The sequence below is a fragment of the Apteryx rowi genome, unplaced genomic scaffold (genome assembly GCF_003343035.1).
Source record: "Apteryx rowi isolate R43461 unplaced genomic scaffold, aptRow1 scaffold_137, whole genome shotgun sequence".
Lineage (NCBI taxonomy): Eukaryota > Metazoa > Chordata > Aves > Apterygiformes > Apterygidae > Apteryx > Apteryx rowi.
In genome coordinates, this window is record NW_020447608.1 from 1,114,690 (window position 1) to 1,181,163 (window position 66,474).

Sequence of the window (66,474 nt, forward strand, 5' to 3'; positions counted from 1 at the left end):
TGATATGGGATCAAAAGGAACTGGATTTTAACAGAAGCCTCAGTACCAAGCTGGTACACATACACCTGATGATCAGAGCCTTCTGAGCCTACATGGATTAGCCTATATGCACAGACCTGGAACGAGACTCACCAAAGAGGATGTTTGAGCCCAGACTGGAAGAGCTCAGACTGGAACAACAGAGTGACTGTAATGAGTGTCAGCATCCCAGTGGGGTCCTCATAATTCTAAGAAAATAGGGTCAAAAAGAAAAACACTAACTCAAAATCATGGAGCAGAACTAAGACAAGCCTAGAAAGAAAACACAGGTACCATCTCTCTGCTGTGGTTGCAGGGCCATCTTTTCTTCCTCCTTTTTAATATATGGCTGAGAAATTAACACTGACTTCACAAAAACATGCAAGTAGTTCCAAAAGGGAAAATGTAATGGAAAGTTAAACTGCTAAAACAGGTCCAAAATACTTACAGATGTTTCCTAAAACAGCAGAGCCCTTCACAGAATAAGGAAAAGATTCTTTTGGCTCATAGATGGGAAAAATAATCTGTTTTTAAAGGAAAGCTGATGTCTGGGGGTTTTTTCAGGGCTACTCACTGTAGTTTTTTACCTAATTCATTGATTGAAAAGCCAAAGAGAGTGCTTGTCCTTTGCTGACTTCTAGTTTTCCCACTGGATGTCTGTGATCTTAGAAAAGTCCATTAGGCAAAATTCTCAAGATCTGTCTTATGTTATTATCAGTTTAAATTCAGTATTAGCCATTTTGATGTCATTAGCCTGAATTCCACAAATGAACGTGTGTGGATTGTGTATTCATACATATTACAGGGAGATTTAGGATCTCTGAATGTTGTTGCACAAAATGGCTCACTGAACATGAAATTTAGAAAAAAAATTCTGGAACCTCTATTTGTATCCATTTCTTCCACCTATAAAATGGGGAAGTTCCTCCACAGCAAGACTAAAAGGGGTAATTATCAAATTATTTTGACAATTTGATTCTGCTAGAACTGAGTCTTTGATCCCATTCTTTATCAGAGCAAGTTCACTTAAATTTCATCACCCTCCTTCCCCTCTGTAATGGAAACCACAGAGGGACTGCTTTTACAGAGCCAAAATCATTTGTTTTACATAATAATTTACAGTTGCTTTCCCCAGAGGATACAAGGTAGAAGTTCAAATAACCAGCAAGAGATAAAATCTTTATGCTTCAGTAACTAGAGTATGAATGCTCTTTTTTCTATTCTACAACACCAAAAAACAATTTGACTGCTAAGTTTCTGCCTGGCTGAGCAATCTTAACCCTTTGAAATGAAACACACCAAAAAAATATTGATTAGTACCAAGAATTTGCCTGTGGGTTGGAGGAGAAGGCATCAAATTGCAATGCTTAGTTTCCCAGAGAGCAGCCTTTCAATAATTCAGCAGCACTTTTTAGTACAAGCGGATATAGCTGGCCTTTATAGCCAGTCATTTGTGTTTGCCAAAGATGGCAAGCATCTTATACGCTTTTTAAGCCTCACCCTCAAATTGGAACATAGAGATTATATATGGTGGTAATATATCTACCATTAGTATATGGTGGTTAGAGAAATCATCTGGAAAAACCTCTTCTTCCTCCAGTAGAAAATGAAGGAGAAATTCTTCAGGGCTAGGATAAGCAACAGCCAACATACTCCAGCAAACATGGAGATGAGACTCTCTCTGTAACGTTTTCAGAAGCTTGTAAGTGAATTGGGAACATCTCACAGACTTCAGTGGAACCTAGATGTTCCTGAAGATCATGCCCTAATCCAATATTTATTTGCTTTTTCTAACTCTACACAGTTTAGAGTCAGCTCTGATAGACTCCAAGTTTTCAGAAGTCAGAGCAGAATGTGGCCCATCTCGCTCTTCCAGTAAGAGCCTACTAGGGCAGGTGCAAAGGTAAGGCCATAGTATTGTGCATATGGGCACACCAAGTTCACAATAAGGAATATCAACAAAAGCCTGTAAACTGCCAAAACCCAGATAGTTACTACAGAAGTTAATGTGATAGCATCAGTTCAGTGAGATGGAAATATTTTGAAATTTAGGGAAAACAGCAGTTTGTAGAGAAGCCCTACTCATTGGATTTGGTGAAAGTTTCTCAGCATGGACAAAGAAAGTTACTGCTGGTTTTAATTCTGCTGAACTGCTATTTTAAATGATATCAAAAGCACTCGAGGTACCAGCCCAATGTTCTTTTGATATCACACAAAGTAGGGTACCGCTCTATACMAAGTAGAGATTGGGGGAAGGTTTTGAGCGAATGCTGTGGAAGACCAGTAGAACCTTGTGAACTGTACTTCAAAGTCCCAGTCAAATCACAAGGTTATAGTCTCAAAAGTGACTTCAAAAATAATAGCAAGACTCTATTCACTGACAGTTCCAGATCCAGCTGGCTCAGACAGCCAGTCGCCCATAACTTTCTTAATGAGCAATATGGTTTTTGGTTTGATTAGTCTTTCCACCTCTTCTGTCAATAGACTCTGTTTTTGACAATATAATTTAGCAAACAGTGGTAATGTTTTTGCATTAGGCAGGGCAGAATCCAGCTCATTCACCCATGACTTGTTTGTTCTGCAAGTGCAAACAGGAAAGCAAAGCTGTTTGTGCCACTAAAGAGAGCAGCTGTGACGCCATCCCCCAGAGTAAATCTGGAGAACGAGCCGTCCACTCTGCTTTTACAGTTTCACACTGGGCCCATGGGTTCAGATACCACTTGAGTTGCAACTTCAAGTGTGAAAACGTTCCAAAATTCAGAAATTCAGTTCCTTTCTCTGCTGCTCTGGCACAGAATGAATGGTGTTAGCTGTTGTCTTGTGAAATGAGAATTTCTGGTATTTTTGTCTTATATTTCAGGAGATTTCATGACATGTGCGAGAGTTGCTGAAGACTGAGGAACCTCTCTTCAGCAGATCCATTGCCCTCCCATACAGAGACAACATGGGTCTCTTCCTGGAGCGGAAGTCCCAGTCGGGAGAGAAAGCAGATGCCCTCACTTTCTCACAGTTTGTCCAAGAAGCAGGGCTGGAGCCCTACGCTACAGTTCCCTCTTTGGAACAAATCCAGACTGGGGTAGAAGCAGATACTCTCCCAATATTGCAGAGCACCCAGAGTCAGGATTAGAGCTTCACACTGTAGTTCTATCTCTGTAAAAAGCCYAGCTGGGAGAGCAATAGAAACCCTTATTACCCTGTAGTTTGTCCAAGCTGGTACAGTTCTACTTTCTCTAGGTTAAAGACAAGAATATTGCTGCCCTTAGCCATTTCTTGATAGCAAACACATCCCTATATTGGCCTTTTTCTGCAATCACCATCCTTAGTTTGCTTCTAGGAACTAAGTGAAGCAGAAGCTATAAATCAGGCATGATTGCACCACTATCATTCTCTGCTGCTTCACAGTTGATTAAAAAGACCAAAAGACAATCATAGACATGTTTTACTTACCAGCAATTGATAATTACTTTCCTGTGACTCAAGTGAATAGACTTCTCCCACACTTTAGCATTTGCAGACCTGGTTCACTGTTAAACCCAGATGTAAGATAAATGGCATATACAATAACTAGCATACATTTGTGGTACCTGATGCTGTCAGTGCTCTGAAAGGTTTTAGTTACAACATAAACAATGAATCCCTGTCCTCGCGACAGAAATGATTACCTGTGAGGTAAGACCAGGCAGCAGTTTATTGTAGTAAACGGTACTGAAACTCATGACAGATGAAGGCAGGAAGCATAAGAGAATACTGTAAGCTGAACTAGAGAATTAGAGAAATGATTTGCCCTGAGTGGATTTGGATGCAGCTAACTCCACTTTCCTTGAAAGAAGTATCACATAGACTATCGTGGTGGTGCGACTTTAATTTTACATCCTATCCAAAGTGCGTACCATCATCAGCGAGGAAGTATGGATAAATATCGATTAAAGCCTGGCTCAACAGGAAGAATGCTTCTGACTAAATCATCACTACTTTGTCTGGCAACAAAGACTTCCTTGAGATCCCCCATGGAAAAAAAAGACTGGGCCTGATCCTGTCTGGTTATTTAGGGCAAAGCTGTAGCTAATACAACATAACTGTAATTCAGTTTCCTGTTAAAACTGCAACAGAAACCCAGTGAGGTTGAGTCAGGTAGTAGGCTAAGACTTTGTAATGATGCAACTTTGCATCATGACTTCTTAATAAGCAAGTTCAGACTGAAATAAAGCAAGACTCAGGCGGCCAGGGGCAAGCAGATTCGCTGGGTAGTCTAGTGTGTGAAACTTGCAGAAGCAAACGTACATAGGGTTATCGGCTTGGATGTTTTAAACAGTTCAGGAGCAAATAGTGCTGATTCTCACATTCCTCAGACCAGTCTGAGGCAACAAGTCATTGTCTTATTCCACAGCTGCTCAGCAAGAGCCTTGCTTGCTGGCAAGGTGATCCTTAGCAATTTGTTAACAACCAGGCCTAGGCTTCAGGTCCATAGAGATGGCTCAGGCCTTAAAATGTGAAAGTCAGAGATCTCAGTGCTTGTTGCATTAGTAACAGGGTTGCTGCTTTTATGCTTGGCAAGGCTGAAGATCGATACAAAATGGTGTTTCAGAACAGAACAGTGGAAACACTATGTAATTCCACTATCTAATCTTTCATCTACCTCCCTCAATGGTTTATGTTATGATTGAGCAATGGTTAAATAAATATTTATTAGGTGTTTGGCATTATTTTTTTCCCTGCAAGATGAAGTCCTCACAGTGTGTTCTTTCACCACATACAACTGCATGAAACCAGCAGAGGGAACTGATAGAAAAGGGTTATCAGTATCTCTGAGTTACCACCCCTTTGGGATGGGATCTCAGCAAAGCATTCTGTCATGGGCTCCGTTACAGTTTATGAGGATTTAGAATCATAGTCAGTAGTTTCCTCCAGGATTTCTGACGAAATCTCAGAAGCAGTTGTGGAGAATGAGGACTTGCGATCCAACATTGCACCAGGCTCCACTACAGCTGAAGTAAGAGATGTGTTGGTGCTGATCAGCCCATGTTGCTCTGTAGGCCAGTCTCCAAAGGATTTCTGGTATAGTAGAGCGAGATGGCTCCATACAGACTCACTGTTTTCTAGCAGCTGGCTAAAGGGAGACTCTCTCAGTTGTGCAGCTGTCAGGTCAAACCAGGGGAAGGTTCTGGGAAGAGAAAACAAGCTTACTCATTTATGGGAAATGACAGCCCACACCAGCTAATAATTTAAGAAATAATGGTTTTCTTGATCTCTGACTATGCCTCTCTTTCTCAGGCCTTTGAGAGACAATCAGGCTCAGAGACTTGAATCTTAAACTATTCCAGGCATTCAAAGCTAGAACTGTCATGCAGAGCAAAACTGAGTGTAACGGCTCAAAAACTATCATGCACAAGTAAGAGCCTTTTCTGTCAACCAGTGTATCCTCAGCCTTACATCCTGAACAGTCTAGTCCATTCCCATAAGAACAGCCCTCTCCAGATATTTCTACAGGATTTTTTTTCTGCATCCAATGCTACAGAGCCTCTGTCCTGACCAGTGACTTCAGAAAATCCTCACAAGTAGCCAAGCAGGGACCAGGGATGAAACAGCTCGGAGATGGAAGTCCAAGTCTTCTATTGCTAATATAACATCTAGGGCAATCTTTCATAGCAGGTACATGGTCCTGAAAGAAACACCAGTTCAGTGCCTTCCAACCCAACAAGAGAAGTCCATGCTTCAGCTGTGGAATGTGGCAAGTTTGAAAGCAAAGAGAAAGCCTGGACAGCCTTTACTTACTCCTCTTGATTCATTGAAGAGGCAAATGTTTTGCTGACAAAACTCTCACACACAAACAGCGGGCAGGAAGTTTTCTGCTCTGCACAGAAGGGGCAGTGTTCAGGAAAACACAGGTCATTGAGTAATTTCAGTGCTTTCTGGTGAGGCAGGCTCTGCCACATGCTGCTGTTCAGGGCTGCATAGAAAATGGCCACCAACCACTTGGCGTTGACTCTGATTTTCCCTGCACAGCAACCAAAATCAAATGTCAATAACCAATGTGCATACAAGTGTAAGGAGATATTTCAGTCTTGCAATCCTGTGAAGAGCTGCATTAGCAATCACATCTGGTTTATTTGAAACCTATGGTTTAGGATGATTTTAGGCGAGGCATGCTGAAATTAGTAGTAATAAGCCTAGTAGAGCTTATATTTTCTGTAGTACATTCCCTTCAAGTAAACAGGAGTCCTTTACAAGCTGCATATAAAGCCATGTAACGATTCAGTCCAACAGACACCATGGAGTAAGAGCACTGCAGCTGTTTTAAGAACATTCAGCAAGGCAGGAATTAAGTAGCCTATAATGAAATTGTGGTGGACAGAGGTAGCAGCTGGTAATTGCCAAGCTGGCAATAGGAAGGGTATGAACATGGAAATAGAGGTTCTGCCTGAGGCATTACAGAAAGATTTTTGGGCCAGATGCTTGCTCAGAAAGCAGATCTCAGCTCCTGCTCACAGTTTTAGCCTGTGAGCATCAGAGCTACTATTATCTTACTAAGGGAAAGTTCTTAAGAAATTGGATGGTACATTAATGGAGAAGAGTGGTCCTGAACTAAAGAGAGTGGCACCAGGAGCACTAAGCAGAGAAACTGGTGAGGGAGACACACAGTGGGTCATTTGGCCCATTCACTTCTAGTACAGGACCCATTTATGCACCACCTAGTTTAAAAGCTATTGTTGTCAGTCTGTACCCAGCTCAGAGTATTACAGGCGGAGGAACAGCGAAGTGCAACTCCAGAAGAACTGTGATCAAATTAAAAAAAAAAGGGGGGGGGGAGGGATTTTACCTTGGGAACTGCAGGGACATGTTGCCTGCACAACAGCAGTGTCTTGCAGTGCAGCTGTGACTGTCCCTTTCATCCCCCACTCATTTATGGGCTCCCTGCCAGAGCACTGGTACTGTGGCCTCATGATGGCACTGTAGGAAAGGAGTTGCTTCAACCTGAAAGCAAAGCCAGCCAAAGAACTGTGTGTACCAAAAAGCAAGAGGATGTTCCTGAAGCACTCTTTATCCCAGAGAGCTCCCCAGACCCTACAGCAACAGCAGAGATGCAGCCACTGCCAGAACACAGCAGCTTTTGGAGTGTGCAACATAGCACAGAGGAGAATAAACGTTGGCCTGAGCAAACCTTCACTCTGAACAAGTGCCAGGAGCCAGCTGTGGCTGCAGAGTGCAGATGAGATCATGGATTTTTAAGGTCATACCTGAGGGAAATGCAGAGAAAAGCAAAGGGATTATCCCACTGTACCAACCAGCAGAGGCTGAGTCAACCGTGCTGGAATTCAACCTATTAAGGATTTTAATGACTACTCTTTTTTAATAGCTGCTACAACCAGTTGTAAAGGTTCTTCCCATTTGACAGCTCTTCAGTGCCTGTGTTCAAGCTAGTCTGTGGGCCTTAACATTGCTAATGGAGAAATATTCACAGCAGGACTGTCAATTTTGTAGCACAATTAGTGGTCTGTTTAAAAAAGAAGAAGTAAAAATTGTCCCTTGTGCTTGCCTCCTCAGTGTGTGCAGGCATTGCCTGGATTAGGTGGGTGGGGAGAAACTGGGTTTAACCAGCAGAAAGGAGGAGGAGGAAGCAGGAAGTTCTTAAAATCATGATAAAGAGGTCAGCAATTATCATTTGTGGGATTGACAAACTTTTTACCAGTTAACAGTCTAACCCATAGCATGAAGAACAGTGTCACATTTGACCCCTTATCAGTTGCCTCAGCAGAAGGTTAAGGACTGGGCTGACCACAGAGGATAAGCAACACCCCTCTGGGCATTCGAACCCCTCAGGACAGGCTCCTCTCCAAAGTTAAGGCAGCAGCTTGAAATGAAACAGTAAGTATTTGGTTTGGGTTTTTTTCAGCCACAAAAACTGTGTTCTGCTTCTTTGCTCCCTTTTTTTCTGGGTAGTTTTCAATGGGCCTTACAGTGATGATTTGAGGCCCTGGCAAGAAGGGGTTTTCAATACCAGTATTGTTTTTGATCTGGAGCTTTTTTGACTCCTTTTTTTTTTTTTTTTTTTTGACAGGCTCACATCGTGTTTTCAAGTTTATAGCTACAAAGTGTACAAACGTGCTCTAGAAAAACAGAAAGCTGGAATTCCAAGGTATTCCCATGATTCCAGCAACTGCAGATTTGGGGGAGCTGCTGAACATGACAAGGTTTGTGATGATGTTTTGCAATAAAATCAAGAGGCAGTAAGAGCACTGCTCCCATTGCAGCTGCAGCTGGACCAGAGCACATGCACTGTGCTTGCCCCATGAGATCCCAGATGAGGGCAGCACATCCAGGCTCTCCAATGGCGTAGTCCATATTACCTGCGGAGGGGGACAGCGGTGACAAGGCTGTACACAACACAGGGTTTCCGAATTGCAGGCCGAACAACAGAGCAGACGGTCAGCACGTGCAATGGGAGGCAGCAGAGGAAGACCACGTCTGCCCAGGCCACCAGCTGAGCATTGTCGTAAAAGCACCCAATCCCCTGCTCCTGCAGGTCTGCTGAGATAAGCAAGGCGAAAGGTGCTCAGAGCCACAGACCCAGGGCAGGCGAGCAGCCAGGACCGCCAGGCACAGGCAGCGTGGTACTTGCTCTCCGCTGCATGCAGATGAAATGCAAACCACCTCTCCCTAGCTGGGACTGCCCTCCCAAGGTAGCACTGAGAGACTTTGGCAGCCACCCCTCACCATTTCGACATGGCGAAGGGCACCTTGGTGACAAAGCAAGCGTCTCTGCCCGGAATAAACATGCAGAGAATTCAGCCGTCTGGCCCCAGTTCATAAACACTGATTTAGAGCCTTAGCCAAAACAGCCAAGTCTTGGGATCTGGCTAGTTTTCAAGATCTATAAAAAGCCATTTAATAACCCCTGCTTCCTCTCTACTCTGAGATGATTAGAAAGAGGATTTTATTGTTCTAAGCATTTCCCTGGAGGAGAGTTCTCCCTACTCATCATGTTTTATATAACAGTTTACGGGGCAGTTGACAGTTTGTATGCAAACAGTTGCTGTAATGCTGCAGTCTAATTCCCTCTCCTCGCTGGGCATTTGGAGCATTGCAGAGCACAGCAAGAAGCTTGTCTTGTACAACTGACCCTACAGTAATCAAATAAGGAGAGGAGCTTCTCAGTTTCAGCATTGATGCAGATTTGGAGAGATGTTGTCTCTGTTGGATGAATATTTAACAAGCTGGAGCCTCAATCACTGACAAAACTCATGGCAAATGTCACATATGACAAGGAGAATTTTGAAAAGAGCAGCAAAAGTGTGTGTGTGTTGGGGGGGGGGGGAGCCTTAACTAGAAGTGGCGTGAAACTAACCAGCCTTCAAAGAACAGAGTCAATATCTCCACCAAGGTCAACAGGGACTGGTGAACAAAACTTTACACAACTAAATTAGCATTTAGTGGACGGTGGGTTTCCAACTGAATGAAGATTTTTTCCACAATAGCATCCTCTGCTTCCCCATAAAAATTTGGAGTTTCAATACCTTCAATATTTTTGGCAGGAGAGCATTCTCTAGTGAGTTCTGCCTGAAGTGCTATAGGAAAATCCAGTTAAAGTCCACATAAGTGCAGTCCCACTTCCAAATCCAGGCTCAGGAGCACTTACCCAGGCTCTCCGGGCGCCTGGTGGAAATGCGGATACTGCAGCATGGAGCCCAGCTCAGCGTCAGCAGTGCTTGGGCCAGCTGCTTCCCAAGGTGACCTCCACCGATAATCCCAACCTTCAGGCTGCAGTTGTCCACCAAGGAAGTTGGCAAACACTTCTCAGTCTTGCTCGGCCTGGGAAAGCAGGGGAACTGGCACCAGCCCAGTGGGACCCCCAAGCTACATGCTGTCCTACCCTTCCAGGAAACACTTCCCCACCACCCATTGAGAAGTGGGTGATGCTGGTGCCTGGAGGTTTTCACCTCTTGGGCACTTCTTTGAATATGACTCAGGCAGAAAGTAATTCACAGCCCCACATCCGCCTGACAGCTGCAGCACAGCACGTGCAGCATCAGTGAGGCTTGTGACAAGATCCTTGGAAGCAGGGTGTCCACAGCACTCAACACCACCCTGCTGGGGCTAACTGGCTGCTTTATTGGTCCAGCACACCTCCATGACCAAACACCCCCAAAGCCCCAGGGCTCACCAGGGCAGAACGGAGGTCTCTCCAGCTAGGGTAAAGCCACTGCTACCCTTTTGGGGGGGGGGGGGCTAAAAAGAGGCTTAAGGACCAGACATGCTGTTGGCCCTTGCTCTGGTGTGTCACTGTAAAGCAGACTGGCAATTAAGAGCTGATACCCAGCTGACACACATCAACCCATGCAATGGCCAAGTCCAGGGACAAGTCAGCATGACGAGTACAGAATAGTGACATGAGAGACTGCTGCTGAAAAGTGATGTCCCACATGTTAACACGGGACAATTGACTCTTTACAAATCATACAAACTAACTGCAGGAACAAGTAACAATTGTTGGGCACTGCTAGGTTTCTGGGACAAAACCCTCATTTGGTGTTAGAGACTAACTTCCATTCCCTGGTTTTCTCAGGGGAAAAACAGTCTAATTGAAGGGAAACCCCCAGATGTTTAAGACTGACTGACTGTGAGTTTATACAAATGCAGATGTTCAGCAGCTAGTGTGGATGTGAACAGTACATAAGATGTTACCTAGGAAGAACCAGATAAAAAGCTAACAAAATGTAGCTGGCCTACCCATATAATGCTTACTTCATATAGACCTACTGTGAACTGCTCAAGAAGCTCACTGCAGAGACCAGCCACCTTACTTCTCCCAGTGATGTGTTTGTGCTGTCTAGACCTACATCAGAATGATCAGTGATGTTCCTTTATCATGTTTCAGCTCAGTAAAGATGCAGTATCTTTGGAAAGAGCTCAATGCTTCAAGGTTTTTTCCTCAAAGCCTATCTCCCTGACATGCTTCTTTCACCCAGCCAGCACCTTTTACCAACAGTGGAGAGCTAAATTCCGCCTCACCTGAGGGCTTGAAGAAGTCTGCAGAAGATGGCATGGGCACATGCATTCACTGTCAGCCCCTTGTAGCGCCTTGCCAGATACATCAAGGCCTGCTCACCTTCTACTTCTTCCTCAGACTGAGAAGACTTGAAAATCTCTGCAATATCCCACATCTTGGCCCAGAAGGACAAGCTTCCACAATGAGGATTTAGAAGAGGGACATGGCCTCCACTCACGTAGCACTGCAATCCAGCCCAGCACCTGCCAGAGAATAAGTGGAGGCAACATACAGGCCCCAGCTCTTCTCAAGGTTTTTCCTTGCAGTGAATGAGCCTAGAAAAGCAACAGCTCCCCCCATGCAATGCAGCCACTGAGAACAAGACACATCAGTGGATATTTGAATCTGCTGCTTTAATGAGGCTACAGCTCCCTATTATGTGAGCCCCAAATAGACCTGAAAACTCAGCCATCTGCAAGCTGCTGGCACAGCACTTGACCAGACTTCATTCAAGCTGCTCCAAGCCTGAAGGTGAAGAGAAAATCAAGCCTTGAATGAGTGATTCATTTTTTTCAGTTCAAATCTGCATACTGTAGTAATACTGTGCTTCCTGTCCTCCCCAGCTGAGCAATCCATCAATTCCTTCACCTTCCCACATTTGCTATGGAAGTCCCTATTCCTTGGCACAGCCAGCTCAGCAGCATCCAGATGCAAGAACCCTGTCTGGTACCCATGTTATTGCTTCATGTGAGCCACAGGGATGCTTACAGGGGTACAAGGCAGTCGTCACAAGAAGACAGTGGTTATGACCAGCCCACAAAGCTCTAAGTGCCCAGCGAAACCAGATTCCCTCCTGTGCTGGGGAGCTGGTGTTCCAGCCAGCAAGAGTGCTGGAGGTTTAGAGATGGTAGGGTCTCCCAGCCCTGCCTGTTTCAGCAAAGAGGAAGCTTGGTGCAGTTTAGCCTGACATGAGGCAGATGTACAGTGCTCTTGACCAGAACAGGGCACTGCTGAACTATCTGAATTGTTTCTGAACCCCTGACTGAGACTAGAGCACTGTTCAGTGTATCACAAACCTATCATCTGCACAGGAAGGGGAGAGAGAATAAAGCAAAACAGGCCCTTTCCTGCTTTCTGCAACTCACCCAACTCAGGCATGTCTCCCATGGGGCAAAGAGGCATCAACAGGGCTGAAACACCCTCAGCCAAGCTTGAGGCAGGGATGGAGACCTCAGCAGATTCAAATATCCACTCCAAGTGGTTGGAATCCTGTCCTGCAGCTGTTCCTCACCTGCAGCCCACCGATGCCCGTGGCACCACAGTCAACGTGAGGAACAAGGGCAACCTGAACAAGGCCCCTGACAGTTTCTGTCTGCTCAGCTTCTGTCCCTGTTCATGCGCCCCGACAGTAATGTTGCAGCAGGAGCTGGCCCTGCCCGCAAGGGCAGCAAGCCCTAGGCACTCAGTTCCCACACTCTAGGCTCCCCTGTGGACGCCCAGCCAATGCAGCCCAAACAGTGCCGCTGCCACGGCGAGCGCCTGGTTACCAGGTGCCTCGGTAGAATCTCAGCTTTACGCAGTGAGCTCCATTCTTTCCAGAGCCCAAACATCATCCCCCAGAGCAGAGCATTCCCTGGCACTCAAATCAATCACACAGGAGGATCAAATTAACTCCAGCAACCTCTGATTTTTCTGCTGGCTTGAAGACCCCATTTTTCAGAACACAGACATGAAGATTTTAAGGCTCCATCAGATTTCTCCATGTATGCATTCAGCTTCTCCTGCTTGTGCTCCCTGACCCAAAGTCCGACCAGCGACACCATTCCAAATCCTACAGCTGAGCAGTGCCCTGCCTGGGGTACATGGTTTAAGCCTGGCAGCAAACCTCACCCTACCAAATTGAGATTGCATTTCATACACAGTGCAGCAGGGATCCTGGAGCTCAGCCTTGCCCCCATGAAAGAACATCACTTTCATACATAACCTTCAATTCCGTGTGACTATCCCTAGGGCAGCAAAGTGTCCTGCAACATTCAACTATACCCATCCGTGCTGATGGCATTGAAGGTGTGAAATAAGGTACTGCTGCAGGCAAAGCCACTTCATGGTCACACTCGTGCTTTTCAGGACATGAGAAAACACCCTACCTACTCACTTGTGGGAGGTGTGATGAATTGCTCAGGATCAGCACTCAGAGTGACAAAGTGCTTAGTGTGGGAAGGAAATAAACAACCTAAGGAGAAAGAGACAGCTTTATTTAAGGAATAAAGTGAGATCCGGAAGGATGAAGCCAGCAGTTGCCTGAGGAGTCATGTTTCTGAGGAGATGCAGTTCAGTCCTTCTTGGCATAACACTCAGAGAAAAGAGCTGCTGGAGCCAGCAAGCTTGTGCCTAAYGAAAGGGGTCCCTGCTTGGTCTTTGCCCAACCCAGCAGGGCTCTGACCAGCTCCACACCAGATGCCTACTCCTCCCTGATGAAGGTACCTGCTGAGTACCAGCATGGAGATATTGGCAGAGGCTGTTGCCCTGGCTCTCTGGAGTTCACACAACACCTCTTTTCCTGGGATGAGCCAGAACAAACCAACAAAAAAGAAAAATGGGCTTTAAGGTACAGCTGGTTCTTTCCTCTATCACGCTCTTCGAGGCAGGGAGAACACAGCCCCATAGGCTTTACTCTGGACGCAACCATGGCTGATGATGCCCAAGTCAGCTAGGAGTGTTATAGGGACTGGTCAGCATCATCTGTTGGAGAGACCCATGAGTGTGACTGATCTGTTCCTCTTGCTAAAATAAGCCTAGACACTCACCACACAGAGCAAATATAACCCTGCTGTGCCCAGCGACTGCCATCTGCAAACACAAGCCATGCCTGGCTTACAGCCAAGTCAAAGAGACTCAGATTCCAAAAAGAATCAACCCTGCTGGCCATGTTTCACTGGCTACATTGGAGCAGCTGCCTTCCACCAGCCCAAATGCCTGTCCCACAAGCCACAGGCACCCACTGTCACTGACGGATATTAACCATGCAATGACAAGTAACAGTTGCTCTCTTGGCACTGGACAGGGTTCCATGGTTTCTTCTCTCACTGGCAAGGCAATGGCCAAGCGGGCTGCTTCATAGGTGCTCAGTTCTTCCATCGGATTTGCTAAAAGAGAGGCAGAACAGAACAGAACTAGCATCAGGGCTTACCATAGATCCCTTTGGAGCCAGGTTAGTGAGCCTCACTCCCCAAGAAGCGCAAATATGCCCATAAGGTACTATTCCTATCAGTTTCACCCTTCATTCCTACACTGAATGCAACCCCAAACATAACATTAGCTTCCCAGAAGGGAGCAAAGGATGTGGGACAGCCGTGCCCTTACTGCACACCCAGTGTATGCCTGTCTCTGATGAAGGTCTCTAGAAGGTAAAGCAGTGTTTCTCACCGTATTGTTGAGAATGCTGTCTATCTTCTCTTCTTCTGCAGAGCCCCGCTCCACTTTGCATCTATACGCTGCCAGCTGGATACGATCCTTTAGATCTCTATATGTCTAGATAAAGAGCAAAACCAGAGCCCAGATGAGTGAAGGGGACACTTACACGGTGGGACGGTGCCCTGCAGATGAACAGGAGTCAATCTTCGATTCCCCCCTCAAATTGCCACTGATGACTTTGGCTGCCTGTGCAAATGGACTGCGCAGATCTGGCCTGGGCACAACACAAACCCTAGGGACTGCTCTCCTGGTTCAGTTGGCTTCCACTGACCATAGTGTTCCCAAGCCACAGGGATAAAAAAAACACACCAGGCACGCGGCAGGAAAGCAAGAGAGGAGCACAGGAGGAAAGCTAGGGAGGAAAAGCAGGCTCTCATCCTCCCTCTTCGCACACACAGCAGGGACTCACATCAATGACAACATCATGGCACTTGTACTTGGTGGCGAGGTTTAACTGTGTCTCCACATCCTCCACCAGGCGCACATATTCCTGCAGCACCTGAAAGGGAAGGAAGAGTGTGTCAGCTCACTTTTGCAGGCACTTCCTGCCTCACTCTCTCACCCCAACCACAAAATCTTTTTAAGACTGCTGGTTATCACAGACTTGACCCATTCCATCCTAAGAAAACAACTGACCAGGACAAGCCTGCTCAGGACCCTGGAGGCAGTAAAGTTTTGCTCACAAAGACCCTAGTCTTACCTAGCTACCCCACTCCTGTGGATCAGGTTAGCCACCGCCAGATTGATCAAGTATGAAAATTAATGTAGCAAACAAAGCTGGCAATGCACTGTGTGGGGAGTGCTCCCAGACTCCCCTAGGCCTGCTGTCCCTCTTGCAGTCAGCTAGGACCCAGCTCTCATGCCCGTTTACACTTTCCATTGACATGTGGGTCATTAGCTGGCTCAGCTGAGTGCTGTGCCCCACTGGCAGAGCCAGCCACCTGTGAGGCAGCTCACTTGGGGAATCAGTCACACACCAAATCCCAGTGAAGAGCAGGACACAGGCAGTGGCCCCTGCTAATGGCCCAAGAGCTGTAAGCCAGCCTGAGGCTTGGTGCCCCAAAGGAACATCTGACCCTGAGCACAGAATTCCTTGCTCACCTGCACAGGAGCATTGTTCCTCTGTAAGATCTCTACCACCCGGTGGAAACCAATGGGTGCCTTCTTCTTGGTATAGCCCAGCCAGTTCTGAAACCAGAGCCAAACCCAGTGTTAACTCTAAGGGCAATCCCTCCAGCCACTGCCAGAAGAGGCAGAAAAGCAGAGAACAGGGTTGCCATAGATTGAAGTTGGAAGCAAGAGACTATGCCCTCAATGAAGGGGGAAAAAATCTCTCTCCAGCTGCTGGCAACCTTCCCCACCTGTTACCACACGCACCGTTGGCAGAGCCCGGCATTCAGCAGCTGGGTTCAGGTTGGCAGTGAACCCTTTACAAACTAGGCATGGGGGCAGCCCCTTTCTCTGACCCAGTTGCTAGAGCTGAGCAAGGCCCAGAAGAGCTCTTATGCAGGGAAAGCTGCCCTACGAGGAACTCATTGCAACTTCCTGCAGCAGAGATTCTGGGCCCCACTGAAATAAAACCAGTCTGTCCAGTAACTCCAGAACAAGCCAGGTATCAGCACTGGATATCAGCGCTGGGAATCGAGCTCCCAGCAAGTCTTTCCCCAGCTCACCTTCGTGGTGAAAAGGGCATCGACATCATTCCAAGCTCGCAGCTTGGCCCGCGCAGCCAGGGCAGTCAGCACATACTGCTTATCAGGAATCTGCAAGGCAGAGAGCTGCAGTTAGAGCGATAGCACAGCTCAGAGGGCCTGTGTGGGATGGAGAGGAATGTCACCTGCCTCCGACCCTGGCAGGACCTGTGCCCACAGCCAGGCAAGGAGGGAAGGTGGTGTGTGAGGCCAGGGCCAGCACTTGCAGAAGGCATGAGATGGGGATTTGCAAATGCTGCTGCAGCCAGGCTGCACTGGTCCCTGCTCAGTGGGACAATGAAAGCCTCCACACAGCTCCCACTTGCATTTCTGAGCCTCCAGAATGGCTCTGCTCAGGGAGAATGCAGCACTGCCCTCCTTGCCTCAGTGCTGAGCCCCTTAAACTCCTCTTACTCAGCCCCCTTGCTAACTCAACTTGGCTGCCTATATTTTCAGCTGGTGCTGCCACAACATCAGGACAGCAGTCACAAAGGGTCCCATACCTTAAACGTTTTCTTCAGGTTGGTTGGGCTGCTGAATGTCCCCTAGAGAGAGTAGACAAGTCAGTGCAAATTCAGCATGGGAAGCCAAGGGAGAGGTTCAGACACCTTCTGTTGTAAAGCACTTGCCTAACACAGGGTAAATCTCCCCTCCACAGAAGTCTTCACTGCTTGTTGCTCATGCCAGTGCCATAGGAGGGAACAGCTGGCAGAGGAGAGAGACACTATTCCACTCCATTAGCTTTCTGGCTTGGTTCTCCCTACATCCTCAAGCTGTGGCAACTCCAGCACTTCCAAGACCATCACCATACACCTCAGCCTCATGGGATTAAGGGCCATTTCTGGCTCCTTGGAAGCAGCAGTACAAGACAGTGATTGCTTTTAGGTGACTCCCAACACGCTGTCCCAGGCTGAATGTCCTGTCTCAGAGTACAGGAGAAAACTCCAAACCGGTCCTGGATGGTCAAAGGAAGCTGGGTTCCTCTAGGTCTATCTAGAGGATGAAAGTATGACCTCCCTCCCTTCCTTCATTAACGTGCCAAGCTTAAGAACCCCACGTACTAAGGGCTGTAGGGATGAGGTGTAACCCCTATCATCTCCCACATCATCCTCACCTCAGCCTCTGTGTAGTGGTAGAAACAGGAGTAGAAAAGAGTGGTCACCAGTGGCATGTTGAGAATTGAGGCCTTGCGAGGATATTTCCGAAATATCTCTGACTGCCCAGCTGTCTCTAAGTGCCGATCATTGGCCTGGAAAAGCAGAGAGAGAGGGCGAGCATGAGTCAAGGCAGCTGCCTTACCTAGCTGTGTGGCAGAGACCTGGAGGGAGTGTTGTGAAAGTGATGCACAAGCACACCCTCAACAGGCCATGAAATCTCAGGTCTGATATTTCACACTTGTGCCTGGTGCAGCAGCTTGGATGACAGTTAAACTACACTAGTCAGGGCAGGCAAGTTAGATAAAAAGTGCTTGAGCTAGGGACAGATGGGGACCTCACAGCCAGCCCCAGTCATCTCCTGACCAGCAGGGAGGATTTCGTACCTCGATGATTATCTGTCTCTCCAGCAGGGTATAATGGTCTTGGACGTGAGATGTATCCTCAGCTGAAAATGGCAGCCTGGCCAGACACAGAGGAAGACACGGTCAGCAGCTCTTAACACAGTACAGCTGAGTGTGCTTCCCATGTACGGGGATGCAGCAAGGAACACCTCCCTCTATCCCCAGCCTGAGAGGGGCTAGCAGGTACTCAATCTCCTGCCTCACTAACCCTCCCACCCACTGTCCTTTCTGGCTTTCTCCTACACTGGCTCCAGAGAAAGAGAAATTATCTGGCACCCCTCAAAGGACAACCTAAAGCTGACACTACTGATTCCTCGAGTGCCCAGGCACCCAAGCTTTCACCCTTCACAACCTGAAGGGTCAGTGCACAGAAGGTCCCTGAAGCACCTCTGCCCCCAAACAAGCAGCAAAAGATGCTGGAGTAGTGATCAACCTAAATTCTTCTTTGATTTATGTTGCATCTCACAATATCCCACTCCCCCAACAGAAAACCAGCATCAGCTCTTGAGCTACATAAGCTGCAGTACAGCACTAGGAAGTGGTCTCATTTTCTTTATTACCACCGTCTGTTAAGCACCTACATCTTACCCATTCTCTTGGGTTTTTTCTTACCCAATGCAGCCTTTCAGAAACTCCCTTCGTTTTTCTACATCCTGGATGTTCAAATGCTCCCGGTACTGGGACAGCTGGAGAGAGAGGGAAGACAAGCACAGTCTGTTCTCATGGGTTTGGGAGGCACAGGACTCCAGAGAACAGAATCAGGATGCAAAGCTCTCCCCTGACAACCAGACACCCTGCTGCCAGCCTCTCCCTGCCCTTCCTGTGCTCTGTGCTCCCTCCTCACTGAGGAAGGGGAGCTTCAGCTCCTGGGAATACTCACTGCAACTTCCTCAGTCCTGTCCAGGAACCTGCAAAAGGGAAGGAGCATCAGTTCTGGGGCAGGTTCCTAGTAGCACGCTCAGCCCTGCCACAGAACTGGGCAAGAGCCTCACCTGAGCAGATCCAGAAGCAACTTCTGCTCACCCGTCTCTTTGAGGAAATGGATCAGATGACACAGGGCCACCTGCCGCACTTCCAACTCCTGAAACAAGATCTCTGTGGGGGAGAGGAATATATGCACATGAGTAAAGCAAGTTAGCACTAACGAGCCACAGAGGGGGCTAAGCACAGTGCACGGAGCTGCAAGCCACTATAGGAATCCAGCAACCCCATCCCTCCTCAAAGCACAGCCCTAGAGGTCTAGAGACAGGACAAGCGTCCTGTTCACCAGGCTGCCAGCTGAATTCACAGCAGCTTGCTATCCCTCCAGATTCATTCTCATTCACCCCATCACTACTACCACCTACCAATGCTTAAAGCTCCTCTCTGGGGCCTTCTTGGGCATCATCACTTCCCTCCCATTTTACACTCACTGCACTCACAGACATTTCATGCTCAGTAAAGCAGCAATACCCCAGCTGCTTTCTCTTCTCAACTTGCAGTTAGTGAAAGAACCAGGCTCTCTGCCTTTAACTGAAACACACCATAGAAACCCTGACTGTGGTCATGCTTACCTTTCCTTAATGTCCGTTTCAGGAATATCAGGACCTGTGAGCACAGAGAGGCAGCCCTCAGCTGAACAGATCAATCTTCACCAGAATTTAAACAGAGAGGGAACTGGTCAAGGCCTGGGGAAACTTTTGTAAAGGCCCTCTGAAGGCACAGCTCTTGCACTAAAGTGAATTCTGCTGCCTACTGGACACTGGGCAAGCAATGAGCCAGAGCCACAGCTGACTGGATTCTCTAGAGCTTAGATAAATGAGACCAAGTTTTACAAAGAAAAAACTTTACTTGGGAGATTGAAGGGCTTAAAAGACCTGAATGAGGGATGGTCTGACACAACCCCATTTACTGCATGATGCTCTGGAAGCCAGATAAGCTGGCGAGATCCCTCAAGTCTTCTGAGCTGCAATGAACAGATTAAACCGTGGCCTTCAAGAACTTGCTGCAGAGATCTGTAAAGCTGAAGGATCAGGTTCCTTGTTATCACCTGATGGGAATTCTGTGGAGTGGCAGGAAAGAAAGCAGGAATATGCAGCTTCCCAGCCTTTAACTTTGACACTCTTTGGTAACTTCTTGGCTTTAAGTAAAGAACAATCCTTCATCTTGCAGCATTAAATGGCCAACTGATTGCATTCTCACAAGGGCCCTCTGTGAGGTCACTGAGAAAGTCCCAGCCCTATATGGATATGGCCCCAGCAGGACTCACAGCTGTAATGATGTTCCCATCATGCCCTGCCACAGCTTCATCCAAGAGCACCAGCTTGTCCTGCAGGGAGCGGAACCTCTCTAGAGAGCAGACCTGGAGACAGAGGAGGTAAAAGATGGTATATGGGTGATGAGGCAAGTCCCCAGGCTGAACCAAGCCCCAAGATCCTACCTGTTCCTCCCCCTTGAGCCCTTCAGCAACATGAATAACTGTCCTCCCACCCACTGGAGAACTTTTCATGAGCTGAAACCATGCACTGCATGATCCCTGGGAATCTGTCCACAGGGGTTGCAGAATTAGCTCTTGATACTGCCTGGGCTGGGACAGCAAACACTGTGCATGCAGAGTTCTCCCGAGCACCCTTGTAACAAGGCCAGACTCCCTGCACACCACAAACTACCAGCCCTGACAGGAGGAGGGAACTCTCTAGGGCCCTTTCCATGGAGGAGATGAGAAAATTGGAGTTGCGGGACTTGTACTTCCTTTCTATTACCCCATAATCATGGTCCGTCTCAGCCTTTGGTGCACCTGCCCCATTTGAGGAGACACATGCAGAATAAAACCATATGGCAGCTGGTAAGGAGAGGTAGCTTCAATAGCAACTCTAAAGGGCTATGGATATCTTGATGGCTACCTCTGCGCAAAGCTCCTTGTGTGCTCGCTGCAAACTCTGGGGCAACTGAGACTAAGATTACAGCTCCAGTATAATAAAGATTGGTCATCTTCCTCCCTCCATTTGCCATCAACTGAGAAAGGATGTAAAGCCCCACAGTCTTGGATTTTTTCCATAGCCTCAGGGAGTGGAAAGGGCAGGGAAGAACACAGGTGGATAAATACCCTCTGCCAGAACCTAGCTGAGGGGGACAACTCAAGTAACAACCCAAGAAAACCCTGCAGGTCTCCTGCTGCTCTTGAGCTAGGGTGATCCCAGTGCTGCCACCTGACAAAGCAATAGACAGGCACGGCACACTCCCTGGTGCTGCAAGCAACAGGGATCCCCCTTCCTGATCCTGGACACAGCCAGAAGCATGGGGAAGGTGTAAAGCAGTTTGGGAGTACCCACCCTCCTCTCTTGCAAGCAGATGGAAGAGGAAGGTCCTTACCTTGCCCCTCTGCATTCGCCTGACAGTATCTTTGGGGCTCCAGTCACTGCTGTAATCCTGCCACACAAAAAACAAAGAGCTTTTGAGCCTCCAGAGGCCTGATTACTCTAGTGGGCTCCAAGCTGGCTTTCACTTGTGTTGGAACAGAGCGATGGCCCAGAGGCAGTCTCTGTTAACAGGGCAACCAAATCCAGCCACTCAAGGACATGCCTGCACACTGTCCTGCCATACCCAAAGGGCACTCTGCACAGGGGAGGTTCAGGCCCAGGTATAGCTTCTTGGACTTCTCATTCAGCTGCTGCAGGGAGATTATTAGGAGGATGCATCTTCACAGTCTTCAGGTGGGAATGCTGTGCACTCAGAGTCTGTGTGCTGGTGGAGAATACTAGAGGCTGAGGGGTCAAAGGAGGGTCTTTCTATTGCCTGGGTAAGGTCCATCTATCCTTTATAGGAGGTGCGTGTGACGGTGTGCTTTTTTCCCCTCCACTGATGTGCTCTCTCCCCCTCAACCTGACCTCCCTGTAAACAGCACGTATGTAGGGGCTGGTTGAGCATGCGCCAACTAAGGCCCGTCTAGTATGCAAATATGACTATGAGTCAGTCATCTCCCCCCCATAAATAGGGGGCAGCCCAGACCCCCTTGAGCTCTCCTGCACGGCAGCGGGCTGCACTGCAGAACCTCCCCTTGAGCAGAGACGCCTCTCAAGGTTACTCCTCGAGGTTGAGAGATTCCTTACCTGCAACAGATCCTCGGTAAGTGATTAATAGCATGCTGAACTTTTGCGAACTTCACGAAACTTTGCTGAGTTATATCTCTGACTAATTGAGCACATAATCCCTTAGACATAAACCGCTGACCAAGCCTGAGACTAGGACTGGATCCAGCCACACCTAGGCTCCTCTCCGAAGGAGTTTAGAAAGCAAGGGGGTCCAGTCTAAACCTCGTGACTCAACGGGAGGGTCTCCGTTGCACACGCATCTGACCCTGTCCTTCATGCAGTAAATAACTGAGTGAACCTTGCCAATCGAACCTCATTAAGTCATTCTTATTTAGGATTGAACTTTGTTAAGTCACTGTCTTACTGCAATAAACATAGTGCTGCTTCCCTCTTACGAGTGAAGTGCATCACTCCTTTCGCGACAGTGCATTTCAACAGGGTATCCTCTTTGCAAATTAAAGCTCCAAGGTTGGTTTCAGAAGGACAAACAAAATACATGCAAAATTGACAAGTCCAAAGCTGAGGGAGAAGGATTCAGTTTCTTACCACAACTCAGACACACTTGTCCTGGTGAGCCTTCCACAGTAGTGTGGAGAATACAAGGCCAGCAGCCTTAGGTAAGTGCTTGGGGACTCACACAGGACTAGTCAAATGTGACAACAGCACTGAAGCCTGTAGTTAGACTATCCTCAGGTAATATGCTACAGATGCTACAGTGAGCCAAGTTCTTCCCCCGAAGACACCAGGATCTGTAAACACTGGATAATGGGTGGCCCAAGCCAGGCCTGAATTCAGACTCCAAGCAGGCATCTAAGTCTATGTGAGGCCCTAGAAAAAGTGGTCGTAATACAGCACTCTGCCTCAAAAGAGACAGAGAAAGGCAGTATGCAAAGGCAGCTCTAAGGATACTGAACTTAAAATTCATTGAAGATTTACTGAAATCCCAGATCTAGGGAAAAAAGGGCCTTACCCAATCCCTTTCCATTAGGAAACCATTGCATATGAGTCTCTGAAGTCACTATATAACTGAGTGTCAAATGTCCTGAGTACTGGGGCTCCCTCCAGCATCTCTGGCCAAAGGCAGCTCCTCAGCCTGTCACTGTCAGGACACCATTTCAAAGTTGACACTAGCTTTCCTTTATTAGTTCCACTCCACTTACATACTTCTACCTGCTTTTATGAGGCTGTACAACCCCCTTCTTCCTGCTTCACTGTTCCTGAAGGCACCAGAGCACAGAGCAGGACACAACATAGAACATTTATTTCTCCTGTTGCACTTTCAGGAAGTGCTGCCTGTTAGGTAATGTGATTAAAGAGTGATCACCATAAACACACTGATCTGGTGAGGATCAGATGACCACAGACAGAATGAAGAATCCCAGTAACCTAATCAGTACAAACTGAGTACTCTGACTTGGCTACTCCTATCTACCATCAAACAAGATAGAGTAGACCATTATCCCTTGTATGAAACCTGCTAATATGAGTAAACCAAAGAAACTCTCCCCAAACACCATGTAACCCTAAAGAAGTATAGCACTTAATATGGGATGCAGGAGAAAGAGAAACTTGGGATGTTTTAAGAGGACTGTGGGAATGTGTGAGCCTTATTACGGGATGCTCATGAGAAAGACAAAAGGCATGGAAAGGAAGAAATCAAGGTAAATTTGGTAGGAACAAGCATGGGAAAATAGACGGARAAAGGGATAAAGGGGGCCAGTCAAGCGTAAACAGGTGGCAGGTTAGTGTGCTTGTCTGACTGAGCCCTGCACTTGATCACTGCAGTCTATCTTATTCTTATTAAATCTTATTTTTAACCACCTTATGTGTGGGTGGCCTCTCCATTTCAAGCGTGTGTGTTTGTGTGAATGCTAGTGAACTTCAAGCTCACCTACCCAGTGAGTAGGATAAGTGGTCCAAGTACCAGCACCTGGAGTGGGACAACGAACAACAAGAACTTGAGCATCCAAGTGCCAGCAACTGAAGGAGACTGGGATCTGGGGGCCAGCTGCTAGATAGATTGGGTGTCCAAGACCAGCTACTGGAGAGACCCCTATGGTGTGGGTATGCTGTGCTAGTGGACTTCAATCCTGAACAGACAGAGAAGATGCTCAGGATCAGGCCTGAGTGTTGTATGTTTGTATGTCTGCTGGTAAAGGCACTGTTTTCTGTCTGTGTTGATCTGTGTGGACAACTGTGCTAGCACTGTGTGTGGGGGGGGTGCACGTGTGTGCGCACATGCCTATTGGGAATGAGCTCAGCCTTATTACTGGCTGGACCTGAGGACACAGAACCACAGCCTCCCATCTACTAGGCTGGGACAGAAAAAATCTGCCGGGTGCTGAAGCCCATGAGATTCAGCAATATCTAACACCGCCTACCTGGGAGAAGAACATTCCTGCCAACTGGAACTCCATCTTTGTGCTCTCCCTGACCAGGGTGTTCCTGTGATTCATGAACAAGGGATTTAGAAGGCTGTAGGTTCCCATTTCATTTAAGGAATATAAATGATGCCAATGCATCTGATCCAGCATGAAACGAGCTTACACGCAAGGCGTTATTAAGAGTTCCTTTCACAGAGACTGATGGGCAAGACATTAAGAGAAGGAATAACTAATATCCCTTCTTGTGGAACCAAAGGTCCCTTCTCCTGGGCACAAGCAGAGAATGCCTAAATTACTGTGAGGTTGGTTCTACATTTTGCACCTCCCTGTCCTATCCCCTGCATTACCCTCTGCTGTCTGAAACAGTGATTAATCACTTCCCACGAAACCTTTGCAGTAGGCAGTTCTCCTGGCAGTGCTCTGGTCTCAGCATTACAAACACAGGCTGCTCACCTTGTACTCGGCTTTTGGTCTGCGCAGCTCCGGGGCGTAGTTTTTAACCCCTGTGTCAGAGAGAGCTGGGAAGGAAAGACAAAACTATGAGTAGCAGCACATCAAGATCCTGATTCACACTCACTTTTGAAACCACCCTTTTCTTGGTTTCCCTGGTAGAAGACCCAAACTCAAGCATCAAATGGCAATACAAAGTCGATCTAAATCAGACACTTCACTTATATATAGGCCCCAAACTATCACACCAACTCTTTTGCTTGTTTGCTGGGTGACTTTCAGTCAACCTATGATTCAGTTTCCCTTTCTGCAATATAAGGAAGATGACACTACCCCTTCTTTGGAAATGCTTTGGGTAAAAGTCTCTTATGCAAAACTATGCCCCTCCCAAAATAAGGCAAGGATTCAAGACTTACCATCTGAAAGAGACTGGAAACTTGGAAGTTTGTTTCGCCCTGAAATGAAAACAAACTGTCATGAGAGACTGCTTCTTTCCGAGTAACGTTTCTTGCAGAGGGAACACAGCTCTAGACCACTAGCCAGTGAGCCACAGCTAAGCCGATGTAGAACAAGCCACTCTGTACAGCGATTTGTGCTATGTTGTCATACCTCAGGCTCACCTGCTTGCAGTCTAAGGCTTTCAGATAACCTGTGGCATCACAAACCATATGGCACCCTGGCCCTATCTGCCCTCTTTTGGCCAAGGCCAGAAGAAGCTAGATAGCCTGCAGAACAGAGGCTCATGGGTACAGCACTGCTTAGGCCACCGCAACACAGGGAAGCTTCATTCACCAAGGCTGTGATTTTGATGCCCTTCATTATCACTATATTATCAAAGCTGTGAGTAAAAAACACCCCAGAGAAAGAGAAAAAGGCTGACTTGTTCTCTAGCTGCAAGACAACAGAGCTGAACTCTTGCAAGCCACTGTGCTACCACTGCTGCTGCCGCCAAGGTGTGTATGCTGAACCAGCTACAGACATCAACAGCAGCCAGCTAAGCTCCAAGTAAAGGATAATCAGCCTGTCTTCTCCACAGTACTGAGGATCAAATGCAGGCCACACGGGTCAAGCCAGTCCCTTTGTGACCTGCTCCTTTCCATCATGCAAATGGGTAGCTGTAAAGTGCTATGCTCTACGTTGCTACTCTGTGAAACTTGGCTTTTAAGAAGCTACAATCACCAAAGTCCCTTTCAGAAGAGCCTGTCTTCTTCTGCAAAAGACATGCACTGTCTCTGATTTCTGATCAGTGGCAGATATACCCCTACCCTGAAAAGAGATCAGATCTTTCCTGTTCTGTAATACACCCAGCAGAAAATGCTAAGATAAAATGATTTCCCCTTGAGACTGTTGAGGAAAAGCCCATTTGTCCAAACTGTGTATGAGGAACCTCACCTTTGAATAGGCTGCTTAGGGAGTAGGAGGAAGCTTGTTTGGGAAAAGCAGAATAGGAGGAATAACCCTTCTGCAGGCTGGAATCTCGGCTCTCCAGGGAGCTAGTACTGCTGGAGGCTGTCTCTTTGATTGACCAGGAGATACCTAACAGACAAAATGTACAGACAGAACCACTGTAGTCATTTAAGGCAGAGAAAAAGAAAAACAGTCTGYAAAGAAAGATCTTAAGGCAGGGCAGGAATGTATGTGTCCTGGTAAGTTCTACACTAGCACATCCTGGTACATTCTGACCCCCAGCACTAATCAAATGCAGTGCAGAGACTCTCAGCATCATGTAATATTGCTTATTAAACAGTTGCCTGTTCTCCTCCAGAAATGGTTGTATTTCAGCAGTGTTGTACAGCTGGTTATGGCTTATACTAAAAAAATACATGCCACCCAACATTTGTGTGTTGTTGTATGGGGTAAACCATATTCCTTCTCCAAAGGTACAAGGCAAGACAGAGAATCCCTTGCTTATCTCAGATTAGAGAGGCATAAGAACATTCCCTCCTGGACACTGGAAAGCCAAGATAGCTTTGCTGCCCACAGAGACAAATCAACTATTAAAGTACACAAACTGCTGGCAACAATGCATACATCTTCCTCCTGCTTGTTCTAGTTTTCATTTCTTTTCATGTAGCTGCACACGCACATTTAGGACAGGGTAGAGTAACAAAAGAATAGGTGATGGGCAGAGACCTAGGTGGGAAGAAAAAAGACCTGAACCATAGGGAAGAGCCGCAGCATAGGGCAGGAAGATCAGGCTCATTGAAAGTCCTCTGGGTGATCCAAATTTAAGCTTTCATTGTTTGAAAGGTGCTCAATGGCTAGCAAGTGCCTGAACTGTTTTTATGGCAACAATGGGTCACGAACCCCAAAGAGCAACAGACAGCAGTTGCATGAGGATCATGAGCCTGCTCCCACCATCACTAGAAATGGATTTGTTTAATTCTTTCAATTCTCTTTCAAACTTCAGGCATAAGAGCCTGTCCTTAAACACACCAAACCTTGAAATATCTCCTTAAAGTGTTGCAAGACAAAGCACAGAGAACTTTAAGTGGTGTCATTTCAGGTAGCAGTGTGAAGCAGATATCACCCACAATCCTGCAGGTCAGCTGAACACGATGAAAATCAAAATGTTTTTAACCCTCAAAATATCTGCTCTAGGCTGAGCTACATAATGGGAAAAACATAGTAAATTCCCTCCACTTGTCTGCACTCTTTCTAGTTATGTCATCTGCTTCTGCTTGCTCTCTTTTCAGATCTACACAGGTAAAACAAGTGGCTCACTACTTGATCTGAAGTAACAGCAAAGTCAGGATTAGATAGGCTGTAGTACTCCTGACCTCAAATAAATAGCATAAGTTAAATGGTAATTTTAACCCTACTGCCTCCCAGCAATAGCTTGGAGTACTTCTGCACTTACTTCCCACAGGGTCCCCACTCCAGCTGACCTTCTCAAGGTCATCGTCATCATCGTCGACAATATCCCGAAGGCTATTCACTGCCCGTTTGGATTCCTTTAGCTATGGACAAAGAAAGAGCTTGTGATAGAGAGCACTAATGTTGCATGGAGCTCTTTGTTTCCTATTGCCTTCTCGAACAACCTCCCTCAGAATTTTGTACGCAGCCTCCCCAGCCTCTAGGCCGCTGAAGGTCTGCCCTCCCTGGAGAAGGCATCTGTGCTTGTGGGCGTGTAACAGCCAAAGGCAGCCTCTCCTCTTCTCCCCATGCGGGTGCACAGGCTGCAGGCACCCACACAGACGCAAATAGCTCAGACTAGCAGGAGATGCAGCGTGACCTACGGGGGAAGGAACCATCGCAGCTTATAACGGGGCTTCAGACTGGCTACCAAGGGGTGAGGCRAGAGCGCTCGACCTCCAGGCTGGCAACAGCGCGACCAGGAAAGCTCCCATCCCGCCCGCCCGCGCGCACCGGTCAGAGGGCCGCGGCCGGGTGCTGAGGCGGCCGCGGGCAGCACCGCCGCCCCCCGCGGCCGCCTCGCACCGGCCCCCGCGACGCGGCCCGGAGCGGCGGGGGGCCCTACCTGGGACAGCTCGTCATCCTCGTCGTCGAAGGTGAAGGCCCGGAACTTGGAGCTGTGCCAGTACTCCTCCTCGTCCGCCCTCGCCCTGCTCATCTGCAACGGCACCGCGCCGCACCGTCAGCCGGGGCGCAGGAGGGCCCCGCCGCCCCCCCCGCCGCCGCACCACGGCGGCACGGGCACGGGCACCTCCCCCGCCTCACCCACCTCGCCTCACCCGCCTCGCCTCGCCTCGCCTCGCCTCTCTTGCGCGGGACACCGGCACCGGGAACGGCGCGGCGCCGCAGGGGGAAGGGCGGCCGCCGCCGCAAAGCACGCCGGGACCTGTAGTGTCCCCGCCGCCCCTCAGTCCGGCGGCCCCGCGTCCGCGGACTACGAGTACCGAAATGCCCTGCGAGCGCCACCGCCCCTCCCGCCGGGGCCGGACTACAAGTCCCAGCAGGCTGCGCGAGGCGCTGCGATGCCTTGGGTCGGTTGCTACGGGTGGCGCTGCCGGTACCGGGCAGTTAGCGCTTGGGGCGGCCGTGGGGCGCGGCGTGGCGTGGCGACCCGGCCGTAGGGCACCGGCTCCAGGAGCCTCTGGAGCCGCGTGGGCGGTGCGGGGAAGCGCTAGCTCGCGGCGGCGTGGAACCAAGAAGGCAGGGCCCGGCCGGGCGCGGGGCGGGGGAAGGGCGCCGGAAGGGACCGTGCCGGTGACGGAAGCCGGGAGGTGGCGCGGCGGCCGGCGGTTCTAGCAGTTTCCACGGGCGGTCGACGCGGAGGCGGCGGGCAGGGCGGCGGCGATCCCGATGGCCAAGTGGGGAGAGGGAGACCCGCGCTGGATCGTCGAGCAGCGGGCGGACGCCACCAACGTCAACAACTGGCACTGGTGAGCGGTGGGGGCGCGGCGGGGCCCGGCCCGCCTGGGCTTGGGGCTGGGACCCTCCCGGGCCGGGGGGAGCCCGGGCCGGTGCCCCGGGGAAGGCCCCCCCACCTCCGTGTGTGTGCGTGCTTGCGGGGGGAGGGCTCTGGGCTGGTGTCCGGGGAGGGTCCTCTTTCTGCCCCCTGCCGTGTGTGCATGGGGGGAGGGCGCAGGCCGGCGTTGCAGGGAAGCCCCCCGCTCCATGTGTGTGTGTTTGGTGGGGAGGGGTCCCGAGGGTAGGTGTTTTTTCCCCTCCCCGCCCCGCGGCGGTGTGTGTGTGTGTTTAGGCGAGAGGGAGTCCTGGGGGTGTGTGTGTGTGCCCCCCTCTGCCTGCCCTGCCCCGTGTGTGTTGGAGTGGAGGGAGGTGTGGGATGGGTGGATGCCCAAGAGTTCCTGTACAAGCGGGTATCATGACCTATCCCAGATCCTCACGCCCTTCCCCCTACACTCCTTTCTTTCCACAGGACAGAGCGGGATGCCTCCAACTGGTCCACAGAACGGCTTAAAACTCTCCTCCTGCCTGTCAGGGTAGAAGGTGAGGAAGGGTCCTGTGAGGTGACAGAAGTGAGCAAACTGGATGGAGAAGCCTCTATTAACAACCGCAAAGGGAAACTTATTTTCTTCTATGAGTGGGCTATTAAGCTGGCATGGACTGGTGAGTGATGTTCTCTTCTCCTGTTTCACAGCCAGATTCAAGTATAGGATTAAGGACACTTATCTCATCTAGGAAATAAAGAAAAGTAATTTTCTTGTGAGTTGCTCTTGGAACAACTAGAGTAAGGAACATTGATCTGAACAACATCATTGCTGTTGCAGGCATCTCAAAGACAGGAGTGAAGTATAAAGGGTATGTGGAGATTCCTAATCTCTCGGATGAAAACGATATTGATGAAGTTGAGGTAAGCTAATAGCTAATATTACTGACTGTACTGCTGTTTACTGAGTTCTTAGAATGTTAATATTTCCATGTTATCTTTTTAAAGCAATTGTAGAGAGCTTTTTTAGTGTTAGGGACTGCTTAAACCCATGTTGTATTGTTATGAAATAYATTCCTTTCTTTTAGATATATGGGATCTATAGCACATGAATGAATTCGGCTAGGTGTATAAATTATAATGGGCTGGCAGTAAATGAATGACTGTAAATGAAAGTGAAATGAAAGACTGTAAAACTGCACAGCTTCTTGCAAAAGCTTAGGTCAAAGCCTAACTGTGATGTTGAATCAAGTGATAAAAGGACTGTGCAAGTGTGGTTTTGTTAACTAGTACTTGTCTTTCTGGTTTAGATCCTTGTCAGCCTTGCTAAAGATGAGCCTGACACTAACTTGAAGACCCTGATGAAGCAAGAGGGTACAAAAAAAATAAGAGATGCAATGAAAACTTACATCAGCACTCTCAAAACAGGTATGTAACTGAGAGGGAGAAGTGTTTTGGGACCTCTATGGGCTAGTGCTAAATAAAGGCTTGGAGAAAAGAGAGGAAGGAATAGCAGTTCCTCACCCCATCTCAACAGAAAGGTGTCTAAGTGACAGCAGTTATCTTTCTGTCTCTTTTGAAAAAAAAAAAAAATCAGTGTTTGATAGGAAGCACTTCTGTCTCTAAATCCTTTAGCACAGCCACAAAACATTGTCTTCAGTGATAATCCAATAATAAGCAGTGGTTTCTGATGTGTGTTTTAAAATTGAGCATGTCTTTCATGCACTGAAGCCCAGCGATAGAGGAAACGATGCCAGTAAAACATGTATTTGCTACCACAGTAACAGAGAACATCAGTTACTGCATGTGGCATAATCTGGCSTTTGGCTTGCTCACTCTCTAGGAAGGTGGTGTTTTCTGGTTTACTAGTTCTTGTTGCTTTTCTCTTCTGCCACATAATAAGACAGGATGCATCTAGTGCTATTTGGATTTGAGGAAAAACAATTTGAAACTGCTCTGCAAGTTTTGGTGTCATTGAATGAGCTGTCTTTAGCCTCTGGAATAAAATTATTTCTTTAGAAGATAAGTCTCCTTGGTTCCAGCAGTTGGAGTTAAATCAGTATGCTCTGGCTGAGTTGTGCTTTGCTCTCTAGTACAGGCTGGGAACACTAGAGATGCTTCTTATATCTGCTTACCAATTTTACACCATACACATTAGATATTCAAGTTTTCCTCAGTACAAATATCACTGTTCACTGCTTCTTCAGAATTAAATTTCTGTACCCTGCATTTCTTAAAGCATTTTAGTGTTGAAGCTGGGAGTTGCTGTCTCCCAGTGGAAGATGGGAATATTATTCAGAAAGAACCATATGATCTTGTGGGCTAGAGTAAGTAAGAATAGGTGGGAATTCAGCAGTACACATCTTAATAAAATTCTGCTATATGATGTAATTTTGCTGGTTTGAACAGCTGAAGAGGAAGGAGAAGGAGCAAAGTGTTTTATAATTGGCAAAGGCAGAACTGATAGATCTGTGGGTTTTTTTGTTTGTTTCGCTTTTAAAAAAGGCGGGGGGCAAACATGATGACGAAAGAGGCTGAAGCTTCTGGTGGATTTGCAAAAGCACTTGTGCTGCTGTATAATGCACTGGTGAGACCTAACCTGGAATTCTGTGCAGAGCCCTGGTGTCTGTTGTCAAAAAAGATAAATTGAAGATGGAGTTAGAAGCACCTTCTTTTCTGCTACAATGATCTGAAAAAATGGAGAGCCTGTCTAAAAAGAAATGAAAGAGTTTGGTTTCTTTAGACCAGCAAAATAAAAGTATTTGAGATGTGATTGCTATTTATACTAGAGAGTGAAAGAGAAAAATTAAGTATAAGGCTGATATTGATGAGAGCAACATGTGCAAGACAGCAATAAGTATATCTAGGCTAGAAATAGGAAGGAAGTTCCTAACTGTTCATGTAGTCAGGTTTTACTATAGCTGTCAGTGGAGTGTAGTGAGGGCAAAAGAATTAAGTGCTTATAAAAATGAGGCGCTTTTTCTTTTTCTTTTTCTTTTTTTTTTCTTTTTTTTTTTTTTTTTAGCAGTTAAAAGGTGTGGGCACTAGCAAGAGCAGGCAAGAAACCAGAAAGCCCTTTTTGACTGTGTTTCAAAGATCAGTTAAAAGATTTTCTTGATCTTTTAGTTTCATGGGCCATCTCCTGTCTTTCCAGAATTCACCCAGGGCATGATTTTGCCCACAATGAATGGTGAGCATATGGAAACAACACCTCAGGTGGCACTTAAAGCAGAAGACCGCAAGGTAAACAGAACTATGCAAATGTGTTTTGGGGATCTCTGAATAAATATGGAGTGTATAAGATACTGGGGCTTACAACAACAACAACTTGTTCTGTTTATAGGATATATATTCATGTATATGTATATAGGGTATATATTGGCAATCTGTGGTGCAGTTCTGATTGTTTCCATTTGCAGCTTTTTTTTTTTTTTTTTAATTCAAATAGCGTTAAATCTGCTTTATACACTCCAGTACGGTGTAGTTACATTTTTCTGTAAGATCTTTGTTTCTCTCTTGGGTGTGTGATTGCTTGTTAAGGTTTGGGGGGGGGGGGGAAGTATGTGTGTGCTTCAGTGCTGTTTGTTGTTTTGTTAGACCGCTGCTAGCAGCAGTACAGCAACATCGCAGTCCAAATCCATAGGAGTCAAGATTCCGACATGTAAGATCAGCTTGAAAGACACTTTCTTAACATCTCCTGAGGAGCTCTACCGGGTATTTGTTACTCAGGAGGTAAGTCCATGATTGTTCTGAGAACAGCTGCTCTTTGCACAGAGAAGGTTGTTCCTGAGAAGCTTTTTAAGCTGTTCTGTAGGACACTCATGATGCATGAGAGTGCAGTAAGAAAGCTGGTCTGTAAAACGGTTGCTTAAAGCTTTTAACCCAGTTGAAAAGAGTGAATTAATGCCAGCTAGAAGCCAATTCCAGGTGGTTCTCAGCACCTGTCTGTAGATACATCCCTTTCTGCATGTGATCAGATCTCTTGGGATTTACAGTTTTGGTGGGTTTGTTTGTTCCTTTTAAGGTTAGGCAGTCTCAAAGCCAGAGAAATGCTACTTAAGGAATAGATTCCTCCCTGCACACTACTGTGTGGTTAAGGAACTAGGGATTCTTTTCTCTTGGCAAGCAAAATGCTGCTGTAGTGGCTCTAACTTTGCTTCTTCTGGCTGGGACAGGGGTTTTTTGTCTCTTTTTGATAAAGACCTTACATTATGGACTTTCCTACTCTTCCAGAAGTTGCAGAACTTTTGTAGTTGGGTGGGAGGTATTAAGCAACAAGTTTGCAAGCAAATAATGTCAAGTAATACAAGTCTCCTCCTGAATTCTTTGCAGATGGTCCAAGCTTTCACCCACGCACAAGCAGCCTTGGAGGCTGATAAAGGAGGCAAGTTTCAGTTGCTGGATGGCAGTGTCACAGGAGAGTTTGTTGACCTAGTAAGTACTAGCCAGTGTAGCTCTTTCTTGCTCAGGAGGGAGCATGTTAGTTTTTGATGTATCTGTTCTGTAACAGTCCTTCAATTCACTAATCCTGAATCCCTCCCTGGTGCCAAATGGTTATATATATCACTGCAGCTACTGAAGGTCTCCTTATTGCTGGAAGATAATATGAGTTATTGTACAAGATGTTAGCTTGGGGAGAAAAAAAAAAATCTGGTTTCTAGTCCTGCATCTGCCCTGTTATTGTGTGTGGGTTGTTTGTTTTTTCTGCTTTTTTTAATCTTTTTTTTTTTTTTTAATTTAATTGTGGGGGGTATGGGGTGGAGCTCAGAAGCAGTGACTGACTCTTTTCCACTTTAACCTCCGTGCCACTTAAGCCTTCTGAACAGGGACACTGCATCAGTGTTTGAGACTCTACTGTGTCAGGAATTAGTCTCAGTGGCTTCTTTATAGCAATATATAATATCTGAACATGATGTACAATATTCAGAACTTGTTACTCTATTCCGTGGGTTGTACACTGGAGTCTGAATCTATGAGACTTCCCAACTTACTTTTTTCTAAGCCCTTAACTTATGTGGTTCAGGTCTAGCCTGGCCTGGATTCCTGGTAAAGGGGTGGAAAGAACAGTCAGCTTTAAGATACTGTTTTTCATATTTCTCAAGTGATTATAAGGCTTCAGATCAAGCACAGTTTTAGTTCTTTTCTGTTAAAGACTGCAGGGTTTGCAAGAAATATTAGTCCTCAGTCACTTCTCTCTTTCCTAGGTCCCTGAGAAACAACTCATTATGAAATGGAGATTTAAATCTTGGCCAGCTGGTAAGTAGTCCAAAAGTGGACTATGATATTGCAGCCCTTGCATGTGTTCAAAGAATTCCAGTCCCATTTACCATACTGCACTCCAGCTAGTGATCGGGAGGGAGTGGGAGGGCACATGCAGCATTCTGGGAGCTGTACCAATCTTATCCCAGCTTCATATCCCAAATGACTGGGTCAGAGCTTTGAGCCGCTGCTTAGGGCAGCGGTCAGGGATTAGGAACAATGAAGTAGCAGCTTGCTCTGCTGCAACTGCTTTGAGATGTATGAAAAGGGAGTCCTCTCCTCCCTCTCTTTCTAAGGAAGACCTGCTGCTGTCTTAAATAGATCCATCTGGGAAGGATCCTGGAGAATATTATTTTTGTTTGTGTTTTTGTTTGTTTTGTTTGTTGTGGTGTTTTGGGTTTTCTTTTCTTTTTTGGTGCTGTGTGAGAGGAGGAGCGGAGCAGCTCCTTGGGGCAGCTGGTACTATACCATACACTGACAGATTTGCTTTGGTTCCTCTAGGGCACTTTGCAACAATTACCTTGAACTTCACTGACAAAGGTGGTGAGACAGAAGTGTGCTTGGAAGGCAAGGGCATTCCTGCCAGTGAGGAGGAAAGAACAAAGCAAGGCTGGCAGCGCTACTACTTTGAGGGCATTAAACAGACATTTGGTTATGGCGCCCGCTTGTTTTAACATTGGTTGCTGGGAAGGCTCTGCTCGAAGACTCTGCCACACGGACTGGTAAACTTCTCACCTGTCCATTTCTAATCTTGGCCCTCTGCTGGGAAGAATGGGATGACGGATGATAAGGAAGGTCATTGAGCAGCGCCACTTTCAGTCCCTCCCTGCTTTGTGCATGTCTCGTGCTGCAGAGGATTCTCTTACATGTACATACTTCTATTCCTAAATAAACCTAACTTAAAAAAAACGCCATGAAATCTGTGTCTTCAGATCAACTTGAGTTCAGATGACTGGTGGCTAGACTAAGGAAGGGATATGGCTGGAAAAACACTGATCAATGAAGAGTGTTGCCCAACATGATTTACTCCTCACTTCTGGGTGAGTAGAGAGCACGAGCGTGATGCAGTTTTTAGTCTGAGCAGCTGCTCATTTTCTCTCCGCTTTTGATCTACTGCTAGTAAATGTTTCAAACCCTTCCTATTTCTGAAGGAATGTAAGGCCTTGTTCAAGCTATTTCTCTTCTCTTGCATATCCCCCTCTTCAGCACCATCCTTTTTACACTTAGCATACTAGCCTGCTCTACAAAAATGCATATCATTTAGTCACCCAATGTCTGAGAAAATAAGCAAACCACAGCTAGGAAAACTCTCACCTATAAGAGGGTATTCTAGTAAGGGTGTGGGGTCCAGGGTCAGCTCCAAGAGCTTCAAACCAAAGCAAACTAGGCTCTTAGTGGGGGCGAGATTTGTTCCTGTAAAATAAACGAGGTGCAGTATTCCTGGCTGACTCTGCTTCAGCTGTTCATTCTAGTGGTGAGGAAGGGAAAAATCACTTGTTCTTTCCTGCTAGTACAGTTCATGGAGACTTCTTTGTTGACTAAACTTCTTGAAGGGAAGGGAGGAAACAGTTCCAGTGAGAAATGCTGATCTGCTTAACATCTAGGGTGACTGAAGTGCTCAATTTTGCCTTTGAAGGATGAGCTGTTTGTTGCATTTTCTGCTAGTATAGTGTGGAGTAATCTGCAGAGCAGCTCTAGCTAACTAAAAATAATCTTACTGAGTAAGAACTGGGTATTTTGGTTTGGTTGGGTTGGTTGGTTGTTTTTTCTTCTTAGTGGCATGTCGTAGCCATCAGTAGAGGACTCAGGAAAAGAACTTTAGTGCCTATTTAAAAGGCAACTTAAATAAGTCTATTTGTTTATTAAAATAGGGAAAACATTTCTAGTCTTTTCCCATCATTATTCCAAAGAGGTTATTCATGGTATAGTGTATATGAACATAAAGTTACAGAATCGGAGAACAGTTGGGGTTGGAAGGGACATCTGGAGATCACTAACTCCCCCGCTCAAGCGAGGTCATTGAGAGCAGGTTGCCCCAGACCATGACCAGTTGGGTTTTGGATATTTCTGAGGATGAAGATTCCACAACCTCTTCAGGCATCCTGTTACAATGTTCAGCCACCCTCACAGTGAAAAAACATTTTCCTATGTTCAAGTGGAATTTCCTGTGTTTGTTTGTGCCCAAGTTCAAGTGTGGTATGAAACTAAATTCTGTATTGTGTATTTCTCTCTGCTGACCTGTGGCTGAAACTGAAGTTGTATGAAGGACCAGGCACTTGTAATATGGTAGGACTTCCCTATGTCCATGTTTCCCTCTTTTGCTAGAAAAGTGGCTATAGGTATTTTGCCAAGATGCTTATGCACAGATGTACTACTGTATGCAGCTGGTAGACTGCAGGAGTCTAACATGATACAAGCACACTGGCATTACTCTGCAGTATGCATGTATGGTCTTTGTTTGGGAAATGCTAGACAGAAATATGGAAAACCTAAATAGCAGGTTTGGCAGATCTGTTCACAGACGAGAGCTCTGATGTAAGGAAAGCAAAATTATTTCAAAATAGAGAAAACGAGCTCATTCTGAGTTAACTTGAGACAAACTTGATACCTGAATCATAGCATCTTCTTTGTATTTTACTGGCTGTGGCAGCAGCTGGCCGCACTGTGGCAGCAGTGCTCCCAGACAGGGAGGTTTACTCACTCATAGCTGAGCAGAGGGCAGCAGAAAGCGGGCTGCGCTAATCACCTGCTGCTGGAAGGTTAGGAAGTGGGACAGGAAGGCAGCTGAAGTGGAATTTTAATTGCCTTCCTTTCATCACAAACGGGTTTACTTTGGGCATCCTGCTGCTACTCTAATAGGACATGCTACGGCCTCTGCTAGCAGTCCACAAACACAGAGCAGTGCAGACTCAGGCTTTTGCTCACAGGCAGTTTGAGAGCTCTGGTAAACATCTTCTAGCAAAACTGACTGCTGTAAGGTATGCTGGTGCTGTCCCATCTGGCTCCTAGCCCCTTGAGCTGGAAATTGCCATCCCCAAAGCAGCAGAACAGGATGTGTAGCTGTGCTTTGGCTGTTCACAACAGAATGTACTGGATTAAACCACCGTTGAAGGAAAGCCTGTGCTAAAACACTGGACTAACTAGCAGTTAGCCTGAGACACTGAACATATCCTGATACTCCAATTCTAACTAGACACAGCTGTGGTAATCTCTTGCAGTACTTCTGCTGTTTGCTTAGTGAAGGCTATCCAAGCCTTAAGTTGCTGCATGATAGTAAAAGTCCCTGTGCAGCATCTGCCTGCTTTTGGCAAAGCACTGCACTTGTTCATTTAAAGCTGACATCTGGTGCAGCCATACAGATGCTAATGAGAAACCCCAGACCTTTGTTTTACTTGGAAGCATCAGGAGATCTGAACACAGTTTGTAGCCCTCCCCTCACCAAATAGCTGAGGGACTATATAAGATGAGGAAGAAAAGCAAGTTTATATACATTCCTGCCCAAAGGCTCCTAGAGAAACTAAACTGACAAGGGATAAGAGGGGAAGTCTTGGTAATTAAAGAAAATGAAGGTTAAAGAAAACAGGAAACAGATTGAAGTAAACAGTGAGTTTTTTCGCAGTGATGAGAGGTAAGAGGTGGTGCTATGCTAGATGGCTACACAGTTATGAGGCAGATGGACAAGTAAGGAGCAACCATCAAATGAAAAAAGCCAGGGTCACGACAAGCAAAGTTAATGGTTCTTTGAACACACTTAGCTGTTCAGGAAATTCCCAGGTTCACCACAAGTGATATGGATGCTAAAAATTTACATGGATTCAGAACAGGAGTAAACAAATTCATGGAGGACAAAAACCACCAAGAGCTATTAAACAGAATAACTATCATATCTGGCCCAAGAAGTCTCTTGGCTACCAGATGTTGACAACTGGGAGATTATTTCAGGGAAGTAGCAACACATGCTTGTCCTTCTCTTTACTCTTCCTTCCTATATACCTGCTGTTGACTGCTATCAGAGATTGAATGCTGGTTTAGGTGGACCTATAATATGATTCACTTTGCCCTTCTAATATATTTTATAGTTATTTATGTATGTGAACCTTCAAAAGGGAGAGTGGGGCCACAAATCAGAGGCTGAAACCCTCTAACCTAGGTAATTACAAAAACTGCTTTGAAACATCAGCTCATCCCTACTTCAATGGCAGTGTGGTAAGAACATACAAATAAAGCCAGGGTAAAAGTAGCTGGATATTTGCAGCATGACTGGGCTTGAGGCAGTTTACCCTAAGAGACTTGCTTGGAGAACTGGAGCAATCTGAAAATTCAATAAAGATGGGAGGGAAGAGGATGGAGGGGAGAGAGGGAGAGGAGAAGTAGGACCAAGGGAATTAAAGCAGAGATTCTAACATCAATTTGTGTAAAAATACTGAAAAATACAATCAATGAATTTGTAAATACCAAGATAATCAGGCAATAAACAGTCAGCACTGTTATATCAAGTGCAACTCATATCAAGTCAATCTAATTTCTTTCTTTGGCAGAGTATCTGAGCTTTATTAAGACTTTAGGCACTGCTTCCTATGATATTTTTATTAGCAAATTCAGGAAGACCTAACAGACCCATAATGAATCCAGTATTTTTCAGTATAGAAAATAACATAATTGATAATATAAAAATCTGACATAATTCACAGCAATAGAAGTGCTGTAAAACCCTTAGAAGATGAATTTAGAATTGAAAATAATCTTTACCAAAGGGAAAAGTGATCCAGAAAAAAAAGTGTATTTGGCCTTATTGAACTGCAGTTTTACATTGAGGCAAAAGCAACCAGTAACTTGTGTGCAAGAGGGGAAACAACAGGCTTGGCAGCACATTGTAAAAGACATTTAAGCTGGGCGGGTTAGGGTGAATTTTTAAAGGAACATAAATTTAAAATATCATAGAAGGGAACAAAAGCTGCCTGGACAGGCTGTTTTATGTAGGTCTCATGAAGAGATCTTTCCATATAGCATTAAGACAGCCTCCGATGAGATCCCGTGGCTTCAGTTTGGGGCTCCATACTTCAAGAAAGATGTGACTTACTTGGAGCAAGTCCAGTGGCGGGCAATGAAAATGATCAGAGGTCTAGAAATACTGCTTATAAGGAAAGAGTGAAAGCATTGCATTTGCTTAGTCTAGAGAAGAGAAGACTAGGGGCAGGGAGGAGGGAAATAGGGAGTGCAATGATAAAATTCTGCAAATACGTGAGAGGTAGGAGCAAATAAGGAAATAGTATGCTTTCTGGGACCACTGCAGATAAGATGTAATGGTATTAAAATAAAGCAGGAAGGATTTAGGTTAGCTGTTAAGAAAATATTTCTTCCTGCAAGAACAGTAAAGCTGATGGATACTGTGGCATCTCCATCACTGGAGATCTTCAAGCTCAGGAGGGAGACACCATGGGTGAGGAATGATTTGCTCATGTCCCCATGGTGGGAGGTAGGCTACGTGATTTCTCAAGGTTCCTTCTAAACCCATTTTCTGTGGTACGTCCCCCAGTGTGTAAAGGCTGCGCTGCCCTGTGGGGCTTTCTCCCAGCCCTTTGGACACCCACCAGCCGCCCCACTGGCTGCAGCCTCAGCTCCCACCACGACCACTGCAAGCCAAGCCCCGCGGTGGCCAAGCTGCCACAAGTCACCCATCACCAGCGGCAGCGGAGGGTCCTGCCGTGCTGGGGTGCCACAGGGCTGGCCAGGGCACCATGGCACCTCTGTCATGAGGCAGGCACGTTTTGTCTGCCAGAGGGGGTTATGGACAGCCTTCTGCTGCTGAAGAAACACAGCTCAGCGGTGTCAGCGGCAGCTCACGTTTTCCAGGCTCTCTGAAAAGACAAGTGCTAAAGCCTCCCTTCGGTAGGGCCACTGCCAACAGAGCTCTCCCTTCCCGGGCCTGGCCCGCTGCCTGCGCCAGGTGGGCGCATAGCTGCCCCCGGCTCGTCGGGGCTGGGACCGGGGCAGCCACAGCAGCGCCCCCATCCCCAGGCACCCCGATGTCCTGGAGATGGTGTCCAGCACCTCCGAATCCAGCAGCAGTGCCTCGTCCTGCTCAGGACGGGAGGTGGCAGTCTCCGGGAGAGCTCAGCGTTCGCACAGCACGGTGCTGGTGCTGGTGCTGGGGCTGCCCTCCCCTCCCTGCAGGCACCCGCAGCCCAGGCAGGTCCTCACCCCCCGGGCCGGGCAGCGAGGGCTCATCCAAGGGACGGACAGGAGTTTAGGTCCCTCCTCGTGCATGCCGCTGCCTGTCAAACAAACAGAGGTAGTGGCCTCGGGGGCCAGCGGGGAAAGGCGCTCGTTCAGGGAGCCGGGACCAGGGACACCCCGGTGATGGCCGGGTTGAGAGAAAGTGGAGGAGGCCATGAGGGCACAGAGCCACGGCGCCCGGTTTGGCCCTCGCCTGGGAGGGCAGGGCTGGTGCTATGGGGTGCTGGTGCTCCTCATGAGAAACGGCTTGGTGACAGCCAGATCCGCAGCTGGTCTGTCACCGCTGTGGCTTGACGAGGCCAAGGGCGGTGTGGAAGGGGCAAGAGCAGGCCAAGGCATGCCGGGGAGGGGGCGGGAGGGTGCATGGTGCTACCTGCCTCTGCCTGCCCAGGTGGCTTTAGCCACGGCTGGTAAAAAACAAGCACAGCTTACTGCTTCTGGCCCCTGTAAGCATGACCCAAGGCCTGCTGGCAGGAGAGGGGACAACTGCTGGCACAGYGTCTGCGCTGGGGACAGACGCTGCGTTGCTGAGGCTGTCCCCAGGCTCCTCCTCTACACCCCACTACTCTAAAAAAACATTCCCCAGCGGCAGCAGAATCTTGCTTTGTAAGCATGCTCAAAGCCTTGACATCTGATGCTGGTTGTCCTCAGTGGCTGGCGTCCTCCCTGGCCGGTCCCACCTGGTGGGAAGCAGCGCGGCTGGGTGCTGCTCGCTGCCGGACCCGCTCCACTGCGGGGCTGAGCCTGCGTCTGTCCTTTCTCCGCGGTCGAGCCGCACGGGGGCCGTGGGGAGCGGGGCTAGGATCCCTACTGCTGGGTTTCCGTGCAGTGAGAAAAGACTAACTGAAATGCTTTCAAGGACCTGGAACAAAGCAGGGATGGGCCCAGCCAGCTGGGCTCGTCTCATGCATTGCCAAGGGGCAGCTGTCTGTGGCATCGCTGCAAAAGGGTGAGACACTCCTCCTCCAGCTGCAAACTCATGGGTCCCTCTTCTGCAGAGATGGGGGTGCTTAGTCCCAGCCTGTGGGTACATTTGGCAGGGTTGCCGCAGCATGACTGCAGCATCCCCAAGGCTGCAGTTTGGCTCTGGGTTGGGTGAGGGTGTCAGCGACATGAGAGCTGAGAAGGAGGTGGCCTGACAGCAGCTGGGGCCAGGAGCAGGAACGCCAAGCTGAGCCGTGARGAGGGAGTCTCAACATGCAGGACTAAAGCATGGCTCAGGAGACCAATTCCTGTCAGGAGCGCCTCTAAGCCCAGTACTCATGCTGCAGCCAGCAGGGCTATTGCTGAAAAACTGCAGCTCATGTAATTCTTACTCTTACGCAGAGAACTTGGTGGCTGTGTGGCACRCTGTCCCCACCAACACACACCTCTGGGAGGGCGCGATGTGTTGCACACAATGGAGGCTTTCTGCAGGCCAGGAAGGAGACTGCTTGATTTCTGCCTGAAAGAGGTTTGKTTTTTTCTTTGTTTTCCTTTCCAAAGCTTCAGTTTTAACTCAAGGCCCACAGCCCATCACAACCATTTTTGTAGCTTAAGGCCAGGTCCTGTGGTTCAGGTCTGCTCCATGGGCTTTGGCCAAACTTGTCTGGTTTTATCAGCCTCTGTCTTCTCTTTCTGGAGCAGCTCATTCTGGGCCCAGCTGGACTTTATTGTGCACTTTTCAAGAAGCAGTTTCTTGGAGCAGGAACCCTGAAAACAAACAAACAATTAGTGGGATCCCTGCTGCTATAAACACGTTCCTGTGAAATCCCGCATTCATCCCTGAGATGCAGGCTGCGCTCACCCTCCCTGTCCCCAGGCAGCTAACCATGCAAGGCTCCCTTTGAAATGTCATTCACAGTAAAAAGGTCTCTGCACTGCCTCCCCCCCTGCTCATTTGGGGCAAAGACGAAGGTCAGCAGGGGCAAGCACATGCTGACAACATCGCGCCTAAGAAAACAGGGGCATAGGTCTGTCTGTATATGAATTAACTTAGCTATGAGTCAGATGTCAGAGAACTGGTACAGCTGAGACATATGAAGCTCTTCTTTTTTTCTTTCTTTTCTTTGGCATGCTGGCAAATTAAGGCAAGATAAATCAGCCGGTCAAGAAGTCTAGGTTTTAAAGCAGAGGGCCAAGATACAAGTCGAGACTCTAGCTTGCTAGAAACTTACCGTGTGACCTTGAGTAATGTCTCCAGTTCTTAGTGCCTCCTTTCCACACCTGCAAAATTAAGATATTAATTCTTCCTGTTTCCCCTCCTTTGTCTATGGGATTTCTATAGCTCAGGAGTTTTTGGAGCAGAGCTCAACATCCAGCACAGCAGGGGCCTCGTCTCAGGGCATGAAGCATTAGGCCCGTTATACACAGTAGTAACTATTGACTGCCATGCCAGAGTAGGAGTGATTTTTTTCTGTGCTGCTTTTTCTGCACAGCTGAGCTCAGTCTGTTCCCCCCACTCTGGACTGGGATCCAAGCAACAATGTTTTTGATGTTGCAGAAAGCTAGTGGAAAGCTCAGAGTGACAAAGCATCCTTCACTGAGAGGAGCCGTCTGCTCCTCTTCAGACAGGGGCCAGCAATGGCGCCAAGCAGCTGTGGAGCAGAGCCATGTGTTGGACTCACAGATAAACCTTGACAGATGTGCAGCCAGCAGAATGAGAAAAGAGTGAGAGAGAGAGAGAGAGAGAGAGGGAGGGAGGGAAAACAGCTGGAAATAGCAAGAGCTTGGAAATGGTCAGAATTTATGTAACAAATTAACAGCAACAGAAAGTTGTGATCCCTGGAAAGCTTTGCATATCCCTCTGCTATCATTTGCTTTCAGCTAGGGAGGCTGTAGCCAGGAAACATTTTGTCAATCAAATTCCCAGCTGCAGTGATGCTGTTTTGTCACCCACTCCCATGTTCAACACCTGCTTAAAGCAGTAAGGTCGGCAGGCACCCAGATRCTGCTAGGCTGCATGTGGAATAAAACCTGGCTTCAAGGTTCAGATACTTCTCAGCACTGACCCTGATGATCTGCTCTTAGGAGAAGTTTTCTTCACTGTGACCAGACTTTCACATACTTGTGGCCATGATGGAGTGCTCAGGATAATATCTTTTAGCTAGAATTCTTGCAGCACTTTCCAGACATCCCTTTGTCTCCCATTCTGAAGACATCAGTTCCTGTCTACCTTGTGCTATTAGTTTTATTTCAGCGGCACTTTGCAATTTTGTCAGCACTCAAGGCATGGTAGAGAAATGCCTTGTCCTAAAGAATTTAGAGACTAACCAGAGAAAATAAGAGGTGGGGGAAGATGATGTAAGTTAATAGACATGTGGAAAAGTGATGTTGCTTGCTGAAAGTCATACAATAAGGCATGGGCAGAACAATGAAAAATAGTATTTCACCGTTTTTTATGCTGTGGTTCCATCTATTGATCTATGCCATCTTCCAGCCTCTGACTAGCACACAATCTACATCCACCTACACCACCATCTTCACCTATATCTACACCTCTCTCCAAGGCCACTTTTGGAGTGTGAAGCCTTGAGATGATTCAGAAACACAGGGAAACCAGAGGCTGTTGAAGGATAGCCCTAAAGCTAAGTACCCAAATCCCTTCAAACCTGAAATGGCTGTTCTGCACCAAACTCACACACTTGCATATGTGGTGCTGCAGCCATCTAGTTGGGATTCCCATGGGATGAAGTTTCCAAGCATCACAGACCAGACAAACTGGTAACAAAAATGTTTATTTTTAAGAGCTGTCTATAATATATATATTTGGGGGAGGTGGGAGGGTGAGGCGGGGGTAAAGCCTCTATATTCAGTTTACACACATGCGCGCGCACACACACACACACACACACACACCCCACACACCTCAACATTACAGTCCCTATCCACCAGCATCACTTGCCCCTGTTCTTAAGCTATCATCGTCATCATCACAAACAATGAATACTGTGTATGAATGAACCAGATAATTTAACGTGCTAGGACTGTGCAAAGCACTTGGAAAGAATACTAATCCTGAACCTTCTGCACCACCTCACAATTGAAGGCTTTGGGATTGAATCACTACTATTAAAGCAATTGAAAGTACCCTAGTTTGCATCCTTCTCCTTCTCTGCTTTCTTCTGACTGGGAATGGGAACATCAAAAAGTCACCAGGCCAGGAAAATCAGATTCCTCTGAGCCTTCATGATAAGCTGGAAATTGCCATCTGCAACATTCAGAAATTTCTGCATGTTATCTCTGCTATTGAAGTTTGCCTGACACCATCAAATACAAATGGTAAGAGAAGGAAGCAAATCCACCAGGGTCCTTGGAATACAGCTGTGGCTAGAGGCACAAAGTATGCAGCATTAAATATGGTGTCGCCCCTCTCAAACAAAGCAAAACTTTCTGGCAACGTACACTTCAGTCCCAATGGAACGACATCAGCAATACATACATATTAAATAAAGTGCTTTATTGCAGAGTCAGAATAAAGAATTATTCTTTATGAATTTTCTTAGGAATAAAAGACTTTATATATATTATACATATAAAATAATAAACTTAAGGAATGGAAACTAAGAGATTCATCACTTAAATAGCAGTGGGCTGGACAGAATCTTTGATGGGATATAAATATAAATGCTTGCTTCATCTCTACTTTTCTTATGGTGCTGCTTGTGTGAGGAACAACACCGCTTCTTGTTTCTCATGCTTCAGTTCATGCCTGTATCTTCCAAACCGCAGAGACAGCAAGCCACTTGGCTTTCAACCAGGTTTTAGTGGGGGGCTCAATGCAAGAAAGTTTTCTACCTGCTCTTAGACAGGAACTGCATTTGTTACAGAAATTATAGTTTCATTTGGGGGGGGGTATGTTGGTTGACATATGCAGTATAAACAGGGAGAGGGTGCAATTCCTCGGTAACATTCCTTATTATAAGAGAACCTTCTCAGACACCAGTCAGTGTAAGAAAGAAATTGGCTGACCTACTGAAAGTCTTTCCAGAAAGATTATTTGCAGACATCCTGCTTCCATGTGTAGGTCCAATATTGGACTCATGTTTAATGGGAGGTTATTTTAAAGAAGTCTATGTATTGATTCTAGACAAACTTGTCTGAGAGTCCTCTGATGTTAGTGATGACATTTGAAATGGGAGAGAAAATATAAGGATGCTCTATTGGATGACAAAAGATAACAAGCTCATCCTTCCATAACCTCAGCCACTCAATCTGTCAGCTTCCTATACAAATGTCTCCATGTCTTCCTCAGTAAGCCCCCTTCACATGTGTGTGATACGCTTCCAGAATCAAGCCACTCAATCATTGTCATCCCCTCATTACCGCCTCCTTGTGAATTCTCTCTTTGCAGGAAACCAGTCAACAAATGACCACTTGGGCTAGGGAGCATGTAATGGTCACTGATATTTACTAGAATCTGGGTCTTCATCCATGCTTACTTGGTTGTATCTTCCTTCTCACCCTTTGCATGATACGTGTCATCTTAGACTGCATGCTTTTTGGGAAAAGCACTATGCCTGCTTATGTTTTGATAGCACCCGTAACTTGGCCTGTGGCTATGAGTTATGTAATAGTTAAACAAGAATAGTTCAGTGATCATTTCATACATGCTTTTGTTTTACCAGCAATGAAGTCCTATGCACCGATAACCAAGGATGCAATATTCTATAAATAACAAAGGCAAAAGGATCAACAGATACAAGATAGTCCTAGAAAGACTCCCCGCAGAGCCAACAGCTTGGATATTTACTGGCTCTGGAGAAAGCTGTTCAGATGAGGACAGAAACAGCACAGAACACTCAATCTTCTGAACCTACATGGATGCCATTGCATCTAACAGCATCCTGCAGAAAAATATGGAGTAACCAACCACCTTGGTTAAAGTCTTTAATCTAAAAATGATTCCAGCCTTCTTTATTTTTGCTTGACTTCCTCTTTTATTTCTTCTGTTGCATAAAGTTTCTGCCAGGTTTAGCTACACAATGCCCAGAGATAAAGATGTTCAACCTAGTTTCTTTGTGGGAAGTTTGGGAGCTTTGAAGTTCATTCACAAAATGCGCTGGGAGAAAACTGCCAAGGACCTGTGAAAAGCTGGAAAGCCCAGGCAAGACCAAGGTGGCGATGGAGTGTCATATTTGTGATCTGCAGACTCCAAGAATTAATGACACCTTTGTTAGCATATGTGCTTCTTCCTCAATTGAAGCCACTTTGATGTAGTCCAAACTTGACTCTCCTGTGACACATCAACTCTTCTTCTACATGCTCGCCTTTCCATCAAAGCAACAGCAATGAAAATGGCAGAGGTCTGTATGGAGAGCTGGTAACTGCTCTAGGGCTCTTCCAGCTGCACAGGACACAACCACCTCAGGGAGAAGGATGCACACAGGTGAAGAATGACCCACAGCAATGAGACGAGATGGAAGAATGGGGAAAACGGAGGCTATGTGGAAAGCTTTCTTGTTGCTCAGGGTAGGGGAGGAGTTCAACCACTTCATCCCTTTCCTTGCTCCTGCAGCTGACACTCTCACCCTGCACCTGGCATTGCATGGAGAAAATAGTCCCATACGCAGRGACTGACAGTAGATGCTAGGCAGAGGCAGCCCAAGTCTCACAGGYGCACCTCAGCCAAGCGGCAAGGCTGAAGAATGTCATGGTGTGACTACAGCTTGCTTTATTTGGGCTGCCTCTTGTTGGGTATCTGGGCAAATACACCACGGAGAAGGGCCAGAGTGCTGAACAGTAGACTAGAAACGGGGTAACATTTGGTGCTCACAGTGCTGAATGATTTGTTCCCATCACCATGGGAAACTGGCTCCTGAGATCTAATGAGAGTGGAAAACAGCCAATATGGGCATTACAGTGGCCCCCAGCTGTCTCACCTGCAAAACCATGTGGTAGCAATGTGGCATGTTGACTAAAAGGAATTAGTTTGAGGTCAAATCTCTGCTCCCTAAAATCACCCATGAGAACCCAGGATGAGCTGTAGTAGCTGGAGCGTGCCTCAGCCATGGACAGTCTGGTGAGAGGTGTAGAGATCCTGCCCGGGGTTGGTTTGTAAAGCTGAGTGGAAACTCTAGGACCAAACTGGGACCCGGGCCCTGAGCTGCCCCAATCAAGCAGGACACAAGCTCCAAGTGAACTGCTGTGTCGTAAGACTAACACTCACTGAGCAGCCAGGTGGGCATCTCAGGCTCAGGGAGGAGCACCAGGGCTCAAACAGCCCTGGAGAGAAAGGGAAGCAGCCTTGGCAGGACAACCTCYGGGCAGCAACAGGGGATGCAGCTTATCTGCTCCCTTTAACCAAAACGCTGTGGTACTGCTGTTTTCTTTCATGGCCAAAACTGCTGTGGCAAGGTCATCTTGCAAAGGGACCCCACGCAGTCAGTCTCTTCTTGTCCCACCCACCTTCAGGAGCCCATGAAACCCTCTTAGGCCTCTCCCTGTTACTTCCCAACCATGAATGCAAAAAGCAGACAAGAGGGGAGGCCCCTGCTCTACATATTGCTGGGACAGCCCTGCAGCTCCTAGTAGAGTCCACTCCAAGTTTTAGAATAGAGCCAGCACATGCCAAGGCTGGTGTACAGGCATGACCAAGCAGATCCTCCTGCACCCAGCCAGCTCCTCAGATGCAGTGTGAAACCAACATGAATTGAGGCCATTTCACCCTGCAGACCCTCAGCTCACAGGCTACATTGAAAAATGGCAGAGAATGCTTTAGAAGTAGTAAATGGGGGCAGCCCCCCTTTCACTTTACACTCATCACTACCTCCCATTCCCTCCAGCTTCCCCCTCTCCAGCCCAGGGATCCCCCGGGCTCTGTGCTACCCACAGGGAAGTGATGGTGTGAGATCTGCCCCCCAGGTGGCACAGCAGGGATCACCCAGTGATAAACTCCTCTGCCCTTGGAAATCAGAAAGGAACCGATGCATCCTTCTGAAAAGACAAGATGGATGCTAAATCCTCCCCCCTCTGCCTGGCACCAACAAGGAGCCTGTGAGCAGGGCCTGGGGCTTTGCCGGGCTGCTGCATTCCCAAGTAAGGGATATGCGAGGGATGACTGCAGCCATTACAGCCTGCTGGCCTGGGCTGYGGTAGGAGCCACCAGCTGCCAGGGGCTCCCCCGAGGTTGCGTGGGAGACCTGCTGCCCCGTTGCTCCTCTGAGCGTGGCGAGTGGCTAGTACTCCTTGGCCTCCTGCAACTGGGAGAGGTACTCCTCCTCGGCAGGGTTGTCAGCACACTGCTGCCCGTTGTTGGGAGGCCGCACAGCATGGTACCGGCTCCAGTCCCCCTTGCAGAGGATCCAAGGCAGCATGTCCACTTTGTAGTGCAGCTCTGGGGAGAACTCAGTGCTGATGAGGTTGGGCACACCAGCCCCTTTGCCCCGGGTGATAAGACGGGTGTGCTCGTCGTAGCAGCAGTGCTGGGCAGCAAGTGTGGTGCTGTCCAAGGAGAGCATGGAGCGCAGGCAGAAGTGGGCCGTGGGCTTGTAGATATCCAGGCGCTCCTTGGGCCCGCTGGCATCCCGCCAGCGGAAGCTCTTGCCCTGGCGCTCATCCCGCAGGTTCACGGCGCTGTAAACAGCCTCCAGCGGATAGGAGCAGGGGCAACTGGGCAGATCTGTCAGCACCTTGCTCAGGTACTTGGTAAGGAAGTCGCTCTTGCAGTTCAGCCACTTCTCACAGCTGTCCACATCTGCGGGAGAAGCACCAAAATAGTAAGAGCACGATCAGCCAGCCCAGCTCTGTATCCAGCTGGCATTTGCTTGCAATCTAGTCAGCAACGTCAGGCAAGCTAGCAACCACTAAATAGAAGTTACCATGTTCCTTGGTAGAGCAGGTGCTGAGGAGGCTGGCCAGAAACATCATCTTGCTCCATCCTCGAGGGCAGGGACAGAACAGGAAGGAGTTTCACTCCAGGGGAGAGAGTTGCCCCTAGCAGGGGTCTCTGCCCGGGGCACCCACCATCTGCCACTACTGGAGGTGGGCTGGCAGTGTCAGTACCACAGGTAAGCTTCAGGAGGGCACATGGCAGGCTGGTTTCAAACAGCACACCATAAAATAGGGCTGTGAGGGTAACTGGGTCTCCCAACACGACTGGCTTCAACACAGCTGAGTCTGCATGTGGTGGTGAAAGGACTCAGGTTCTGATGCCAGATCTGGGAGCCCTTGGCCAGAGCACTTCCAGCTAGCCAGCCACATCTCCCCATAGGGTTTTGCACAGAAAGCACCCAGGCCCTGAGTATGAGGAAGAAGCAAAGGCTGACCTGAGTTGAACAGCTCTGTGGTATTGTCACTTTTAAAAGGAGTCTCCTCTGTGGGGAAGGCCATTTCCCCCTCTGCTCCTTGAGAGAGAAAAGACAAAGCAAAGGGCCAGGATGAACATCAGGAGGGGTGACAGGGTCTTTTTTTACTCCATAAGGGTAGCAGATGCTGTCCCTCTTCCAATCCCCTCTCCTTTTCCTGCTTTTGATGACACTGCCCTGTGTGCGGAAGGTCCAACAGGAAGACATGCAGGACAGCTTATGCCAAAAGGGCCCAAAACTGTGGGTTACACAAAGCCCAGTGGATGGAGCTGGCTTGCAATAAGCCTCAGGAACAGACTTCAAGCTCCCCTTGCTTTATGATCCGTGGGCTATGGAGCCCCACCAGTGCTTTTTAATAGAAACGAATGGCCATTTTCATTAACCAAGATCACAGTAAATATAACTAGTTCTTGAAGCATGAGCAGTGCCCAGGAGAAGAGGAAACAGGCATTTGAATCCTGGAGAGGGCAATAATTACAGGGGCCAGTGTGTGCATTTCTGGAACAAGCATCCTCTTGTTACCCTGTTAACAAGAGATCTCCTTGAGCCAGACGCAGCCTCTGCCCTGCATAACCCTCCCTCCCCATCCCAGCAGAAAGCCCAACCTGCCCTGCCATGACATGTGGACCACCAGCCCTGCGCAGGGGCTTGGATAGCGCCCAGCAGGCGAAGGCAGAGGCTCACCAGGGCAGAGTGGCAGGTCGCAGGTCCTTGACTCTGTTGCTGTACAGGCGTAACCACAGGACCGGGTCCTCTTCTGATTGCCACTGCCGCAGCTGATGCTGCAAGGGGACCAAGGGCTCCATTCCTCCTCATCTTCATAGTCTGGGACAGGCAGAGAGCAGTGAACCTTGTGTAAAGCCTCGACAGGATAAGAGCCTGGAGCCACCCAGGGTCCCTGGGGCCACCCTCAGCTCTGCCCTGTCCCTAAGATGCTCTTTAAAGGCAAGCAGGGCCAGTGCTGCCTGGGGCACCTGGATGGACCCTGAGGTACCCTGCCAAGTGATATCAAGAGCCAAACATGCCTTCACTGGCAGCCCAGGGAAGCAACCCCAGAGCTCTGACTGCAAGGCTTTGCCACCAGCCCCATGACCCTCCTTAAAGCCCCAATTCTGGCTTTGACAAATACTGTCTCAAAGCCAAGTCCTAGTACCTGGACTTGCTGTAGGAAGCGATCAGGGTTCCCACATAGTGGGAAGGGCTGGACCCCTTGCTCAGTTGTGGTCCGAGGCTGGGAATATATTTAGCAGTACAGATTTCTCTCCTTCCCCTGCTGTTGCAGACAGGAGTCAGCAAAAGACAGGAGGAGAGGAAGGAGCACTGATGTAAAAAAACAGGCTTTTAGTTTTTGCAGCTTTGCTCATGGCCTTACTGTTCCAGTAGGGCATCACTGCCTGCCCATCCCCTTCCTCGCTGTACCTGCCCAAAGGACTGGCCATGACACAGTTAAACAAACTGGCTGGTTGTGTGCTCTTAGATGAGAAACTCAAGGTGGGAGCTACTATGCTCCTGGGCCTGCCTACCCACCCAGCACCGAGCACCTAATGCTTTGCAGCTCTTCTCCCCGGACATGTCCAGGCTGCGGCAAAGGCTTCAGGCACTGGCGTAGCTTCAGAAAGCTGCTTCGGTGATAGTGACACTTGCCACTAAACATTTATGCCTTATTTCTAGCCTGAATGTGCCTTCGCTAGAATCTGCACTCTGATCTGATTACATGGAAGGGAAATCCCTGCTGCGATGCTGGCATTTTTGGCTGCCTGCAGGCTCAGGTGGATGCTGGGCTTGCTCCCCAGTTTACTTGCTTATTTTTTAAACAGACACTGAGCACCAGCATGCTCTGATCCTCTGTGCAACGGTGCTGGTCCTCCTGTCACGGCTGGCCTGCTGTCAGGTGCCTGGGAGACACTGACCACCGTGCCTTTCCTAGCAGCACTGGGTGGCTGCTGGCTGCATGGGGCTGAGGGGACTCACCGTAATTATATTTTTCCTTAAAGATCCAGTTCTTCTGCCCGGGCCATCGCTGGTCCCAGTCACCTCCCACTCCACTTAGCATGGACTCCTCCTCATACTCTGCCATGTAATCTTCCTCTTCCTCCTCCTCCTCCCTGTCCCTTACATCCAGGTTGTCATCATCTTCCTCTTCCTCCTCCTCTTCTTCCTCAGTGGGGTCAGTGTATTCCCAGAAGAGGGGCCAGAAGAGGTCCTTGTGGGACAACCACTCAGAGGATGTCAGGGACCAGTCATTGCTTGTCTCCTTCAATAAATCCATCTCCATCTCGGCCTGAGGATCGTCCACCACTTCAATGGTCACCTGAGAAGTGAGACACAGGCAGGGTAGTTAGCCAGGGCACGGCCAACTGCCCAGCTGCTGGATGTTCCCCGAAACGGGGAGAAATATTCCAGCCTGTGCACTGACTCCTAGCCTGAGAGATTAGAGTTGCTTTGGTCTACGGGACTAGCACAATGAATGTGGCAGGTCTCACCTCATCTGGAGGGACCGAGGAGGGGCAGAGTGGGAGGCACTGACTGCAGCAACTCAGCAGGTTGGCAAAGGTGCCTGGTGGTCACCAAAAGAGCAGGGAGAGAGCACATACACAGAAATGGAGAGGTTGTCCCCTTAGGGACTTCTATTCCTGCTCTAYGGAGAGGGGCTCTGGAGGGCAGGGAGAAAGACCATGAATAAACTCTTTCTGCAAGGAGTTTATTATCAGTGCCAGCTATTTGCACCTAAGAGATATTTACCAAGATACATGGCAGCAGCAACATGCAGTCTAGGAAATGGACCCTTGCTCACAAAACCGTTCCTGTCAGGAAATTAAATAAGGCAATAAGGGAGCACAAGCAGCAGCTAGCTCACAGCACCCCGCAGCCTGCTCAGGTCCACTCCCCACCTGGATATTTGGGTTCTGGGCGCTCAGGTCGACGTTGGCTAGCCCCGGCAAGCTCTGCAGGTCCAGCGCAAAGGGCAGGTTCTCCTCCCGGCCGGCGCCGCCAGGCTGGGGCACCTCTGGGCTCCTCGCAGCCTGCTGAGCTGCCCAGCGGCGCCAGTGCCGCCGTGGGCCAGCCTGMCCACTCCGCCTCAGGCCCCGTGCCTTGCCCGACAGGGGCAGCTCCTCATCCCCAGCCGAATGGGGGTCAGACGAGGTGGAGACCTGGACAGGGAAGAGGCAGTGAGGACAGGTCCCTCGCTCCCCCAGACATCTCCTGCAGAGTGGCTGTGCTGGGAGCAAGCGGCTGCCCAGCGAAGGCAGCAGGTAGGAGCACACCCTGCCAGGTCCCACCGGTGCTCCCAGGCTGGGGGGGCACAGCATGGCCGGGCCAGCAGTGGGGAAGCGGCCGGACGAACCCTGCCAAATGGAACAGCTCACGCTGAGTTCCCACGTTACTCATTTCTGTGCTCAACGTGTGCTGGCATGAAAGGGCGCGAGTCAAAGGGACAGCAGGCTTCAGTGCATCTGAGAAATTGGAGATGGGAACAACTGGTAAAGCCTCCCCCCACCGCAGCCCCGGCCAAGGCAGGGCCATCCCCGGGAAGGTTTGCAAGGCCCTAAGGCTCGACATTCGGAGTGGAGGTGCCCGAATCCACAGCATCGCCATGAGCGGCTGCTGTTTCTGGCTGCCCGGCTGAAACCCCCTTTGTTCCCAAGCTCTCRCCCCTTGCACCAGCCCAGGCGAGAGCTGTGGGATAAAGGAAGAGAGCAGAGCGCCCCTCCCCATGGGGGATGCAGAGAGGCATTTCTACCTGCAATTAGAGCCAGATGGCTCGGGGACGGGGACGGACTCCCCTCCCTTTCATCCTGATCACTGGAGCACTTCAAAGGCAGCTGGAGCCAGGCCAGGCTCTCATGAGCACACACAGAGGCCTGTCCGCTAGCCCTGTGCCCACACATCAAAGCTCTGCTGCCTGCGTCCCCCTCCCCCAGGGAAGGGGAGAGGGCAGCAGGGACACTGCTGGTCCCTTGGCCGCTGACCAGAGCGGAGCTGGATGCGGGGAAGGGCCTGTGACAGACTTTACCAGATGGGCCCTGAAGAGAGAGGGCTGTGGGAAGAGAGGGGAGGTTGCACTGCCCAGGAAGAGCGTTTGAAGCTGTCTCCTCTCCCTAGCAGGGAGGACTTCCTCCAGCACTGACAAGCAGCAGAAAGGCAGCAGAGATAGACTCCTCTACCTGCCCCTTCCCCTTCCACTCCTTTGCCCACCCCGAGCCCTTGTCCAAAACCATGCAGAAAGGATGCCCAGCTCTGTGCCAGCCCTTCTGCCTCTGGTCTCTCTGCTTTAGCCTATTGCCAGGTCTCCCTGCCCTCCCTCTCAGGCCCACGGGCTCCCTGGCTGGGAGCAAGGAGGATCCCGGAAGGAGTTGAAACAGCAAGGAGGACAGAGCAGATAAGCACTGCAAGGCAAGAAGCCCACCTTTGCCCTATGGGGAGACCTGACATACTCCAGGGTGCCCTGAGGCCTCTGTGCTGCCTGGGGTGCATCTCAAGCTGGAAGAGCTCAGGGCAGGTTGCACTGGTGCAAAAAAACAACAGCTAGCAAGGGAGAAGAGACTTAACCTAAGCTAGCATGGCTCTATGGAGGGTCACCACCCCACCTGGACTTACTGCTGCTGCAGCAGTATGCCCTGGCTTCTTCCCAGCCCCAGTGCAGGTTAGTCTGAGCTCCCTGGCCATGATACGGTGCTGGTACCTTCATGGCTCCTGGAGCTCGACCTTGCTGCGAGGAGACGAGTGAGGAGGTGTGATGGTGTGCTCCTTCCCCCCCCGCAACTGATGTGCTCTCTCCCCCTCAACCTGACCTCCCTGCAAACAGCACATATGTGGGGGCTAGTTGAGCATGCGCCTGCTAAGGCCCATCTAGTATGCAAACGTAGTGCTGCTTCCCTCTTACAAGTGAAGTGCATCACTCCTTTTGCGACAGGAGGTGGCACAGCATTGGTGAATGGGGATGTGGCAATGGGGTGCAGACTTGGCCGCTCATGAGGGCATTTGACCGCGAAGACTCCCAGGATGCCATCTCAGAGGTGAGCACCCTGCCTAGCACTGAGCAGCTCRCAGCATAGTGCTATCGACTGCCCCTTCCTAAAGGTCTCCAGCCCCAGCTGGCTTTCCAGGGACGTGGGGATGCAAATGAGGCCATGTCCTGCACAGCCAGAGATGTTCTTTGCTAGCACTAGCCACAAGACACTGGTCGCTAGTGCTAGGTTTGCTCCCAGCTGCATGTGGCACTCCAGACTGTGCCAAACACAAATCCTATATAAGGGAACGCCAATAGCCCTGCAACACTGGCATTCATGCATAATTTGCAATGAGCTTAACAAGGCTGGGTGAGCCCGTTTCACAGACAACCCCAATTTTATACACATGGAAACTGAGGTCTGAGAAATGAGATCTGAGTTCACCCAAAGATGTCACAGTGACAGAGCCAGGAAGAGACTCCAAGTCTCCAAACTTACACTCAGTGCCTAATTCAGATTTTACGCCCAAACAAGCTCAAGAAATTCAGAGTACTGTTCCCACAGGGAAAATGTAACCTGCTGCAGAGAAATTGGCTGAGAGTGTTGTAGGGCGAACAGCGCTCTCTCTGCACCCAAGTCCTCTGGAAGCACAAAGGTCCCTCAGGGTGTTCACCCCTGATGGCCTGAACTCTACCACTGTGACCTCCAGCAATCTGGACCTCTGTCAAGAGGTTCACCATCTGATTTCCAGCCCTCACACCATCTGCTTCCACAGCCAGCTGCCCAGCTGTTGTCCCCAACCCCAAAATGGCATCGTTATCTGAATCTCAGCAAGGAGCTTGACTGGGGGATGGTCCCTGCCCTTTACTGCATGCACCACAGCCACTGAAGGGCTGCCAACACCCAGGCAGACTCTGCAATACAAGGTCTCACGGGCATAACTCTTTCAGTAATGGTCACTGCACTGTACAATCCAGCTCTTCCCTAATTCTATCATGTGCTTCGCTCTGAGGCTTCTCTTGGTTAAGATTTGGCCCTAAATCAGAAGATGTTCCTCCTGACCAAGTTCCCACACCATGCCCTGCCCCAGCTGATCAAGCTCCCCTCTTGAGCTGTGGATTGCAGCAAGGCCCAGCATGTTCTCCCATTCACCGTGCTCACTGCACCATGGTCTGCACTCGCTGCACTGCACTCACTGCACTGCTGACAAGTTGCCCCTCACTAAGGGGCTCCCAACAGCGACACAGACAGCACCCCTGAGGCTTGCACGGCTGCCATGCAATCCCCATTCTCTTCTCAGTCCTGTATAAGAAACAGCTGGATAAAGTCATCAAGCCTGGAGCTAACCTATTACGTTATATTAGCTAATGAAAAAGAAAAGTTTGCCTGGCCAGAGTGAAAATGATATTTCCTTGTTCTGAAGGTCAGGAGAAAGGACACATTTGTTGAGGCCAGTGGCTCCAAGCCTTTTGGTCCAGCAGAGCTCTCTCTGGTCTCAGCATGTGTCCCAGTGCCTGCTCTCAGTGGGTATCCCAATGCCCACTCTCAGCCACTCAATCAGTCAGCCAGTACAACCATATATACACAAACTGCAAACAAAGGAAACCTTGCCATCAATAAACCATTGCAAACCTAGCAGTCAGCAGCTCCCATCTCTCTAACACTGGGAATGTACTTTTCCCAGCAAACATCAGAAGCAGAAAGCATAGAGTCTGGAATGCATCAATATCTCATGGCTGCTTCCCAGTTCTAGCCTTCTTCTGCAACCAGCCAGCCTCAAGCAAAAGAAAAAGCTGAGCAGCTAATTCCACCAGCCCAGCTCCAGCTCCTTCTGCGTACACTTGATGAGCGCAGCAATATCCTAACTGGCTTGGAACAAAGGTTTTATGGGGCTGGAACCTGACTCTCCAGCACTCTGGAAAGAACTTGTAGTTTCTGTTTGCAAAAACTGTGCTTAAACTGAAGGCAATAAAAACCAAACACTCTGATCACACCTGCCTTCCTACCACTCCTGAGCCCTCTCTGAATAGTCCCGGGTTCTACTGCATGTAGGACTGCCTAAACACATCTGGGCACAAACTCAGCAAAGACATTAGGAAGTGGAAGAAACTGAATAGCAATTCACCCCAGCGTCATGCCTGCTTTGTACATGACAAGGACAACATGGAATATGAGAAAGGGGAGGGAGAGTCCATACCTTTTTGCTAAAGACTAAAAGCTGATGTTTTCCATTTCTAGTCCATACACCTCTATTAAAGTCTTTTGGAAATCTGAAGATGATGAAGAGAGCAGCTGCAAAAACCTTTCAAGGCATAGAAAGACTTTGTCAGTGAGAGACTTGTAGAATTCAATCTGTTTTTCATGTTGAAAAGATAAAGCAATGACTTGATTTCCTGGTTCTTTAAGGAAATAACCCAGCAGGCACCAGAGACTCTTTAATCCGGAACAGAAACACATAATGGGAACCAACATTTGTGAGTCAAAGCCCGACAAATTCAACTGAGAAATAAGAATCATGTTTTTAACGCTGTAGGTGATTAACCACAGGAACAAGCTAACAAGGAAAGTGGCAATATCTCTTAGGAACAAGCTAACAAGGAAAGTGGCAATATCTCTTGGGGAGACAGTCAAATGTAATTTACTGGGCTCAACACATATGTATAGCATCTGTGCTATGGAGGATACTGGAGGATCTAATGATTTCTTCTGGTCTTAAAATCTGCAACTTGGCTATAAACTTGTCTAAGACTCTAAATCAAACCTGTGTTAAGAAAGAAAGCTGCAGCTTTTACATAAAAATGATTAGAGATGTCAGATATCAGATCTCACAGCAATTTAAAGCCTGGAAACATCAATAAATCAGTCCTGCATGCTATGTTGTCCTATGATGATCAAGAACACAACTTCTTTGCTGCCACCAAAACCAAAGATATTTGTTGCTCCAGTATCTGTTCTTCAGTATCATTCTATGCACTAAATGTTGCCATGCTCTACATATTAAACCACTGGCAACACTATTTGTAACTACACGCATTACCTAACAGAGTAGTTCTTCATTAGGGCGTTAAACCCAAGCTGAGTATCCTTGTGTTAACTCCCCTTGAGAGTGAAGCAATGCTGGAGTCTGTGCATTAGCGGTGCAGAGCAGGCAAGTCCCTACTGCATAACAAGCTCAGGGGAGGCCGCTTCCACCCATACCCTACCTTGAGCCAATTAGCGAGAACATAAACTCACTTAGCTTGAACCAAAGGGGTTTGTGCATGCAGGAGTCAGATCAGAGGCAACATTCAGGCTATACTTTGGGCTTGTTAACACTGCAGTGAAGAAAATGACATATCTGCTAACAGCCAGTGTAGCACTGTGGGATATAATTATAAGGAATGTGGTTTTTGTTGCTTAATCATTATTGCTCATGTTGTTGTATTTCCTTTGAACAGTTCTACCACACTGTACTGAAACAAGAACACAACCAGAAGAACTATTTATTTTTTGTACATTCAGCAAGCTCTCACCAATATTTTAAAATGTCTTGCATTTTGTAGCAAACTGCCCACTTATGAATTAGCCAAGTATAAAACAGAAAACATAAAACTTTTCCCTCTATATCCACCTAGATCAGCTGCAAAGATTAGGAGCAAACTTTCAAAAAAAAAAAAATTAACTTTGAACTGAAACCAAGCAGGACCAATTCCAGAACACAGTTTTGTTATAAAGCTACTGGTGTACAGGGGCATTGGTTGCTTGCTTCAGAAGGAAACCCAGCCTGGCTGGTGGAGGCAGCTCTCTGGTTCAGTCAGGTCATTTGTAGAAAGGTTCAGAACAGTTTTCATTGGTAGGAGTGGGAGAAACGGGAAGGTTATTCCAGTGCTAATAAGTAACAATGTTGAGTCTCTTTAAAAGAAAGGAAAATTCCAGCATTTAACAGCAGGGTAATCAACAGGAACAAATTCAGCATGCCACTCTCTGTCCCCCTCCCATAGTGCTGGGTATGCTCTCAGGTTGATGACCCCATGACAGACACTGCTAAAAGAAATGACTTTTTTAGCCCAGCCAGCTGAGACCACTTTAACCTGCAGAGAGCTGTAGTTCAATTCTCACGCCTAATAATCTATCCTCCAGCACAGTCTTTCAGCCAGATGGAAAAGCAACTGGATGTGTATTAGGTAAGTGACCTCTGCTACCAATCAAGTCATCTCCTGCTTAACAGATTTTCCAGAACTGTGCCAAAATATAATGTGCTTCTAGAGATATCAAGAGCAGGGTGGATACATAAGAGAAAACTGGGAAAGCAAAGCTGCAATCCCGTGTTTGTTATTGGCAGAGCTCCTTAGTTACAATCTCAACAATCAGAAACAACATCTTTTGATTTATAAACAGGAGGTTTAATAGGAGCTATCACTCAGGGTTTTCACAGAGGAGCTCTGGAAGCTCTGGCAGAGGCAAATTATGGCAGCAGTCACCTCCAGCGCCCACCGCTTCTTCTGCCCTTGGTTACACTCCTGTTAGCGAAAGGGGCTTCAATGCAGGTCCAGCACTGGCAGCAGTATTAGCCCCATCCCTATGGGCATGGTCAAGGTGACTTCCACTACAAATTGCCACAGCACCAAAGGGTGCCAACACAGTCACCATCTGTCAGTCCACTCCCCTGCTGCAAAGCCCAAAAGAGCAAATCACACCACATACAGCTGGATTAACTCCGGGGCCTGCCTGGGCTCCTGAGCACACCCGGCTGAGAAGCACCACCAGGCAGGCAGGAACCACACAGAGCCAGATTACTGGGTCCGACAGAGACCAAGCAGAAACCACAAACCACGAAAGCCCCTTACAACCAGGACCTGTCCCTGATCCTGGCAAGTCCCCTTCAGTGCAAAGAGCCAGCTTGTCAAAGAAAGAGATTTGGTCACAGTAAAGAGCAGGACCAAGATCTCCCAACAGCTGGGCCTGCTCTACTCACCAGTCCAGCTAAGGATCAACTTACACATAAGTTTGTGTCTTTCTTCATTTTAAATAAAGACATGAACAACTTCCTTTACCTTTTGAAAGAATTCTGCAAGTACTCATGGAATAGATTTCACACTTGGGTGCAATGATCCTGTTTATGATAGACCAGTGGGAGCTGGCAGTAAACTGTGAGCTGCGGAGATGATTATTATACCTTCACGATTACAATCTTCATGCAGTTATCAAAATACTTCAGATCATACGGAATCATCCTCATTTCTGAATAGTTTTATTCCACTTGTCTTGAAAAGGGAGCTGCAGGTGTCAACATCAAAGGATTAAGGATTCCTCATGTTTCACATTTACTTTCTCAATTGTGACAACTTTGATCACAAAACACTTTCCACAGTCTGTAACTACATTGCTTCTGAGACACAACCATCCCTGATGCAGAAGACTCCACAGCATAGAGAAACAACAGTATGCAGCACTGGGAAAGGAGGAAGGACACAGTGTGGTCAACTCTGTGCAAGACTGAAATTGGGGCAGCTGGCCAGATGGCCGTCAGTGCTCCTTGCCACACATCCCATCAGCACAGCCTGGCCCTCTCACCCCTAGCATCCTTTGCAGCAGGCACTCCTGCAGGTGTGTGGCTGGATGACTTGCTCTTGCCATCCTCAGCCAACTCCCCATGGCACCTGTGACATGAGGAGGACAAGTAAGAGTCCAGTGGCTCTTCAGCTCTTTCCATGAGTTGCTGTTACCCTCCTCAGTGTCACAAGCAGGTGCTTCTCTATTTACCATAAATGTCTTTTAACTCCTTACCACCAAGATAAACACTGTAAAATTCATTTTTTTTTTACAGACAACAGAAATAACTTGCCCAAGGTCTCTCAGATAGCCAGGAGCAAGGCCAGAGAGAGATCCAGGGTCTCCCACATCACACTCATGAAAGGAGCCTTTCAGGAAGGTCCCCCCAAAAGCTGCCAGTGCTCTGTTTCTGCTCCCAGCACGCTGCCCAGGACAGACTGCTCTGCCTCCCACTCTAACTAACCAGAAAGCCGTCACAGGGAAGAAGGGAAGGCAGCCATTGAGCAGCACAAAAGCGTCCCAGAGAAGCACCCTGGGTACCACAGCCCTGTCCTTCCTCACACCATGAGATTGTGCCCAAATACTGAGGTTCGAGAGCTAACCCTTGGCAGGTCCTGCCTGCTGAGAGGAGGCACAGCCACCACACGCAGACCTTCCCCGAGGAAGGGGTGCCCCAAGGCTTCTGCCGCAGCCAGAGCTGCCCGGACAGAGCGACTACGGGCTGGGACCTGGGCTCCTGGTGCCGCCTGCACGCAGCCCGTCCCCCCACAGAGGCGGCAGATGCACACTCATACCCTCCTGTGCTCTCTGGCGCAGTCTGCACCAGGGCACATGTTTCCTGTTAACATAGTTGTGCTGTAATACACATAAGCTCTTAATGCATCTGACTGAGTTGCTGTTAACTTGTTCCAGCTCTAAACCCCATGTGCTTTAGTAACCATTAACTTGTTCCAGCTAATGTTATACATTTGTTCCCCTGCACACCGTAACCCTTCAATTGCTCCAGCTGCTGCTTCCTTTACCATTGCAGCTCAGGCAAAGCTGTGAAAGGAAAAAAAACCAAATACAGCAAAGCAAGTGCCCCTGTTCCCTTCAGCTCTCCCTCCCCCTTCCAAACAACTTGCCATCGTTCCTGTGAAGCCGTCTGSATTTCCTTTTCCCAGAGAGAGAACTTGGAGGAACCAGATCAAAGCCCATCTCCCCCACTGCCCTGACCTGCTGGAAGACATTGCAGCAAGGATGGGGGGGATGCACAGCAGGCAGGACAGCRGGGCAGCCCCACTCCCCTTGCCCAAGCGCAGCACACCAGCTGCCCCAGGAGAGCCACAGGCTCGTCTTGCAGTGGCAGCAAGCCACTCTGTAACCCTGGCCCCCCTAAACTCACCAGCAATGCCACAAAGAGCACACCACAGGTGCTCCCCAGCAAGGTTAAGAGCCACAGTAAGGAAAGGCTGGAGGCAGCAGGGCTGGGAAGGCAGCGCCCCTCCCTGGGACACGGCCGTCCTCAGGAGCCGGGCACGGCAGCTGCCAGGAACAGCCAAGGCAAGAGCGGAAGTGCAGCGCCAGGTGAAGGGATGAGCTGCCATTTCTGTGGCTGGGGGTCTGATGCTTTTCAGAGAAACCAAACAGAGGTAAATCCATCAGGGACTGCTTCAACAAAAGAGGCATACAAGTTGGTCCTGGAGCAACTCCATGCCCTGCAGCAAAGGGATCCAGGCAGGGACAACACCTGCATCTCTGCTTTTCAGAAGAGCAAGACTAGGGACATTTCACAGAAATCAACCCCCTTGTCCCCTAGAAGCTTAGCCTGCAGCTCCCTAGCAATGACTGGCCAAGCAGAGCAAGCTTGGCTCCTCTCCGCATCCACTCCCCAGCGCCTTTCCAATGGCCTGGCAGACAAGCTGGCATCAGCAGGGTGATGTCCTTGTAGGAGCCCTGCTACTGCGACCGTAACCTCTGCTTCTAAGCAGTCACACCATAGGGGAAGGCCTTCCAGGGATACCCTTTCCACAGCTGCTGAAGGCTTTGATGACAACCAGATGGAAAAGACCAGCAGGCTGAGGTTTATCCTCCCAATGCCCTTGTGGCAGCCACCTCTTTGACAGGCCAAAACAGCTCCCAGGGGCACTTTGAAGTCTTCTCATGGACATAGTCCCCTCACTGGATGTTCCCATGTGATCATCCGTGGTATGTTCAGGATAGAGGTGCACGAGCAGCTGCCTTGTGCTGCCAAGTCTCCTCTCCAGCCAGGCAATGGGATTTCATGACTCCTTTCTGTCAGTGCGTTGTGAAGAAAGGGCTGCCGGGGTAAGGAAACCTTCCCTTCTGGCTCCAGCCTGTGCCGTTTGCAACTCCTTTGATCATGAGCTTTTCCAGGATAGTTTCTACTGCATCCAAGTGCCTCACAAAAAAATACCTTTTTTTCCTCACCAAATGGGAACCTGAGGCTTTCAGGGGTGCAGAGAAAAGCCCAAAGTCAGAGGTAAGCTAAGGTAGATCTAGGAGAGCCCCACTTCCCCAACACCCTAGTCCCTGCTGACCTCTCCTTTATATTTTAGCATAATTTCCCAGCTGGACCTTAGCTGTAATTCCAGGACAGTGACAGCTGTGGGGGCTACAGCTAAGATCTTGCTTCTCATTCARGTCTTAATGATTAAAAACAAATGGTACATTTCAGTAACACTTTAAACATTTTCCTCTCAATCACATCATGAATGGGTGTTGCGCTTCCCACAGGCTTCTGGTTGGGGGGGTACCTGTATTTCTATCTCAGATCTTTTTCCTCAGCCACTTTTCCAATATCAGAACCCCCAAAAGCCCAGGAGAAGCACAAGGTTCCCCAGGATGGGCTCAATAGCTGAGGTGTGATCCCAGGCACTGGGGTAGCCAAACTCCTCCTGAGACCCCAGCTGATGCTGACAGGCAGCTGCCCAGACCCCAGCGCCCACACACCTCTGTGCACCCCCCAACACCTCCTTGGCAGGTGTGCAGTGAGACACCCCATTAACGCTCCCCAGAAGAGAAAAAACAGTTGCTCCCCTAAGGGGAGCTTTGATTTTTAAGCCAGCTTAACTGTGCAATACACCCACAGCATTGCTGTGAGCAGGAGGGGGGCAGAAAGTGGATGTGAAGACATCTGTACAAAATCTTGTCTTGCTAGAGATATCACACAGAGCGGCACACTTGGCATCCCCTGGGTTTTTGGCTGAGAGGCTGTGGGAGCCGCTGCAGACCGAGGGGATGGAGGGCACCACAGTGCTCAGGAGAAAGCCTTGGAGGGGATGCGGACTCTCCAGCCGTACTGCTGGGAGAGAGCCTCAGGGCTGGCCAGCTGCAGAAGCAGAGGGAGAGAGAGGAGAGCCCTTGGCAGTGTCATCTCAGAGAGATGAAGAGGTGCTGACCCTCTGCTCRTGGGACACCTCCGGCCCATCCCACAAATACTTGTTCTTCACCCCTCTGCACTCCACTCCCAACAGCTGAACGGTGTTAAGAATCAGTGCTGGCTTATTTGCTCCCAAGTTCAAACTGCCTTGGTGAGGATTTAAAGACGGCATGCCACTGCTAGCAGGCTGGCTGAGGCATTTGGAAGGCAGCATACCTTTGACACRTGCCGCGCTCTCTGCTGCCCTGTACGTGACAAAGGCAATGTGCCTTGGCTCCGGCGGCTCAGGATGTGCTCCCAGTCTTGCCTCACATCTTAAGTCCTGTGCTCCAGATAAGGCCCAGCAGATCATGTCAGCTAAACACTTCTAATCCAAGGGAAGATAAACCCATGCCTCCCAGTTCACCTCCTCTGCCCTGCATGCACTGCTGCCCAGCTTTCTGCAGCTGGCCCCTGGCCTCACACCTGGCCAGCAGTGCTGGAGACCAGCAGAAGGCAGCAATAATCAAGAGCAAATTTACTGCATTTTGTTCCCTTTGAAGCTTTATCCTTCCGCTGGAGACCAAATAAAACAATCTACACAATCCACAGTCCAAGAAGTGTTGTTGCCCCTCACACCAAGAGCCACCTGCAACTCTGAGGCATGGAGTCACCATCTTTTTGGCCTTTTCACATCTTAAGTGCTGAGCAGCTTCTTAGACAAACCTAGAAAGTCCCTACACACATGGAACACACAAAAACTGAGCAACTCTGAAACATACCATGCAGGTTGATTTTTACAGCTGGCTATGTAAAAGTATCCAATAACCCAGTGAAGGTTCCCTGCAAAAATGTTCTATTAAAAAAAAAAAAAAAAAAAGAGAAAAGTAAGAAAGAAGTCCTTACAGTTTTACAGGTTTCTGTCTGAAACAGAAACATTTTCACATACAAACACCGCTGCAATCAATTCCCCGCTTCTTGGCTGTAAGTACTAGTATTTTCAATAAAAACAGAGACTCTGGGCAACAAAACCTGCTTTGGAGGAGCTGAACAGCACAGTCCACCTTGCTGTCATGACTGTAGCTTAGATGATTCTCAGGCTTCCTTATAGGGGAAGTGGCTGGGTGTCTTGTTCGGGAACTATTCTCAGTGAAAGAATATTTATTCATATAATAGGAAACAAAAGATTCCTGTTTTTCACTCTCCATGCCCAAGATGCTGACAAGAGCAGGGCAGATTTTGTTGCCCAGCACACTCCCCACATTGCCTTGCCCGTGTGCCTCAACGCGGCGCGGAGGAGCCATGACTGGAGGCAGGGCGAGTCTCCCAGCCTGGTTTACATTTAAGGGGAAAGCTATCCTGCCTTGTGCTCACCTGGTGTTTCAGCTGCTGGGAGGACAGCATGGAGGCAAGCTTTTGGTCACTGCTGACCACAAGTGAAACAGAGATGAGAGTCCTTCCTAAAGAGCACCTTGCTTATTGACAACGGCTTCTCCCATCGGGAATCCAGAGAGCCAAGCAACGCCCTGTGGAGCGATTTATGCCTAATCTCTTTCCCTTACATGTGCCTTTTACAGGAACCCCTTTGATTCTGACAATAGAAACTCAGCAGACCTATTTGTGCAGTGAAAAGGGAAGAAGCCCCCCTTGTTCAGCAGCTTCCCTACACCAGGCTCCTTATTGTTTTTGCTCCYGACTCAGTCCCAGGTTGGGAGAGTTTTCAACAGTGTTGACTAAGATAATTTGGCACTTCTCAAAAGGAAATTTGCTACAAAGGGTAAAGTACCTCCCTGTGCACAAAGAGACCCTTTCAGAGTGGAAGGATGCTTCAGTGCACGTTTTGTACCCACAAATCCGACCTCAGCCAAGGACAAAGCCAGAGACAAGAACGCTTAATTGCTGAAGAAATGAAAAGGTAAAAAGCACATCCGTAGGCAAAATGACTCTGCTACTGACACAGCCTGCAGCAGCCCCCTCCGGCAGGAGCACTGGCCCGCTTGTGCCCCAGCGGAGCCCTCGCAGGAAGGGACGGCTCCAGAGATGGCTCCGTGGAAAGGGAGCTCCTGGGGGAAAGCCAGGAGAGGACTGGGAGCTGTGGGGCGACGCCAAGGCAGGCCCTCCCCACAGGCCTCAGCATCACAGCGACCACATACCCACCACTCCAAGGCTCCCTTCAGCCCATCACCCGAGTGCTGGGGTCTCCTCACACAACAGGCAAGCGACATCAGGGCCCCCAAGTGACAGGGGTACCCCCATTTACAGTCTCCTGACAATCCCCCACTAGGAAATTCTCCCTCGGGCCCAGCTGACATTTCCTTTCAACTCCTTTGACTCTACTCGCCTTGGACCTCCTTCAGTCCCCGCTTGCTAGCAACTCAGGACAGGCATCATTTCAATGTTGTACGTTTAACTCTCAAGCACTCCTCTGAACTCAGACTCCCTAGCAACCCATGCACAGGGCACACTGATTTAAATCGCCACTGTTAACAATGCTTTCTACATAGCAAGCAAAACATCTCAGTGTAGATCTTTGATTTTAAACTTAGTTTCCCATTGCTATTTGCACTGACTGATATGACCAGTAAATAATAGGTATTGTTGGTATTTATTTCCTTATTTCCCACGGGCCAGGAGCCAATCGTACCAGATGCTGTACTGATGGGCGAGTGAGGAGTTAACAGGACTGAAGTTTGCCAATTTATACGCACAACAAGAGCTGATGTGCACAAAGCTGCTGAACAGAGGACTTAACAGGACTAAAGTCCTCTACCAACCGATATGCGCAAGGACTGATATGCGCAAGGCTGCGGAATGATTAACAAGACTGGAGAAGTGAAGTCTGCCACCTGGAATCTGCACGGACCCC

The 66,474-nt window shown here is 48.5% G+C and overlaps 4 protein-coding genes across 6 annotated transcripts; 1 reads left to right on the top strand and 3 right to left on the bottom strand.

Annotated features, from left to right (window-relative positions):
• Positions 1–3,688: 3,688 nt before the first annotated feature.
• Positions 3,689–11,177, bottom strand: NOXRED1 (NADP dependent oxidoreductase domain containing 1). Its single transcript, XM_026057193.1, has 6 exons — positions 11,026–11,177; positions 9,653–9,978; positions 8,364–8,541; positions 6,836–6,990; positions 5,791–6,013; positions 3,689–5,179 (listed from the first exon to the last, which is right to left on the bottom strand). Exons 1-6 carry the CDS (start codon positions 11,175–11,177, stop codon positions 4,888–4,890), a joined length of 1,326 nt encoding a protein of 441 aa, XP_025912978.1. The 3' UTR covers positions 3,689–4,887.
• A 219-nt stretch (positions 11,178–11,396) lies between these two features.
• VIPAS39 (VPS33B interacting protein, apical-basolateral polarity regulator, spe-39 homolog) lies at positions 11,397–28,422 on the bottom strand. 3 transcript variants are annotated; one of them, XR_003252094.1, is made up of 21 exons: positions 28,315–28,422; positions 28,111–28,203; positions 27,490–27,589; positions 26,022–26,165; positions 25,046–25,084; positions 24,633–24,697; positions 21,077–21,133; positions 19,974–20,066; positions 19,279–19,312; positions 18,718–18,820; positions 18,606–18,633; positions 18,338–18,411; positions 17,708–17,783; positions 17,282–17,416; positions 16,671–16,712; positions 16,150–16,239; positions 15,578–15,664; positions 14,886–14,975; positions 14,429–14,533; positions 14,025–14,148; positions 11,397–11,527 (listed from the first exon to the last, which is right to left on the bottom strand). XR_003252094.1 is itself a non-coding variant. In XM_026057147.1 (20 exons), the coding sequence occupies exons 2-20, from the start codon at positions 28,201–28,203 to the stop codon at positions 14,128–14,130; spliced, it is 1,476 nt and encodes a 491-aa protein (XP_025912932.1). In that variant the 5' UTR covers positions 28,315–28,422; the 3' UTR covers positions 13,237–14,127. The 3 variants fall into 3 exon arrangements, 2 of the variants coding, with proteins under 2 accessions (XP_025912932.1, XP_025912933.1); XM_026057147.1 differs by lacking the exon at positions 11,397–11,527 and having other exon boundaries at positions 13,237–14,148; XM_026057148.1 differs by lacking the exon at positions 11,397–11,527 and having other exon boundaries at positions 13,237–14,148; positions 28,325–28,415.
• Positions 28,423–28,777: 355 nt separating this feature from the next.
• AHSA1 (activator of HSP90 ATPase activity 1) lies at positions 28,778–35,151 on the top strand. The gene is made up of 9 exons (XM_026057164.1): positions 28,778–28,975; positions 29,473–29,663; positions 29,825–29,907; positions 30,294–30,411; positions 32,138–32,226; positions 32,581–32,715; positions 33,316–33,417; positions 34,188–34,239; positions 34,744–35,151. Exons 1-9 carry the CDS (start codon positions 28,896–28,898, stop codon positions 34,914–34,916), a joined length of 1,023 nt encoding a protein of 340 aa, XP_025912949.1. The 5' UTR covers positions 28,778–28,895; the 3' UTR covers positions 34,917–35,151.
• Positions 35,152–41,810: 6,659 nt separating this feature from the next.
• Positions 41,811–59,933, bottom strand: ISM2 (isthmin 2). Its single transcript, XM_026057195.1, has 6 exons — positions 59,871–59,933; positions 52,655–52,915; positions 51,735–52,074; positions 50,448–50,588; positions 49,725–49,802; positions 41,811–49,153 (listed from the first exon to the last, which is right to left on the bottom strand). Exons 1-6 carry the CDS (start codon positions 59,931–59,933, stop codon positions 48,636–48,638), a joined length of 1,401 nt encoding a protein of 466 aa, XP_025912980.1. The 3' UTR covers positions 41,811–48,635.
• Positions 59,934–66,474: the final 6,541 nt, after the last annotated feature.

What these genes read in the sequence shown, in the direction of transcription:
- NOXRED1 (XM_026057193.1), bottom strand. Translation starts at nt 11,177, where the DNA reads ATGTGGGATATTGCAGAGATTTTCAAGTCTTCTCAGTCTGAGGAAGAA. An exon ending in ACCGCTGTCCCCCTCCGCAG is followed by an intron (nt 6,991 to 8,363) that starts GTAATATGGACT and finishes CTTTGCTTTCAG; the next exon opens with GTTGAAGCAACTCCTTTCCT. An exon ending in TCTTCAATGAATCAAGAGGA is followed by an intron (nt 5,180 to 5,790) that starts GTAAGTAAAGGC and finishes TTCTCTTCCCAG; the next exon opens with AACCTTCCCCTGGTTTGACC.
- VIPAS39 (XM_026057147.1), bottom strand. Translation starts at nt 28,203, where the DNA reads ATGAGCAGGGCGAGGGCGGACGAGGAGGAGTACTGGCACAGCTCCAAG. An exon ending in GACCAAAAGCCGAGTACAAG is followed by an intron (nt 21,134 to 24,632) that starts GTGAGCAGCCTG and finishes TTTGTGTGGCAG; the next exon opens with GATTACAGCAGTGACTGGAG. An exon ending in ACCTGAAGAAAACGTTTAAG is followed by an intron (nt 16,240 to 16,670) that starts GTATGGGACCCT and finishes TCTGCCTTGCAG; the next exon opens with ATTCCTGATAAGCAGTATGT.
- AHSA1 (XM_026057164.1), top strand. Translation starts at nt 28,896, where the DNA reads ATGGCCAAGTGGGGAGAGGGAGACCCGCGCTGGATCGTCGAGCAGCGG. An exon ending in AACGTCAACAACTGGCACTG is followed by an intron (nt 28,976 to 29,472) that starts GTGAGCGGTGGG and finishes TTCTTTCCACAG; the next exon opens with GACAGAGCGGGATGCCTCCA. An exon ending in ACGATATTGATGAAGTTGAG is followed by an intron (nt 29,908 to 30,293) that starts GTAAGCTAATAG and finishes TTTCTGGTTTAG; the next exon opens with ATCCTTGTCAGCCTTGCTAA.